Source organism: Engystomops pustulosus, chromosome 8 (genome assembly GCF_040894005.1).
Source record: "Engystomops pustulosus chromosome 8, aEngPut4.maternal, whole genome shotgun sequence".
Lineage (NCBI taxonomy): Eukaryota > Metazoa > Chordata > Amphibia > Anura > Leptodactylidae > Engystomops > Engystomops pustulosus.
In genome coordinates this window covers 6,501,049-6,573,137 of record NC_092418.1, presented here as the reverse complement: position 1 = coordinate 6,573,137, position 72,089 = coordinate 6,501,049, and the positions used below count along the sequence as shown (strand labels likewise).

At 50.0% G+C, this 72,089-nt stretch overlaps 1 protein-coding gene across 1 annotated transcript; it reads left to right on the top strand.

The window, feature by feature from the left end:
* Positions 1 to 31,235: 31,235 nt before the first annotated feature.
* LOC140076292 (up-regulator of cell proliferation-like) lies at positions 31,236 to 49,058 on the top strand. The gene is given in 2 exon segments (XM_072122860.1): positions 31,236 to 31,419; positions 43,916 to 49,058. A coding segment is annotated over 1 exon segment (4,674 nt). The 5' UTR covers positions 31,236 to 31,419; positions 43,916 to 43,956; the 3' UTR covers positions 48,631 to 49,058.
* The last annotated feature ends 23,031 nt before the right edge of the window (positions 49,059 to 72,089 follow it).

Genomic DNA, 72,089 nt, shown 5'->3' with positions numbered 1-72,089 from the left:
GGGGCATCCTCTACACCTAGAGGAGAGGAGGTTCTACCATCACCATAGACAGGGGGCATCCTCTACACCTAGAGTAGAGGAGGTTCTACCATCACCATAGACAGGGGGCATCCTCTACACCTAGAGGAGAGGAGGTTCTACCATCATCATAGACAGGAGGCATCCTCTACGCCTAGAGGAGAGGAGGTTCTACCATCACCATAGACAGGGGGCATCCTCCACACCTAGAGGAGAGGAGGATCTACCATCACCATAGACAGGAGGCATCCTCTACACCTAGAAGAGAGGAGGCTCTACCATCACCATAGACAGAGGGCATCCTCTACACCTAGAGGAGAGGAGGTTCTACCATCACCATAGACAGGGGACATCATCTACACCTAGAGGAGAGGAGGTTCTACCATCACCATAGACAGAGGGCATCCTCTACACCTAGAGGAGAGGAGGTTCTATCATCACCATAGACAGGGGGCATCCTCTACACCTAGAGGAGAGGAGGTTCTACCATCACCGTAGATAGGAGGCATCCTCTACACCTAGAGGAGAGGAGGTTCTACCATCACCATAGACAGGGGGCATCCTCTACACCTAGAGGAGAGAAGGTTCTACCATCACCATAGACAGGGGGCATCCTCTACGCCTAGAGGAGAGGAGGCTCTACCATCACCATAGACAGGGGGCATTCTCTACACCTAGAGGAGAGGAGGTTCTACCATCACCATAGACAGGGGGCATCATCTACACCTAGAGGAGAGGAGGCTCTACCATCACCATAGACAGAGGGCATCCTCTACACCTAGAGGAGAGGAGGTTCTACCATCACCATAGACAGGGGGCATCCACTACACCTAGAGGAGAGGCAATTCTATCATCAGCATACACAGGGGGCATCCTCTACACCTAGAGGAGAGGAGGTTCTATCATCACCATAGACAGGGGGCATCCTCTACACCTAGAGGAGAGGAGGTTCTACCATCACCATAGATAGGGGGCATCCTCTACGCCTAGAGGAGAGGAGGCTCTACCATCACCATAGACAGGGGGCATCCTCTACACCTAGAGGAGAGGAGGCTCTACCATCACCATAGACAGAGGGCATCCTCTACACCTAGAGGAGAGGAGGTTCTACCATCACCATAGACAGGGGGCATCCACTACACCTAGAGGAGAGGCAATTCTATCATCACCATAGACAGGGGGCATCCTCTACACCTAGAGGAGAGGAGGTTCTACCATCACCATAGACAGGGGGCATCCTCTACACCTAGAGGAGAGGCGATTCTACCATCACCATAGTCAGGGGGCATCCTCTACACCTAGAGGAGAGGAGGTTCTACCATCACCATAGACAGGAGGCATCCTCTACACCTAGAGGAGAGGAGGTTCTACCATCACCATAGACAGGGGGCATCCTATACACCTAGAGGAGTGGTGGTTCTACCAATACCATAGACAGGGGTCATCCTCTACGCCTAGAGGAGAGGAGGTTCTACCATCACCATAGACAGGGGACATCCTCTACAACTAGAGGAGAGAAGGTTCTACCATCACCATAGACAGGGGGCATCCTCTACACCTAGAGGAGAGGTGGTTCTATCATCACTATAGACAGGGGGCATCCTCTACACCTAGAGGAGAGGAGGTTCTACCATCACCATAGACAGGGAAAATCCTCTACACCTAGAGGAGAGGAGGTTCTACCATCACCATAGACAGGGGGCATCCTCTACACCTAGAGGAGAGGAGGTTCTACCATCACCATAGACAGGGGACATCCTCTACGCCTAGAGGAGAGGTGGTTCTACCATCACCATAGACAGGGGACATCCTCTACGCCTAGAGGAGAGGTGGTTCTACCATCACCATAGACAGTGGGGGATCCTCTACACCTAGAGGAGAGGAGGTTCTACCATCACCAAAGACAGGGGGCATCCTCTACACCTAGAGGAGAGGAGGTTCTACCATCACCATAGACAGGGAGCATCCTCTACACCCAGAGGAGAGGAGGTTCTACCATCACCATACACAGAGGGCATCCTCTACACCTAGAGGAGAGGAGGTTCTATCATCACAATAGACAGGGGGCATCCTCTACACCTAGAGGAGAGGAGGTTCTACCATCACCATAGACAGGGGGCATCCTCTACGCCTAGAGGAGAGGAGGCTCTACCATCACCATAGACAGGGGGCATCCTCTACACCTAGAGGAGAGGAGGTTCTACCATCACCATAGACAGGGGGCATCATCTACACCTAGAGGAGAGGAGGCTCTACCATCACCATAGACAGAGGGCATCCTCTACACCTAGAGGAGAGGAGGTTCTACCATCACCATAGACAGGGGCCATCCTCTACACCTAGAGGAGAGGAGGCTCTACCATCACCATAGACAGGGGGCATCCTCTACGCCTAGAGGAGAGGAGATTCTTCCATCACCATAGACAAGGGGCATCCTCTACACCTAGAGGAGAGGTGGTTCTACCATCACCATAGACAGGGGGCATCCTCTACACCTAGAGGAGAGGAGGTTCTACCATCACCATAGACAGGGGGCATCCTCTACACCTAGAGGAGAGGAGGTTCTACCATCACCATAGACAGGGGGCATCCTCTACGCCTAGAGGAGAGGAGGTTCTACCATCACCATAGACAGGGGGCATCCTCTACACCTAGAGGAGAGGTGGTTCTACCATCACCATAGACAGGGGGGATCCTCTACACCTAGAGGAGAGGAGGTTCTACCATCACCATAGACAGGGGGGAATCCTCTACACCTAGAGGAGAGGAGGTTCTACCATCACCAAAGACAGGGGGCATCCTCTACACCTAGAGGAGAGGAGGTTCTACCATCACCATAGACAGGGGCATCCTCTACACCTAGAGGAGAGGAGGTTCTACCATCACCATAGACAGGGGGGATCCTCTATACCTAGAGGAGAGGAGGTTCTACCATCACCATAGCCAGGGGGCATCCTCTACACCTAGAGGAGAGGAGGTTCTACCATCACCATAGACAGGGGGCATCCTCTACACCTAGAGGAGAGGAGGTTCTACCATCACCATAGACAGGGGCATCCTCTACACCTAGAGGAGAGGAGGTTCTACCATCACCATAGACAGGGGGCATCCTCTAAACCTAGAGGAGAGGAGGTTCTACCATCATCATAGACAGTGTGCATCCTCTATACCTAGAGGAGAGGAGGTTCTACCATCACCATAGACAGGAGGCATCCTCTACGCCTAGAGGAGAGGAGGTTCTACCATCACCATAGACAGGGGGTATCCTCTACACCTAGAGGAGAGGAGGTTCTACCATCACCATAGACAGGGGGCATCCTCCACACCTAGAGGAGAGGAGGTTCTACCATCACCATAGACAGGGGGCATCCTCTACACCTAGAGGAGAGGAGGTTCTACCATCATCATAGACAGTGTGCATCCTCTACACCTAGAGGAGAGGAGGTTCTACCATCACCATAGACAGGGGGCATCCTCTATACCTAGAGGAGAGGAGGTTCTACCATCACCATAGACAGGAGGCATCCTCTACGCCTAAAGGAGAGGAGGTTCTACGATCACCATAGACAGAGGGCATCCTCTACACCTAGAGGAGAGGAAGGTTTACCATCACCATAGACAGGGAGCATCCTCCACACCTAGAGGAGAGGAGGTTCTACCATCACCATAGACAGGGGGCATCCTCTACACCTAGAGGAGAGGAGGTTCTACCATCACCATAGACAGGGGGGATCCTCTATACCTAGAGGAGAGGAGGTTCTACCATCACCATAGACAGGGGGCATCCTCTACACCTAGAGGAGAGGAGGTTCTACCATCACCATAGACAGGGGGCATCCTCTACACCTAGAGGAGAGGAGGTTCTACCATCACCATAGACAGGGGCATCCTCTACACCTAGAGGAGAGGAGGTTCTACCATCACCATAGACAGGGGGCATCCTCTACACCTAGAGGAGAGGAGGTTCTACCATCATCATAGACAGTGTGCATCCTCTATACCTAGAGGAGAGGAGGTTCTACCATCACCATAGACAGGAGGCATCCTCTACGCCTAGAGGAGAGGAGGTTCTACCATCACCATAGACAGGGGGTATCCTCTACACCTAGAGGAGAGGAGGTTCTACCATCACCATAGACAGGGGGCATCCTCCACACCTAGAGGAGAGGAGGATCTACCATCACCATAGACAGGAGGCATCCTCTACACCTAGAGGAGAGGAGGTTCTACCATCACCATAGACAGGGGGCATCCTCTACACCTAGAGGAGAGGAGGTTCTACCATCATCATAGACAGTGTGCATCCTCTACACCTAGAGGAGAGGAGGTTCTACCATCACCATAGACAGGGGGCATCCTCTATACCTAGAGGAGAGGAGGTTCTACCATCACCATAGACAGGAGGCATCCTCTACGCCTAAAGGAGAGGAGGTTCTACCATCACCATAGACAGAGGGCATCCTCTACACCTAGAGGAGAGAAAGGTTTACCATCACCATAGACAGTGTGCATCCTCTACACCTAGAGGAGAGGAGGTTCTACCATCATCATAGACAGTGTGCATCCTCTACACCTAGAGGAGAGGAGGTCCTACCATCACCATAGACAGGGGGCATCCTCTACACCTAGAGGAGAGGCGATTTTACCATCACCATAGACATGGGGCATCCTCTACACCTAGAGGAGAGGCGATTCTACCATCACCATAGACAGGGGGACATCCTCTACACCTAGAGGAGAGGAGGTTCTATCATCACCATAGACAGGGGGCATCCTCTACACCTAGAGGAGAGGAGGTTCTATCATCACCATAGACAGGGGGCATCCTCTACATCTAGAGGAGAGGGGAGGTTCCACCATCACCATAGACAGGGGGCATTCTCTACACCTAGAGGAGAGGAGGTTCTACCATCACCATAGACAGGGGGGAATCCTCTACACCTAGAGGAGAGGAGGTTCTATCATCTCCATAGACAGGGGCCATCCTCTACACCTAGAGGAGAGGAGGTTCTACCATCACCATAGACAGGGGGCATCCTATACACCTAGAGGAGTGGTGGTTCTACCAATACCATAGACAGGGGTCATCCTCTACACCTAGAGGAGAGGAGGTTCTACCATCACCATAGACAGGGGACATCCTCTACAACTAGAGGAGAGAAGGTTCTACCATCACCATAGACAGGGGGCATCCTCTACACCTAGAGGAGAGGTGGTTCTATCATCACTATAGACAGGGGGCATCCTCTACACCTAGAGGAGAGGAGGTTCTACCATCACCATAGACAGGGGGCATCCTCTACACCTAGAGGAGAGGAGGTTCTACCATCACCATAGACAGGGGGCATCCTCTACACCTAGAGGAGAGGAGGTTCTACCATCACCATAGACAGGGGACATCCTCTACGCCTAGAGGAGAGGTGGTTCTACCATCACCATAGACAGGGGGGATCCTCTACACCTAGAGGAGAGGAGGTTCTACCATCACCAAAGACAGGGGGCATCCTCTACACCTAGAGGAGAGGAGGTTCTATCATCACCAAAGACAGGGGGCATCCTCTACACCTAGAGGAGAGGAGGTTCTATCATCACCATAGACAGGGGACATCATCTACACCTAGAGGAGAGGAGGTTCTACCATCACCATAGACAGAGGGCATCCTCTACAGCTAGAGGAGAGGAGGTTCTATCATCACCATAGACAGGGGGCATCCTCTACACCTAGAGGAGAGGAGGTTCTACCATCACCATAGATAGGAGGCATCCTCTACACCTAGAGGAGAGGAGGTTCTACCATCACCATAGACAGGGGGCATCCTCTACACCTAGAGGAGAGAAGGTTCTACCATCACCATAGACAGGGGGCATCCTCTACGCCTAGAGGAGAGGAGGCTCTACCATCACCATAGACAGGGGGCATCCTCTACACCTAGAGGAGAGGAGGTTCTACCATCACCATAGACAGGGGGCATCATCTACACCTAGAGGAGAGGAGGCTCTACCATCACCATAGACAGAGGGCATCCTCTACACCTAGAGGAGAGGAGGTTCTACCATCACCATAGACAGGGGGCATCCACTACACCTAGAGCAGAGGCAATTCTATCATCACCATACACAGGGGGCATCCTCTACACCTAGAGGAGAGGAGGTTCTATCATCACCATAGACAGGGGGCATCCTCTACACCTAGAGGAGAGGCGATTCTACCATCACCATAGACAGGAGGCATCCTCTACACCTAGAGGAGAGGAGGTTCTACCATCACCATAGACAGGAGGCATCCTCTACACCTAGAGGAGAGGAGGTTCTACCATCACCATAGACAGGGGGCATCCTATACACCTAGAGGAGTGGTGGTTCTACCAATACCATAGACAGGGGTCATCCTCTACGCCTAGAGGAGAGGAGGTTCTACCATCACCATAGACAGGGGACATCCTCTACAACTAGAGGAGAGAAGGTTCTACCATCACCATAGACAGGGGGCATCCTCTACACCTAGAGGAGAGGTGGTTCTATCATCACCATAGACAGGGAAAATCCTCTACACCTAGAGGAGAGGAGGTTCTACCATCACCATAGACAGGGGGCATCCTCTACACCTAGAGGAGAGGAGGTTCTACCATCACCATAGACAGGGGACATCCTCTACGCCTAGAGGAGAGGTGGTTCTACCATCACCATAGACAGGGAGCATCCTCTACACCCAGAGGAGAGGAGGTTCTACCATCACCATAGACAGAGGGCATCCTCTACACCTAGAGGAGAGGAGGTTCTATCATCACCATAGACAGGGGGCATCCTCTACACCTAGAGGAGAGGAGGTTCTACCATCACCATAGACAGGGAGCATCCTCTACGCCTAGAGGAGAGGAGGCTCTACCATCACCATAGACAGGGGGCATCCTCTACACCTAGAGGAGAGGAGGTTCTACCATCACCATAGACAGGGGGCATCATCTACACCTAGAGGAGAGGAGGCTCTACCATCACCATAGACAGAGGGCATCCTCTACACCTAGAGGAGAGGAGGTTCTACCATCACCATAGACAGGGGCCATCCTCTACACCTAGAGGAGAGGAGGCTCTACCATCACCATAGACAGGGGGCATCCTCTACGCCTAGAGGAGAGGAGATTCTACCATCACCATAGACAAGGGGCATCCTCTACACCTAGAGGAGAGGTGGTTCTACCATCACCATAGACAGGGGGCATCCTCTACACCTAGAGGAGAGGAGGTTCTACCATCACCATAGACAGGGGGCATCCTCTACACCTAGAGGAGAGGAGGTTCTACCATCACCATAGACAGGGGGCATCCTCTACGCCTAGAGGAGAGGAGGTTCTACCATCACCATAGACAGGGGGCATCCTCTACACCTAGAGGAGAGGTGGTTCTACCATCACCATAGACAGGGGGGATCCTCTACACCTAGAGGAGAGGAGGTTCTACCATCACCATAGACAGGGGGGAATCCTCTACACCTAGAGGAGAGGAGGTTCTACCATCACCAAAGACAGGGGGCATCCTCTACACCTAGAGGAGAGGAGGTTCTACCATCACCATAGACAGGGGCATCCTCTACACCTAGAGGAGAGGAGGTTCTACCATCACCATAGACAGGGGGCATCCTCTACGCCTAGAGGAGAGGAGGCTCTACCATCACCATAGACAGGGGGCATCCTCTACACCTAGAGGAGAGGAGGTTCTACCATCACCATAGACAGGGGGCATCATCTACACCTAGAGGAGAGGAGGCTCTACCATCACCATAGACAGAGGGCATCCTCTACACCTAGAGGAGAGGAGGTTCTACCATCACCATAGACAGGGGGCATCCACTACACCTAGAGGAGAGGCAATTCTATCATCACCATTCACAGGGGGCATCCTCTACACCTAGAGGAGAGGAGGTTCTATCATCACCATAGACAGGGGGCATCCTCTACACCTAGAGGAGAGGCGATTCTACCATCACCATAGACAGGAGGCATCCTCTACACCTAGAGGAGAGGAGGTTCTACCATCACCATAGACAGGAGGCATCCTCTACACCTAGAGGAGAGGAGGTTCTACCATCACCATAGACAGGGGGCATCCTATACACCTAGAGGAGTGGTGGTTCTACCAATACCATAGACAGGGGTCATCCTCTACGCCTAGAGGAGAGGAGGTTCTACCATCACCATAGACAGGGGACATCCTCTACAACTAGAGGAGAGAAGGTTCTACCATCACCATAGACAGGGGGCATCCTCTACACCTAGAGGAGAGGTGGTTCTATCATCACCATAGACAGGGAAAATCCTCTACACCTAGAGGAGAGGAGGTTCTACCATCACCATAGACAGGGGGCATCCTCTACACCTAGAGGAGAGGAGGTTCTACCATCACCATAGACAGGGGACATCCTCTACGCCTAGAGGAGAGGTGGTTCTACCATCACCATAGACAGGGAGCATCCTCTACACCCAGAGGAGAGGAGGTTCTACCATCACCATAGACAGAGGGCATCCTCTACACCTAGAGGAGAGGAGGTTCTATCATCACCATAGACAGGGGGCATCCTCTACACCTAGAGGAGAGGAGGTTCTACCATCACCATAGACAGGGGGCATCCTCTACGCCTAGAGGAGAGGAGGCTCTACCATCACCATAGACAGGGGGCATCCTCTACACCTAGAGGAGAGGAGGTTCTACCATCACCATAGACAGGGGGCATCATCTACACCTAGAGGAGAGGAGGCTCTACCTTCACCATAGACAGAGGGCATCCTCTACACCTAGAGGAGAGGAGGTTCTACCATCACCATAGACAGGGGCCATCCTCTACACCTAGAGGAGAGGAGGCTCTACCATCACCATAGACAGGGGGCATCCTCTACGCCTAGAGGAGAGGAGATTCTACCATCACCATAGACAAGGGGCATCCTCTACACCTAGAGGAGAGGTGGTTCTACCATCACCATAGACAGGGGGCATCCTCTACACCTAGAGGAGAGGTGGTTCTACCATCACCATAGACAGGGGGCATCCTCTACACCTAGAGGAGAGGAGGTTCTACCATCACCATAGACAGGGGGCATCCTCTACACCTAGAGGAGAGGAGGTTCTACCATCACCATAGACAGGGGGCATCCTCTACGCCTAGAGGAGAAGAGGTTCTACCATCACCATAGACAGGGGGCATCCTCTACACCTAGAGGAGAGGTGGTTCTACCATCACCATAGACAGGGGGGATCCTCTACACCTAGAGGAGAGGAGGTTCTGTTAAGGTAAACCTGCTGATAGATCAAATCCTGTCATTTCTACTTGTTCTATTTTCCTAAAATCATTGTAACAGAGACTTCATTATAAGATGGCGCCGGCATCGTGATCATAATGAAAACAATTAAGGCTAAAGAATGTCAACAAGATTTCAATCCTGACGTCAATAAGCAACAGCAGGGAAGTTCTCCAATCAAGAGACGACACGAGTTGGGAATTCTCCGCCCCTTCTGCTTCTTCCATAATTTCTATATAGTTTTGTGAAACCAAATAAAGTTCTAGCAGTGCAGATTTGCCATGGCCATGATCGCATGAGTGAGATTTAAATCAGCAATGTGTCTGAATTAATTTCTTATGATGTGCACGCATGCTTATTGATTAGAAACACACAGCCAACGCACATTAAAAGAGGATGTCTTGAATCCTACCCTAACATTGGAGGCACTGCTGAGATTTCGCGATCAGGATGACCAGGACGCCCCCTCGTTCCAGCACCGTTTGCAGCCTCGGGGTCACCACTTCCCGACTGGGTCTGATCAGCCCACGATCACGGTAAGTTTCAGATAACATATGTTAACCTGTGACTTGCCTGTGACTCGGAGAGTGGTGATACCTGTGGCTGTAGACAGCTGGGATTGGAGGGTAAATATGTATAGCCACCTGGTGTCCTGCATCGGGGTCTGAATTGTTATATAGCTCTGTATGAGAAGTGCCTTGGTTGCTGTGTGTATGCGCTTTGCTGAGCCACAACAGAAAGGGAGGGGGAGGACGTTCGAAGTTCATATAGAGAGGAGTATAGCGAAGCCGCAGTGAAGATCAGACATATGGGCCGTTAGAATTAGGAGAAAAAGGACGGATGTCTGCACACCAGACATAGGCCGCCAGAATAAGGAGAAAAAGGACGGATGTTTGCCCGCCAAACATAGGCCGCCAGAATAGGAGAACGGGTAAAGAACGGATGTCTGGGGATTTGACAGGAATTAGGAGAAAAAGGGAGATCGTTAAGCGGGGACCTTCTGATAAACCTCTAACCGACACGCAGTGAGCTAAGTCTCTATAACTGGTGATCGGGGAGCTTGAAGGTCAGACCTTCTGATAAACCTCTGTAACTGACACGCGGTGAGCTAAGTCTCTATAACTGGTGATCGGGGAGCTTGAAGGTCAGCCCTTAAGCCGTGAGCAGCTGCACGGTAAGGGTCTCGGACAAATTATGCTGCGGTTTCGGAATAGAAAGGACGTCCTCCCAGAGGGAACCACTGGTGCGCTAGCGATAGTTCAGTGCAAAGAAGGGAAAAATGAGGTTGACAGAAGATTGGCTTGATGTAAGTAGAGAGAAGGTTGTTGAGTCAAGTAGGATGAATTAAGTAGGACTGTTGGAAAAGTGCAATTTGATTTAATGGAACAGGTTTGCGGTGAAATAAAAAGTAATAATGAAGGTTTGAGAGTTTTGGGATGTGTTAGAGGATCTGATGATTGTACAACTTGTAAACATGCAAACAGACTCTGAGAACCTCTAACTTTGACTGACGGACCAGGACAGAGTGACAGGAATCCTTCAGAGTGCCGTTTAAGAAAGAGACAGGTGATAAGGGACATTTAAAAGTTTTTGATGTGGAAAGAATTTGAGAAAAAGAGATTTAATTATATTTTCCTTGGAGTGAAAAATGGCCCCTGTAATCCAGACTCCACCCCCGTATCTGGTGGTTAGAGAAGATGACACGCCCTACCATTCTTCAGTGGCGGCCATCTTAAGACAGTTTATTTTCTCAGTGGCGGCCATTTTAAGTTATATTCCCTTCAAGTTCCTGAAAGTTGATTGCTGTTGGCAGCCATAAAAGCTGTTGTGGGGCTTTGTAGGATAACAGCTGACCGTGCTTGGGGCGTCCTGCCAGACGTTTGAAAAAATGTCGGCTGGTGATTTCTCACCTTTTCGGACGTCTGCTAGGGGTCTTGGAGTGTGGGAGGTTGTTTCAGTATTATTAAAATTTATTGATCCCGACAATTAGAGAAAAATTACTATAAAAAGTGTTACAATGTCTCTGGTACCTGCTTTCTGGCGTTTAAGGGGTTAACAAAAGGGTGGGGGCTGTTGGAGCTGCGTTTTGTTTTGTGAAGACATGTACATGGCCTTGACGCTGAAGTTCTCCAAAAATCTAGGGCTCTGTCTGAGCTGTGTTATCACTTTGTGTTCTGTTCTGACCTTGACGCTACAGTAAGCTAAAGTTGTTTACAGAAGGGGGCAGATCGCTGCATTTCGAGTTCTCCCTGACAATCTAAAAAAGACTTGACGGAATTTATTTGATTGTGGAACAAGAATACAGTATGATGTGATGTCCTCCTGTGTACCCCCATGAACAATCTAAGCAAGAACAAGCCCCCCAACTGTATTACAGAGCCTATGACTGACTTTTATTCCTTTTTGATTAAAAACCAACATAAGTGTACCTGGATTTTGTTGAGATGTTGAAGTTTATAGATAGTTAAGAGAATCCTAAATGTCTGGATGAGATAAAGCGGAGACGCACACGGTAATGGAAGAGTCCCATGGGAACGGTTTGCAGCTTTGCGGCACTTGGGGAATGACCTGACAGTGTAGTGTACATCTGTTCTGTAATGGGTTGTTACAAAAGGTGTTAACAGACTAGAGACATCTCTACCAGACTCGCATATACAAGGACTCATAAGATTGTGACTGAAAGCCAAAGGGAAACAGAGACCAGTTTCACAGACCACGGCAAAGTGACACTGACAACATTTCCAATAGTCTCAACCGACCGACCCAAGTGGGCGTGTTTCGACTGTGGGGAGGAGACATTACTATAGTGAGTAACGGAGACGCCCCCAACAGGGCAGGACAAGGGGTGGTGGTAATGGACAGGGATGTCAGCGAGAACAGTCCCCCTTCTGAACGGCCCTCCCAAACAGAGTTAGTGTCTTTCATTGTAAAAACTGATGTGTGACTCTCCCCTGCTAGTCCGATGATGATTTTAGCCCATTTCCGGTCAAGAAAGAACAGCCGGATACATGTAGCATGGTCCATGACCTCCAAGCTGCCAATGAGTGTACTGAAGCCCAGTGGTCCCTAGCCCAAACTGGCAGCAGTCCCTGAGAGTGACATATTATTTACTGTTATTGATTTGGCAAATGTTTTCCTCTCTGTGCCCCTACATGAAGATTGCCAGGACCTATTTGCCTTTACCAGTTCAGTATTCCAGTATACCTGATGCAGATTCCCACAAGGGGGGTAAAACTCCCCCAGCCAGTACTCTATACTACATGGCCCTACAGGGAGTAGACTGGCAGACTAGCCCCTCACTGGATGTTCTCCTTTCCAGTATGCGGAGGACCTACTGTTTTTGTTTACCAGGATGCATTTATTGACCTTATGTGTTTTCTGTTCCAGAAGGGTTACAAAGTTTCCAGAGACAAACTCCAGTACTGCCAGGAGAAGGTGGTCTTCCTAGGCCACTGCTTCTCAGCCACAGGCAGATACCTGACAGAGGAAAGAAAGCTGGCAATCCAGAATATGCCCCTGCCCTGAGGCCCTAAGCCTCTTCACATGATTCTGGGACTGGCCAGCTCCTGCAGCCTGGGATAAGGTCTGCTGCCTCCAGCCCAATGCTGCCCCTTTCTGACTGCACTGCCTCTTCTCCATTTGCCCTTAGTCAGGAGGCAGTTGATGCATTCCATAGCCTTAAGCTGGCAAATCCTGTCTGCCCTGTACCTAGGCACATGCCACTGAGCCAGACCTTTTATTTTATTTTGCACGGAGTATCTAGGAGACAGGTGTCTTAGCCCAGGAACGTGGTGGCCTCCCCAGTGGCCCAACTATTAGGCCCGGTTAGACACAGTCGTGTGGGGAGCCCCTCATGTGTTAGTAGCTGCAGCCAGCAATCTGCTCAGCAAGGCCAGTGAGCTGATCCTAGACCCTAGATCACTCAGTTACAGTGCAAACCCCACATACCTTGCACAGTGTCCTCACCCAAGTACAGCCCAAGCATCTGAGCAAAGGCCAGACAGCTCAGACTCCAGTGTGCACTCCTGATGCCCCAGGATACACTGATAAGGTGCACAGCTCTGAATCCTTCATTCTATCACCAGTCTTCCAGGATTCAGAGGGGGGGAGAAGGGTGATTAACCCAGATGTTGAGTTTTTTTCTCATAGGTGGCTCCAGGTCTGCAGGAGAAGACAGACGGTTCTACACTGGATATACAGTGGTCAGTGGCGCACATGAGGTAGTACAAGCAGAACCATTCCCTCCACACAGGTCAGCGCAGGAGGTGGAGTGATGGCACTCAGGGAAGCGCTACAGCTGGTGAAAGGTAAAAGGCATAGTTCTGGGGTCTAAACATGACTATGAACCCATATGGAAGGCTAGAGATTTCCTCACCTCTGCAGGGAACCCCTTTAAGCATGGCACGCTGGTTAAAGAGCTCATGGATGCTCTCTTACTTCCACAAGAGGTGGGGATAATAAAAGTAAAAGCACACACAATTTGGTAACTCCACAAGCCAAGGGCAAGTATGTGGCTGACGGGATGGCGAAGGCAGCTGCACAGATGGAACCCGGAGACTATCCTGAAGTCTCAGCGGTGAGTTCTGAGCTAAAAGCTGCTGTCCACAGGTGCTCCAGTCCCTGGTGGCCCGAGAGTCATCAGAAGTGAAGGAAGTGTGGAGGAAAGCTGGAGCCCAGATGCCGATGGGACCTGGATGCTGGGAGAGAGGGTGTGCCTGCCCGGAGCCCTGCACCCGACAGTAAGTCAAGTAGCCTACAGACACATACACATCCAAAATGGTCATGCTAGTGCTCATAAACCGCAAGTGGTCTGCCCCGGCATTACTACCCCTGTCACTAGACTAGTGAAAGCCTTTATAGTCTGTGCCCGCCACAACCCGGGTAAGGTGGTAAAGACCCCACGGAAGGTGACACCCAAGCCGCTGTATCCCTTCCAAAGACTGCAGATGGATTTTATCCAGCTACCAAAAAGTGGTACGTAGGCGTACGTGCTTGTGTGCATTGATCTCTTTCCAGGGTGGCCAGAAGCTTCTCCCATGACCAAGGCTACTGCCAGAGCTGAGGCAAAGAAGTTGGTGAGTGAGATTTTTCTGCAGGTTTGGACTTCCAGAGACCATAGAGTCCGGTCGCAGAACCCACTTCACTGGACAGGTAAAGACCTGAAGCCTTGTCCCTCCTGGGTGTAGAACAGGCCCTGCACACCCCTTGCCCTTCCCAAGTTAGTGGTGGGATTGAAAACCTAAACAGCACTCTTAAGTTAGAGATCCGGGAGGCCATGGAAGAAACAGGGAATCCATGGCACGAGTGCTTTCCTGCTGCCCACTATTCAGTTAGGACCACACCCAACAGAAAGATGGGATTGTCCCCCTTTGAAGTACTTTTCGGCTGTGCACCCAGACTAGGCCTCTACTTCCCACCGACCCTAGAGATGATGGCAGGAAACCAGGTGGAACATGCCACAGTTGAGCCAGGCCTTGGAAAAGGTCTGCAAAAGTGTTTCTGATTCCTTTTTCAGATGCAGACAGAGACCTCAGGACGCATAACCTGAAGCCTGGAGACTACGTGGTGGTAAAGAGACACCAAAGAGAGAGTCTGGAGCCTCGCTATGACGGTCCTTTCCAAGTCCTGCTGACCAGTGCCACGTCTGTGAAGCTAGAGGGAAGTCAGCATGCTTCCACGCTTACTATTGCAAACTTACTTATTCTTCTTGCTAGCTGGTCTCTTCTGACTGACTGTATGCTCAGGGACACCCCAACCATGACTATCACTGTATCTATAGGGGTGACCACGATGCCCCCAGGGTAGGAGACTTTACCTACGGTTGGTGCAACAAGACAATGACCTTCTTTAACATTGACAGCACAGGTAACCCTGTATTAGCAGTGTCTGATGTGTACTGGATTTGTGGGGATAGGAGAGTTAGGTTAGGCCTAGAGGCTGGGAAGGTGAGTGTACGGTGATAACATTTGTGTATTCCTTCCTCGTGATCCCCAGGGATAAGGTTGATCAGACACATAAAGAAAAGGCAGAGAATCCCAAAGGATTCTGGAGGTCTGAGAGAAGCACCTAGATGACAATGTTTATACAGATACAGTGGGAGCACCAAGGGGGGTCCCAGATGAGTACAAGGCCCACAATCAGATATGGACAGGTATTCCCCATGACAGATCATTATTCCCCAGAGAGCTATGAGCAAAGATGTTTGTTGGGTTAACTGGTTGTATTGTAATCAACAGAGATTTGTGAATTATATCGGAGATGCTTCCCAGAACCGCATGGCTTTGGACATGATCCTTGCTGAGAAGGGAGGAGTCTGTAAGATGGTGGGAGTGACTTGTTGCCCCCTATGGATCGATTACCCATGCTCTTGAAAAGATTGAAGGACTGTCCAGGGAACCCAAGAGAAACTCGGAAGTGGACGCTATATCCTTCACTTTGTGGATGGGGGATTGGAAGGGTTTCCTGTAAGTGGGGGTGATATTGGGGATTGTGATTTTGCTCTTGTCACTTATTGTGTGTTATGTGGTCCCCCCATCAAGTCCGCCTAGTATCATGGGTATCAGTAGTTAGACAAGCCAAAGACCCCTTACTCAAGTTACCTAAATTTGCATAATGAAGATATCCCTCTAAGATCAACCACCCCTGAAACATATCAAACAGCCCCCTGGAGTAGGGAGAGGTAGAGTAGAGATTTGATTCCCATATGTGAAAGTCCACTAAATGGGGGCACACCCAACAGGGGTCTGCTGTCATCCAACTGGTGAAAAGGAGAACGATGCACATATGGGCAGATCTGTAGGTCCTTCTAGACTAAGAGTAGCTGAGAGAAATTCCAGGATTTAGGGGGGACTGTTAAGGTAAACCTGCTGATAGATCAAATCCTGTCATTTCTACTTGTTCTATTTTCCTAAAATCATTGTAACAGAGACTTCATTATAAGATGGCGCCGGCATCGTGATCATAATGAAAACAATTAAGGCTAAAGAATGTCAACAAGATTTCAATCCTGACGTCAATAAGCAACAGCAGGGAAGTTCTCCAATCAAGAGACGACACGAGTTGGGAATTCTCCGCCCCTTCTGCTTCTTCCATAATTTCTATATAGTTTTGTGAAACCAAATAAAGTTCTAGCAGTGCAGATTTGCCATGGCCATTATCGCATGAGTGAGATTTAAATCAGCAATGTGTCTGAATTAATTTCTTATGATGTGCACGCATGCTTATTGATTAGAAACACACAGCCAACGCACATTAAAAGAGGATGTCTTGAATCCTACCCTAACAGTTCTACCATCACCATAGACAGGGGGGAATCCTCTACACCTAGAGGAGAGGAGGTTCTACCATCACCAAAGACAGGGGGCATCCTCTACACCTAGAGGAGAGGAGGTTCTACCATCACCATAGACAGGGGCATCCTCTACACCTAGAGGAGAGGAGGTTCTACCATCACCATAGACAGGGGGGATCCTCTATACCTAGAGGAGAGGAGGTTCTACCATCACCATAGACAGGGGGCATCCTCTACACCTAGAGGAGAGGAGGTTCTACCATCACCATAGACAGGGGGCATCCTCTACACCTAGAGGAGAGGAGGTTCTACCATCACCATAGACAGGGGCATCCTCTACACCTAGAGGAGAGGAGGTTCTACCATCACCATAGACAGGGGGCATCCTCTACACCTAGAGGAGAGGAGGTTCTACCATCATCATAGACAGTGTGCATCCTCTATACCTAGAGGAGAGGAGGTTCTACCATCACCATAGACAGGAGGCATCCTCTACGCCTAGAGGAGAGGAGGTTCTACCATCACCATAGACAGGGGGTATCCTCTACACCTAGAGGAGAGGAGGTTCTACCATCACCATAGACAGGGGGCATCCTCCACACCTAGAGGAGAGGAGGATCTACCATCACCATAGACAGGAGGCATCCTCTACACCTAGAGGAGAGGAGGTTCTACCATCACCATAGACAGGGGGCATCCTCTACACCTAGAGGAGAGGAGGTTCTACCATCATCATAGACAGTGTGCATCCTCTACACCTAGAGGAGAGGAGGTTCTACCATCACCATAGACAGGGGGCATCCTCTATACCTAGAGGAGAGGAGGTTCTACCATCACCATAGACAGGAGGCATCCTCTACGCCTAAAGGAGAGGAGGTTCTACGATCACCATAGACAGAGGGCATCCTCTACACCTAGAGGAGAGGAAGGTTTACCATCACCATAGACAGGGAGCATCCTCCACACCTAGAGGAGAGGAGGTTCTACCATCACCATACACAGGGGCATCCTCTACACCTAGAGGAGAGGAGGTTCTACCATCACCATAGACAGGGGGCATCCTCTACACCTAGAGGAGAGGAGGTTCTACCATCACCATAGACAGGGGGGATCCTCTATACCTAGAGGAGAGGAGGTTCTACCATCACCATAGACAGGGGGCATCCTCTACACCTAGAGGAGAGGAGGTTCTACCATCACCATAGACAGGGGGCATCCTCTACACCTAGAGGAGAGGAGGTTCTACCATCACCATAGACAGGGGCATCCTCTACACCTAGAGGAGAGGAGGTTCTACCATCACCATAGACAGTGTGCATCCTCTACACCTAGAGGAGAGGAGGTTCTACCATCATCATAGACAGTGTGCATCCTCTATACCTAGAGGAGAGGAGGTTCTACCATCACCATAGACAGGAGGCATCCTCTACGCCTAGAGGAGAGGAGGTTCTACCATCACCATAGACAGGGGGTATCCTCTACACCTAGAGGAGAGGAGGTTCTACCATCACCATAGACAGGGGGCATCCTCCACACCTAGAGGAGAGGAGGTTCTACCATCACCATAGACAGGGGGCATCCTCTACACCTAGAGGAGAGGAGGTTCTACCATCATCATAGACAGTGTGCATCCTCTACACCTAGAGGAGAGGAGGTTCTACCATCACCATAGACAGGGGGCATCCTCTACACCTAGAGGAGAGGAGGTTCTACCATCATCATAGACAGTGTGCATCCTCTACACCTAGAGGAGAGGAGGTTCTACCATCACCATAGACAGGGGGCATCCTCTATACCTAGAGGAGAGGAGGTTCTACCATCACCATAGACAGGAGGCATCCTCTACGGCTAAAGGAGAGGAGGTTCTACCATCACCATAGACAGAGGGCATCCTCTACACCTAGAGGAGAGGAGGTTCTAAGATCACCATAGACAGGGGGCATCCTCTACACCTAGAGGAGAGGAGGTTCTACCATGACCATAGACAGGGGGCATCCTCTACACCTAGAGGAGAGGAGGGTCCACCATCACCATAGACAGGGGGCATCCTCTACACCTAGAGGCGAGGAGGTTCTACCATCACCATAGACAGGGGGCATCCTCTACACCTAGAGGAGAGGAGGTTCTACCATCACCATAGACAGGGGGCATCCTCTACACCTAGAGGAGAGGAGGTTCTACCATCACCATAGACAGGGGGCATCCTCTACACCTAGAGGAGAGGAGGTTCTACCATCACCATAGACAGGGGACATCCTCTACACCTAGAGGAGAGGAGGTTCTACCATCACCATAGACAGGGGGCATCCTCTACACCTAGAGGAGAGGAGGTTCTACCATCACCATAGACAGGGGACATCCTCTACACCTAGAGGAGAGGAGGTTCTACCATCACCATAGACAGGGGACATCCTCTACACCTAGAGGAGAGGAGGTTCTACCATCACCATAGACAGGGGGCATTCTCTACACCTAGAGGAGAGGAGGTTCTACCATCACCATAGACAGGGGACATCCTCTACACCTAGAGGAGAGGAGGTTCTACCATCACCATAGACAGGGGGCATCCTCTACACCTAGAGGAGAGGAGGTTCTACCATCATCATAGACAGTGTGCATCCTCTACACCTAGAGGAGAGGAGGTCCTACCATCACCATAGACAGGGGGCATCCTCTACACCTAGAGGAGAGGCGATTCTACCATCACCATAGACAGGGGGACATCCTCTACACCTAGAGGAGAGGAGGTTCTATCATCACCATAGACAGGGGGTATCCTCTACATCTAGAGGAGAGGGGAGGTTCCACCATCACCATAGACAGGGGGCATCCTCTACACCTAGAGGAGAGGAGGTTCTATCATCACCATAGACAGGGGGCATCCTCTACATCTAGAGGAGAGGGGAGGTTCCACCATCACCATAGACAGGGGGTATTCTCTACACCTAGAGGAGAGGAGGTTCTACCATCACCATAGACAGGGGGGAATCCTCTACACCTAGAGGAGAGGAGGTTCTATCATCACCATAGACAGGGGCCATCCTCTACACCTAGAGGAGAGGAGGTTCTACCATCACCATAGACAGGGGGCATCCTATACACCTAGAGGAGTGGTGGTTCTACCAATACCATAGACAGGGGTCATCCTCTACACCTAGAGGAGAGGAGGTTCTACCATCACCATAGACAGGGGACATCCTCTACAACTAGAGGAGAGAAGGTTCTACCATCACCATAGACAGGGGGCATCCTCTACACCTAGAGGAGAGGTGGTTCTATCATCACTATAGACAGGGGGCATCCTCTACACCTAGAGGAGAGGAGGTTCTACCATCACCATAGACAGGGGGCATCCTCTACACCTAGAGGAGAGGAGGTTCTACCATCACCATAGACAGGGGGCATCCTCTACACCTAGAGGAGAGGAGGTTCTACCATCACCATAGACAGGGGACATCCTCTACGCCTAGAGGAGAGGTGGTTCTACCATCACCATAGACAGGGGGGATCCTCTACACCTAGAGGAGAGGAGGTTCTACCATCACCAAAGACAGGGGGCATCCTCTACACCTAGAGGAGAGGAGGTTCTATCATCACCAAAGACAGGGGGCATCCTCTACACCTAGAGGAGAGGAGGTTCTATCATCACCATAGACAGGGGGCATCCTCTACACCTAGAGGAGAGGAGGTTCTACCATCACCATAGATAGGAGGCATCCTCTACACCTAGAGGAGAGGAGGTTCTACCATCACCATAGACAGGGGGCATCCTCTACACCTAGAGGAGAGAAGGTTCTACCATCACCATAGACAGGGGGCATCCTCTACGCCTAGAGGAGAGGAGGCTCTACCATCACCATAGACAGGGGGCATCCTCTACACCTAGAGGAGAGGCGATTCTACCATCACCATAGACAGGAGGCATCCTCTACACCTAGAGGAGAGGAGGTTATATCATCACCATAGACAGGGGGCATCCTCTACATCTAGAGGAGAGGGGAGGTTCCACCATCACCATAGACAGGGGGCATTCTCTACACCTAGAGGAGAGGAGGTTCTACCATCACCATAGACAGGGGGGAATCCTCTACACCTAGAGGAGAGGAGGTTCTATCATCACCATAGACAGGGGCCATCCTCTACACCTAGAGGAGAGGAGGTTCTACCATCACCATAGACAGGGGGCATCCACTACACCTAGAGGAGAGGCAATTCTATCATCACCATAGACAGGGGGCATCCTCTACACCTAGAGGAGAGGAGGTTCTACCATCACCATAGACAGGGGGCATCCTCTACACCTAGAGGAGAGGCGATTCTACCATCACCATAGACAGGAGGCATCCTCTACACCTAGAGGAGAGGAGGTTCTACCATCACCATAGACAGGAGGCATCCTCTACACCTAGAGGAGAGGAGGTTCTACCATCACCATAGACAGGGGGCATCCTATACACCTAGAGGAGTGGTGGTTCTACCAATACCATAGACAGGGGTCATCCTCTACGCCTAGAGGAGAGGAGGTTCTACCATCACCATAGACAGGGGACATCCTCTACAACTAGAGGAGAGAAGGTTCTACCATCACCATAGACAGGGGGCATCCTCTACACCTAGAGGAGAGGTGGTTCTATCATCACTATAGACAGGGGTCATCCTCTACACCTAGAGGAGAGGAGGTTCTACCATCACCATAGACAGGGAAAATCCTCTACACCTAGAGGAGAGGAGGTTCTACCATCACCATAGACAGGGGGCATCCTCTTCACCTAGAGGAGAGGAGGTTCTACCATCACCATAGACAGGGGACATCCTCTACGCCTAGAGGAGGGGTGGTTCTACCATCACCATAGACAGGGGACATCCTCTACACCTAGAGGAGAGGAGGTTCTACCATCACCATAGACAGGGGGGGATCCTCTACACCTAGAGGAGAGGAGGTTCTACCATCACCAAGGACAGGGGGCATCCTCTACACCTAGAGGAGAGGAGGTTCTCCCATCACCATAGACAGGGAGCATCCTCTACACCCAGAGGAGAGGAGGTTCTACCATCACCATAGACAGAGGGCATCCTCTACGCCTAGAGGAGAGGAGGCTCTACCATCACCATAGACAGGGGGCATCCTCTACACCTAGAGGAGAGGAGGTTCTACCATCACCATAGACAGGGGGCATCATCTACACCTAGAGGAGAGGAGGCTCTACCATCACCATAGACAGAGGGCATCCTCTACACCTAGAGGAGAGGAGGTTCTACCATTACCATAGACAGGGGGCATCCACTACACCTAGAGGAGAGGCAATTCTATCATCACCATACACAGGGGGCATCCTCTACACCTAGAGGAGAGGAGGTTCTATCATCACCATAGACAGGGGGCATCCTCTACACCTAGAGGAGAGGAGGTTCTACCATCACCATAGACAGGGGGCATCCTCTACGCCTAGAGGAAAGGAGGCTCTACCATCACCATAGACAGGGGGCATCCTCTACACCTAGAGGAGAGGAGGTTCTACCATCACCATAGACAGGGGGCATCATCTACACCTAGAGGAGAGGAGACTCTACCATTACCATAGACAGGAGGCATCCTCTACACCTAGAGGAGAGGAGGTTCTACCATCACCATAGACAGGGGGCATCCTCTACACCTAGAGGAGAGGCGATTCTACCATCACCATAGACAGGAGGCATCCTCTACACCTAGAGGAGAGGAGGTTCTACCACTTTCTACCATCACCATAGACAGGAGGCATCCTCTACACCTAGAGGAGAGGAGGTTCTACCATCACCATAGACAGGGGGCATCCTCTAAACCTAGAGGGGAGGAGGTTCTACCATCACCATAGACAGGGGGCATCCTCTACACCTAGAGGAGAGGAGGTTCTACCATCACCATAGACAGGGGGCATCCTCTACACCTAGAGGAGAGGAGGTTCTATCATCACCATAGACAGGGGACATCCTCTACACCTAGAGGAGTGGCGGTTCTACCATCACCATAGACAGGAGGCATCCTCTACACCTAGAGGAGAGGAGGTTCTACCATCACCATAGACAGGAGGCATCCTCTACACCTAGAGGAGAGGAGGTTCTACCATCACCATAGACAGGGGGCATCCTCTACACCTAGAGGAGAGGAGGTTCCACCATCACCATAGACAGGGCGCATCCTCTACACCTAGAGGAGAGGAGGTTCTACCATCACCATAGACAGGGGACATCCTCTGCCAGGAGCCAGGAGGCTGCTGCTAAAGCCAATAAAATAATGGGATGTATCAAGAGAGGAATAGATTCTCATGATAAAGACATAGTTTTGCCCTTATACAAATCCCTGGTCAGACCACACATGGAATATTGTGGACAGTTTTGGGCACCAGTGTATAAAAAGGATATAGTAGAGCTGGAACGGGTGCAGAGGAGAGCAACCATGATTATTAGGGGAATGGGGGAATTAGAATACAATGACAGATTACAAATTAAGGGATTATTCAGTTTAGAAAAATGACGACTGAGGGGAGATCTCATTACAATGTACAAATACCTGAACGGACAGTACAAGGATCTCTCCAAGGATCTTTTTATACCTAGACCTGTGGCCAGGACAAGGGGGCATCCTCTACACCTAGAGGAGAGGAGGTTCTACCATCACCATAGACAGGGGGTATCCTCTACACCTAGAGGAGAGGAGGTTCTACCATCACCATAGACAGGGGGCATCCTCTACGCCTAGAGGAGAGGAGATTCTACCATCACCATAGACAAGGGGCATCCTCTACACCTAGAGGAGAGGTGGTTCTACCATCACCATAGACAGGGGGCATCCTCTACACCTAGAGGAGAGGAGGTTCTACCATCACCATAGACAGGGGGCATCCTCTACACCTAGAGGAGAGGAGGTTCTACCATCATCATAGACAGTGTGCATCCTCTATACCTAGAGGAGAGGAGGTTCTACCATCACCATAGACAGGAGGCATCCTCTACGCCTAGAGGAGAGGAGGTTCTACCATCACCATAGACAGGGGGTATCCTCTACACCTAGAGGAGAGGAGGTTCTACCATCACCATAGACAGGGGGCATCCTCCACACCTAGAGGAGAGGAGGATCTACCATCACCATAGACAGGAGGCATCCTCTATACCTAGAGGAGAGGAGGTTCTACCATCACCATAGACAGGAGGCATCCTCTACGCCTAAAGGAGAGGAGGTTCTACGATCACCATAGACAGAGGGCATCCTCTACACCTAGAGGAGAGGAGGTTCTACCATCACCATAGACAGGGGGCATCCTCTACACCTAGAGGAGAGGAGGTTCTACCATCACCATAGACAGGGGGCATCCTCTACACCTAGAGGAGAGGAGGTTCTACCATCATCATAGACAGTGTGCATCCTCTATACCTAGAGGAGAGGAGGTTCTACCATCACCATAGACAGGAGGCATCCTCTACGCCTAGAGGAGAGGAGGTTCTACCATCACCATAGACAGGGGGTATCCTCTACACCTAGAGGAGAGGAGGTTCTACCATCACCATAGACAGGGGGCATCCTCCACACCTAGAGGAGAGGAGGATCTACCATCACCATAGACAGGAGGCATCCTCTACACCTAGAGGAGAGGAGGTTCTACCATCACCATAGACAGGGGGCATCCTCTACACCTAGAGGAGAGGAGGTTCTACCATCATCATAGACAGGAGGCATCCTCTATACCTAGGGGAGAGGAGGTTCTACCATCACCACAGACAGGGGGCATCCTCTATACCTAGAGGAGAGGAGGTTCTACCATCACCATAGACAGGAGGCATCCTCTACGCCTAAAGGAGAGGAGGTTCTACGATCACCATAGACAGAGGGCATCCTCTACACCTAGAGGAGAGGAAGGTTTACCATCACCATAGACAGGGAGCATCCTCCACACCTAGAGGAGAGGAGGTTCTACCATCACCATAGACAGGGGGCATCCTCTACACCTAGAGGAGAGGAGGTTCTACCATCACCATAGACAGGGGCATCCTCTACACCTAGAGGAGAGGAGGTTCTACCATCACCATAGACAGGGGGCATCCTCTACACCTAGAGGAGAGGAGGTTCTACCATCACCATAGACAGGGGGCATCCTCTACACCTAGAGGAGAGGAGGTTCTACCATCACCATAGACAGGGGGCATCCTCTACACCTAGAGGAGAGGAGGTTCTACCATCACCATAGACAGGGGGCATCCTCTACACCTATAGGAGAGGCGATTCTACCATCACCATAGACAGGAGGCATCCTCTACACCTAGAGGAGAGGAGGTTCTACCACTTTCTACCATCACCATAGACAGGAGGCATCCTCTACACCTAGAGGAGAGGAGGTTCTACCATCACCATAGACAGGGGGCATCCTCTAAACCTAGAGGGGAGGAGGTTCTACCATCACCATAGACAGGGGGCATCCTCTACACCTAGAGGAGAGGAGGTTCTACCATCACCATAGACAGGAGGCATCCTCTACACCTAGAGGAGAGGAGGTTCTACCATCACCATAGACAGGAGGCATCCTCTACACCTAGAGTAGAGGAGGTTCTACCATCACCATAGACAGGAGGCATCCTCTACACCTAGAGGAGAGGAGGTTCTACCATCACCATAGACAGGGGGCATCCTCTACACCTAGAGGAGAGGAGGTTCTACCATCACCATAGACAGGGGGCATCCTCTACACCTAGAGGAGAGGCGGTTCTACCATCACCATAGACAGGAGGCATCCTCTACACCTAGAGGAGAGGAGGTTCTACCATCACCATAGACAGGAGGCATCCTCTACACCTAGAGGAGAGGAGGTTCTACCATCACCATAGACAGGGGGCATCCTCTACACCTAGAGGAGAGGAGGTTCCACCATCACCATAGACAGGGGACATCCTCTGCCAGGAGCCAGGAGGCTGCTGCTAAAGCCAATAAAATAATGGGATGTATCAAGAGAGGAATAGATTCTCATGATAAAGACATAGTTTTGCCCTTATACAAATCCCTGGTCAGACCACACATGGAATATTGTGGACAGTTTTGGGCACCAGTGTATAAAAAGGATATAGTAGAGCTGGAACGGGTGCAGAGGAGAGCAACCATGATTATTAGGGGAATGGGGGAATTAGAATACAATGACAGATTACAAATTAAGGGATTATTCAGTTTAGAAAAATGACGACTGAGGGGAGATCTCATTACAATGTACAAATACCTGAACGGACAGTACAAGGATCTCTCCAAGGATCTTTTTATACCTAGACCTGTGGCCAGGACAAGGGGGCATCCTCTACACCTAGAGGAGAGGAGGTTCTACCATCACCATAGACAGGGGGTATCCTCTACACCTAGAGGAGAGGAGGTTCTACCATCACCATAGACAGGGGGCATCCTCTACGCCTAGAGGAGAGGAGATTCTACCATCACCATAGACAGGGGGCATCCTCCACACCTAGAGGAGAGGAGGCTCTACCATCACCATAGACAGGGGGCATCCTCTACGCCTAGAGGAGAGGAGATTCTACCATCACCATAGACAAGGGGCATCCTCTACACCTAGAGGAGAGGTGGTTCTACCATCACCATAGACAGGGGGCATCCTCTACACCTAGAGGAGAGGAGGTTCTACCATCACCATAGACAGGGGGCATCCTCTACACCTAGAGGAGAGGAGGTTCTACCATCACCATAGACAGGGGGCATCCTCTACACCTAGAGGAGAGGAGGTTCTACCATCACCATAGACAGGGGGCATCCTCTACACCTAGAGGAGAGGTGGTTCTACCATCACCATAGACAGGGGGGATCCTCTACACCTAGAGGAGAGGAGGTTCTACCATCACCATAGACAGGGGGGAATCCTCTACACCTAGAGGAGAGGAGGTTCTACCATCACCAAAGACAGGGGGCATCCTCTACACCTAGAGGAGAGGAGGTTCTACCATCACCATAGACAGGGGCATCCTCTACACCTAGAGGAGAGGAGGTTCTACCATCACCATAGACAGGGGGGATCCTCTATACCTAGAGGAGAGGAGGTTCTACCATCACCATAGACAGGGGGCATCCTCTACACCTAGAGGAGAGGAGGTTCTACCATCACCATAGACAGGGGGCATCCTCTACACCTAGAGGAGAGGAGGTTCTACCATCACCATAGACAGGGGGCATCCTCTACACCTAGAGGAGAGGAGGTTCTACCATCACCATAGACAGGGGCATCCTCTACACCTAGAGGAGAGGAGGTTCTACCATCACCATAGACAGGGGCATCCTCTACACCTAGAGGAGAGGAGGTTCTACCATCACCATAGACAGGGGGCATCCTCTACACCTAGAGGAGAGGAGGTTCTACCATCATCATAGACAGTGTGCATCCTCTATACCTAGAGGAGAGGAGGTTCTACCATCACCATAGACAGGAGGCATCCTCTACGCCTAGAGGAGAGGAGGTTCTACCATCACCATAGACAGGGGGTATCCTCTACACCTAGAGGAGAGGAGGTTCTACCATCACCATAGACAGGGGGCATCCTCCACACCTAGAGGAGAGGAGGATCTACCATCACCATAGACAGGAGGCATCCTCTATACCTAGAGGAGAGGAGGTTCTACCATCACCATAGACAGGGGGCATCCTCTACGCCTAAAGGAGAGGAGGTTCTACGATCACCATAGACAGAGGGCATCCTCTACACCTAGAGGAGAGGAGGTTCTACCATCACCATAGACAGGGGGCATCCTCTACACCTAGAGGAGAGGAGGTTCTACCATCACCATAGACAGGGGGCATCCTCTACACCTAGAGGAGAGGAGGTTCTACCATCATCATAGACAGTGTGCATCCTCTATACCTAGAGGAGAGGAGGTTCTACCATCACCATAGACAGGAGGCATCCTCTACGCCTAGAGGAGAGGAGGTTCTACCATCACCATAGACAGGGGGTATCCTCTACACCTAGAGGAGAGGAGCTTCTACCATCACCATAGACAGGGGGCATCCTCCACACCTAGAGGAGAGGAGGATCTACCATCACCATAGACAGGAGGCATCCTCTACACCTAGAGGAGAGGAGGTTCTACCATCACCATAGACAGGGGGCATCCTCTACACCTAGAGGAGAGGAGGTTCTACCATCATCATAGACAGTGTGCATCCTCTATACCTAGAGGAGAGGAGGTTCTACCATCACCATAGACAGGGGGCATCCTCTATACCTAGAGGAGAGGAGGTTCTACCATCACCATAGACAGGAGGCATCCTCTACGCCTAAAGGAGAGGAGGTTCTACGATCACCATAGACAGAGGGCATCCTCTACACCTAGAGGAGAGGAAGGTTTACCATCACCATAGACAGGGAGCATCCTCCACACCTAGAGGAGAGGAGGTTCTACCATCACCATAGACAGGGGGCATCCTCTACACCTAGAGGAGAGAAGGTTCTACCATCACCATAGACAGGGGCATCCTCTACACCTAGAGGAGAGGAGGTTCTACCATCACCATAGACAGGGGGCATCCTCTACACCTAGAGGAGAGGAGGTTCTACCATCACCATAGACAGGGGGCATCCTCTACACCTAGAGGAGAGGAGGTTCTACCATCACCATAGACAGGGGGCATCCTCTAAACCTAGAGGAGAGGAGGTTCTACCATCAGCATAGACAGGGGCATCCTCTACACCTAGAGGAGAGGAGGTTCTACCATCACCATAGACAGGGGGCATCCTCTACACCTAGAGGAGAGGAGGTTCTACCATCACCATAGACAGGGGGCATCCTCCACACCTAGAGGAGAGGAGGATCTACCATCACCATAGACAGGAGGCATCCTCTACACCTAGAGGAGAGGAGGTTCTACCATCACCATAGACAGGGGGCATCCTCTACACCTAGAGGAGAGGAGGTTCTACCATCATCATAGACAGTGTGCATCCTCTACACCTAGAGGAGAGGAGGTTCTACCATCACCATAGACAGGGGGCATCCTCTACGCCTAAAGGAGAGGAGGTTCTACCATCACCATAGACAGAGGGCATCCTCTACACCTAGAGGAGAGGAAGTTTTACCATCACCATAGACAGGGAGCATCCTCCACACCTAGAGGAGAGGAGGTTCTACCATCACCATAGACAGGGAGCATCCTCTACACCTAGAGGAGAGGAGGTTCTAACATCACCATAGACAGGGGGCATCCTCTACACCTAGAGGAGAGGAGGGTCTACCATCACCATAGACAGGGGGCATCCTCTATACCTAGAGGAGAGGAGGTTCTACCATCACCATAGACAGGGGGCATCCTTTACACCTAGAGGAGAGGAGGTTCTACCATCACCATAGACAGGGGGCATCCTCTACACCTAGAGGAGAGGAGGTTCTACCATCACCATAGACAGGGGACATCCTCTACACCTAGAGGAGAGGAGGTTCTACCATCACCATAGACAGGGGACATCCTCTACACCTAGAGGAGAGGAGGTTCTACCATCACCATAGACAGGGGGCATCCTCTACACCTAGAGGAGAGGAGGTTCTACCATCATCATAGACAGTGTGCATCCTCTACACCTAGAGGAGAGGAGGTTCTAGCATCACCATAGACAGGGGGCATCCTCTACACCTAGAGGAGAGGAGGTTCTACCATCATCATAGACAGTGTGCATCCTCTACACCTAGAGGAGAGGAGGTTCTAGCATCACCATAGACAGGGGGCATCCTTTACACCTAGAGGAGAGGAGGTTCTACCATCACCATAGACAGGGGGCATCCTCTACACCTAGAGGAGAGGAGGTTCTACCATCACCATAGACAGGGGACATCCTCTACACCTAGAGGAGAGGAGGTTCTACCATCACCATAGACAGGGGACATCCTCTACACCTAGAGGAGAGGAGGTTCTACCATCACCATAGACAGGGGGCATCCTCTACACCTAGAGGAGAGGAGGTTCTACCATCATCATAGACAGTGTGCATCCTCTACACCTAGAGGAGAGGAGGTCCTACCATCACCATAGACAAAGGTTCTTTACTGTAAGAGCAGTGAGACTATGGAACTCTCTGCCGCAGGAGGTTGTTATGGCGGACTCTATGTACATGGTCAAGAGAGGCCTGGATGACTTTCTGGAGAGAAAAAATATCACGGGTTATGGGGATAAAACATTTATTTAATTCTTGAAGGTTGGACTCGATGGACTTGCGTCTCCTTCCAGCCTTATATACTATGATGATGTGAGCGGGGAAGTGACACATGCAGGATATCAGGCGCAGGATCTTAGTGACTCCCCGCACAGCACATTATACACGAACAATGCACTTACATCCACCAGGAAGAAGAAGGTGAACTCCGGGGACCTGAGCGGGGAAGCGACACATGCAGGATATCGGGGGCAGGATCTTAGTGACTCCCCGCACAGCACATTGTACATGGACAATGCACTTACATGCACCAGGAAGAAGAAGGTGAACTCCGGGGACCTGAGCGGGGGAGCGACACATGCAGGATATCGGGTGCAGGATCTTAGTGACTCCCCGCACAGCACATTATACACGGACAATGCACTTACATGCACCAGGAAGAAGAAGGTGAACTCCAGGGACCTGAGCGGGGAAGCGACACATGCAGGATATCGGGCGCAGGATCTTAGTGACTCCCCGCACAGCACATTGTACATGGACAATGCACTTACATGCACCAGGAAGAAGAAGGTGAACTCCGGGGACCTGAGTGGGGAAGTGACACATGCAGGATATCGGGGGCAGGATCTTAGTGACTCCTTGCACAGCGCATTATACACGGACAATGCACTTACATGCACCAGGAAGAAGAAGGTGAACTCCGGGGACCTGAGCGGGGAAGCGACACATGCAGGATATCGGGGGCAGGATCTTAGTGACTCCTTGCACAGCGCATTATACACGGACAATGCACTTACATGCACCAGGAAGAAGAAGGTGAACTCCGGGGACCTGAGCGGGGAAGCGACACATGCAGGATATCGGGGGCAGTATCTTAGTGACTCCCCGCACAGCACATTATACACGGACAATGCACTTACATGCACCAGGAAGAAGAAGGTGAACTCCGGGGACCTGAGCGGGGAAGCGACACATGCAGGATATCGGGGGCAGGATCTTAGTGAGTCCCCGCACAGCGCATTATACACGGACAATGCGCTTTCTGTGAACTCCAGCGGACGGGTAAGTAAATGAGCCCCACTGTGTACATACATGACATTACTTATCCTGTACTGAACATATAAATTAGTGGTTGTTGTATATAGATATGTATATAGTATATGAGTATTCTCAAGTATAGTTTGAGGGATGAGGACATCGGTGGGGGATTCGGTATATGGGGCCCCAACTCATAGTTTGCAACGGGGCCCATTACCGTCTTGTTACACCTCCGGTGTGTAGAATAGTAGGACTACTATATCCCTGCTGCATATTCCTGGGCTGAGTATGATGTGTCTGCATGTATAGAAGAGACTGCAGGGGCCGAGCACCAATCACAAACCTCATCACTATATAATAATATGGAAAGTGAAAATGAAAGCAGATTCTGTCTTTTCTGGGAAATCAGCCGTATTCCAGCAGCTGTTGTCCTGCTCCTATATACACGCTGCGCTCACAGTCACACGTCCTGTGTGGTGGAATGCTCTGCAGAGCCCTGCTCCTATATACACGCTGCGCTCACAGTCACACGTCCTGTGTGGTGGAATGCTCTGCAGAGCCCTGCTCATATATACACGCTGCGCTCACAGTCACACGTCCTGTGACCTGCTCCGCACCGTTCGGGTGAGTCCTAAAACTTGTTGCTTTGGTTTGTCGGCAGTTAGAATCGCCTCCCGTTATGTTTGATGTATTTACCTCGGTGCTTTTGTTGTAAGGCCCCTTCTACACTTGGGTTTTTTAACGCGCGTGTTCTGCGGGTGCTTTTGAAGTGCTGAACTTGCATTGCCCCATGACCCATTGTAATCGATGGGTTTTTCAGACTGGGAGGTAGTAAACATTACCCATGTAACTCCACATTAAGGCACTTTAGTAAAGATACATAATCCTACCCGTAACATTAACCCCATAAACCATTTATAACTAAACATAACTAAGAAATGATGACACGAGGCTCCTGTTGGGCAGAAAAGGTCACAGCTTTTTATTGCTAATAAACACAATTATTATTATTTTAATATTCTCAAAATCAGCCGCAATCTCTGTTCGTTTCTTTGGAAACCATAGCTGCCGAAGTGGTTTGTTCATCCGGACTCCCGAACCACCACTTCGACTTCCGAAAAAATCCACATCAATTCTCTTTTCCGCCACCAGGAGCTCAGAGTACTCCTACTCGGAGCTCCGACCCCCACCCAACAGGAATAGGGCTCGCTCAAAACCAAAAACAAGCAACCTACAAGAAGGGACATGAGCCTCAGTAACAGTAACAAAGGGGAAACCAGCTCCGAGCCTGCACCTAAGCAGACCCAGGCTCTCCTCCCATGAAACTTACAATGGGAGATTTCAGTCTGCCACCCTACAGGACTAATACCATCTCCAGCCGTGAGAAACCCCAGAGGAAGCAGCCCCTGTAACAGGCACCTAAAGGACCCAACAAAGCAAAGAACACCCTGCGACGTTACTCAGCAGTCCAGCTCTCCTGCACGGCCCTCCCTAAACATCACACAGTACGCTGTAAGAAATCTCTGATATGTCTCTTGAAAAGACCAGCGGGCCTTACTGGAGACGACTACCTAAATCCTTGCCCATGATGTACAGCGCTACAGCGCATGTTGTAAATACAGTATAGATATTGCAACACCCTCGCTGATGCAATCGCGAGGTAGTGCTTGCGAATGAGCCCTACAACATGTCATCACATAACACAGGGGACATTGCAGTGGTTAATCCTGCCTGGCAAGGCAGAAGTAAATGTAATGTGTGATGTAAAAGCATAATAACCAATCACATGTATTGCATCCTGTTGCTGTAAGCTGAGAGGTAACTGGAGGAGTAGCCACCACCTGACCAGGGGAGTAACAAGATCCCTGGAAACTTCCAGAAGAAGTTAGTCCTCTCTCAGAAGAGAGTGCAGTGTGAGGAGAGAGTTGACTCTCTCAGATTAGAGACTCAGAGGAGTCTGTGCAGTCAGCACACCAGACCAAGAGCAGGTGAGCCTAGCCCCTGCCTGAAGAGTGAAGCTAAGAGTTAGTGTAGTGAGGAAAGGGGTATCATCTTACCTTTAAAGGTGATACCTGAAGCCCTACCAGGACCCAGCTGCCTCCCAGCCTGCCCTCTGCATCCAGGCTGGTGAACTATCTCCTGAGGCTCCCTCCAACTCACATCTCAGCACTCCATCTACCTGTTAAAGGCACGTTTGCTGCGGTTCCTGCCGGTTCAAATAAAGAACTGTAAGTTGTTTTCTTCAACTTCTGTCTCCGTCTGGTCCCTGCTAATACGGCTGCCTTCATCACCGGCACCCTGTCCATCACCCAGAGACTCACCCTCGGGACATTAAGGGGTTGCCCCAGGGAGATCCGCTATAGCAGCGTCTCCCTCATCATTTCTTGCCAACACCACCCTGCTGGAGACCTGCCAGGCTGTAGGACAGCCCTCCGGTTCCCCCGTACCAAGCACCGTGACGATAGCGTGCTTAGGCCGCAACCGCCAGCCACTCAGGTACTGCGGGCCCAGGCTGACTCCAGGCCGCACCTCAAGGGCTAGGCCCCGGTGGGGGATGTTGCAAGTGGCGTCACGAACAGGATATTTACTTCTGTGCCTTATTACGGCTCAAAGACTATCCTTTATTACCAAAAACTGTATTGCCTAACCCTGCTGCCATTCGGGTATAGGCCCAAAGGACTTTGTGTGTTCCTGCATTGGACTGTGTTACTGCTGCCACGTGCTGTCGAGCGCCGCTCCAGCACTCAAGAGGTTAATCCTTGCACGAACTGTACCAGCTCTGCTACATCAAGATTTTACCTCAGAGAATCTGTGGCGCAGCAAGTAATTCCAGCCCGCCAAAATCTTCACTGGCGGGAAACCCAGACGACACACCAAGCTCCACCCACGCGCGAAGGGCGCGAACCCCGCCTCCTGTGGCGCAGGAAAAATTAGAGCCCGCCACAGCTCTTGGCGGGAAGAACTTGGACTCCTCCCTCTGGCGCGACGCGGACTTCCTGCCCCGCCTAAGAGAAACGCCAGAGCTCATGCGGACTTTGGACTGTGAGGTCGTCAACATGTGGGGTCCTCCACCATTGCCTTCTATAGAGCGTCCGGAGTTCTATGAGATGTTCGAGTCCATGGTCGTGGTTTCTGCACAGCCGGTCCGGAGGCCCTTTGCTGGGCACCGGCTGCACCGAGGACTGACCCGGGCCTTCGTCACCAGGAGGTACGTCCAAACGGTGACGGAGTACCAGCTGTATCCCGGGCGGATCCTCATGCCTCTCCCGGTGGCCAGGCCGATGCCCCGGGTCCACGTGGAGGCGCCACGTGGTCGAGCCAGCGCCTGGGCCTACTGCTGTGGTACCACCTGCTGTGAAGCCTGCTGTCCCTGCTCCTCGGCCTGCCAGCCCTGCCGAGATGGTTCCCGCTCCTCCGGTTGTTCCTGCTCCTCCGGTTGTTCCTGCTCCTGCTCCGGCACCTGCCCGACCCACGCGGAGACCCGAGCCTGCACCGGAGCCACGCGCCCCAGCACCGACACCTCCGCAGCCTCGAGGCCGAGGTGAAGCCACCTGCCAGCGACTCCGGGATGCTGTTGCAGAGCAACGTCGTCGGGAGAAGGAGGCCCAGCGGTATATGGCCGGTCGGTCTGCAGCCGGAGCCTGGGTGGAGAAGAACCGCACCACCGGCATGGTGCGGTACTTTGATAAGAAGCGCGGCTACGGCTTTGCCACCCAGGACTATACCGGACGGGAGGTATTTATTCCCCGCCGGTCAGTCAAGAGGCCTGACTTGCCGGAGAGCCAACACAACCTCAAGCCAGGGGAGTGTATAGAGTTCTCCCTACAAGAGGGACCCCGAGGACCCTGGGCGGCTGGTGTAATCCGGATCCCTGATTCGGATGAGGATCGTTATTTCCCGTTCGAGGATGACGAGTGGACGGAGTCTCCTGACACTTCCTCCTCTTCAGTTGCGAGTCCCCGGGCGGTGACCCATGTGCATGCCCCATCTACAGTTATCGTAAGTACGGGCCCCATTGCTATCCATGGGCCGGGCATGATACAGGGCGCCACCCCCGCTGTCTCCCCTGCTGGGAGCCTTGCTAGATCTCGCAGCTCTTCTGTAGGAGAGGACGACCCGGCGGGCGAACCTTGTCCGGAGGTTTCGTCCAGGCCTGCATCTCCCCTCACCGGTTACCAGTGGGGTGATGACCCGGCCCCGGAAGAACCGGAGCTGGAAGGAGCCACGGCGCTGCCGCAGGCCCCTATCTACGTACTGCTGGACCCCTCTGTGGTCCCTGGCTCAGTTGAGCCCCCGGCTGGAACAGCCGACATCCCGGGCGACAGCGCTCCTCCCCCTGAGAGTCAGGAGGATATTGCTGCACCTGCAGTACCCGTTACTGCCACCGGGTGTCCCCAGCCGGAATCTCCTACTGTGTGGGAGATACAGGATTCTCCTCTGGATTCTGTCTTCGACGAACTCACCGATGCTGAGTGATCCCTGATGGGCTGAAAGCCTTCTTCAGGTACTTTGTCCCTTTGTATATACCATGCCCCAAAGAGCCAGAGACTTTCCTGAGACTCTTACCCTTATTTATCTCAGTCAAGAGATTTCCTCAAAGGACTCTGTCCCTCTACACATAGAGGAGACCCTTTGCTTTTCAGTGCACTTTTCCCCACATTAAGGGCTGCGCCCGGAAGATGGACTTTCCTATTGGAGACCTTCTGAGAGACTGTTGCCACTCTTGAGGAAAAGCTGCCACTTTATTTATTACTACTTTGCACTTAATGCCTTTCCTTTCTAGGTATGGACATTATGCCTGCACTTTTATGCCTTTTTCTTTGCAGGAAAAGAGACATTTGATCCCGCTACCCTGTGTAGTCTAACTGTCTATGTAACGTTGGTAACGTTCAAGATATGTACCCATTGGGCTCCTAAGCCAATGTGAGCTTACAGTATGCTTGTACTCTGTCTATACGCCAGTAGTATGTGTTAACCCTTTCATAGGCTTTTCAGGTTGTAGTGTGGCTGTGTCGGACCGTCTTTTGTGTAATACACTGATTGTTACCTTAACCCCAAACCGAGGTTTGCATATGGGGGTAGTCCGTAAACTGCGGGTCCTACGGGGACCGGGGGTGTTACACCGATAGCACCTGGATGCCACTCATCCTATGGGTAAGGACATCAGGAGGTACTCGTGTCAATGCAATGCAGATAGACACATTATATATTTTGTCGCCAGGGAAGAAGTGTTTACAAAACAAATATACAGGCCTTGGTGCAAGGAGTGGATTACAGGACATGACACCACACCTTTCCTACTGTACAGTTTGGTTTAACGGCGTCAGCGACCAACTGTCATACAGCTACATGTTTTGTCTTAGTCCGACACCAACCCAGGTGCCTGTCTCCAGGACCATGGGCGGTTTGTCCCTACACCTCCACATAGCCTGCACTTCTCAGAAGTGTCTTTAGCCCCCTCTGTGCCCCAAAACATCGGTAGTCGAGCCGAGGGCGGCTCTTTCAATTGCCCCCGGGGTATGCAACACCCTCGCCGATGCAATCGCGAGGTAGTGCTTGCGAATGAGCCCTACAACATGTCATCACATAACACAGGGGACATTGCAGTGGTTAATCCTGCCTGGCAAGGCAGAAGTTAATGTAATATATGATGTAAAAGCATAACAACCAATCACATGTATTGCATCCTGTTGCTGTAAGCTGAGAGGTAACTGGAGGAGCAGCCACCACCTGACCAAGGGGAGTTAATAAAACCCCTTGCTCAGAATGTTCTAGAGATCTTAGGAATGTGAGAAGCTAGTAGTTAGCTGAGCTGTAGCTCAGGGGGAGACTGGAGTCTCTCCAGTACAGGCTCTTAGGAGTCTGTACTCTTAGCATACCAGACCAAGAGCAGGAAGAGCTTAGCCCCTGCTTCTGTAGGAGTTAGTGTAGTGAGGAAAGGGGTATTATCCTACCTTCAAGGGTGATACCTGAAGCCCCAATCCAGGAACGAGCTGAAGCTTCCTACTAGGACACAGCTATCGCCCAGCCTGCCATCTGCATACAGGCTGGTGCCCTACTCCTGCGGCTCCCTCCAGACTACCTCTCCAGCACTCCATCTACTTTGTTAAAGGCACGTTTGCTGAAGTTCCTGCGGTTCCAATAAAGAACTGTAAGTTGTTTTCTTCAACCTCTGCCTCCGTCTGGTCCCTGCTACTACAACCCCTATCATCCCGGGCACCCTGTCCACCACACAGAGACTCATCTCTAGACACCAAAGGGTTGCCCCAGGGAGATCCGCTATAGCAGCCTCTCCCTCATCATTTCTTGCCAACACCACCCTGCTGGAGACCTGCCAGGCTGTAGGACAGCCCTCCGGTCCCCCGTACCAAGCACCGTGACACAAGCGTGCTTAGGCCGCAACCGCCAGCCACTCAGGTATTGCGGGCCCAGGCTGACTCCAGGCCCCAAGGAAAGGCTAGGCCCCGGTGGGGGATGTTGCAATATAAATGCTATACAATGAGCCTGCTGGTCTGAATACAGACAGACAACGCCCTCCTGTTATATATACAAGCACAGCAATACAGGCCATAGTCATATCCATTATTTACCTGTTATCTGCATGTGGTAATAACTACAATTCTCGTATACAATATAGTGGGGGCAGGTAAGACACTATATAAAATGCCCAAAGGACCTGGCTATATCCATACGGTCCGTTTATCTGCAGAAATATGTGCGGCTGCAACCCCAATGGCCCCTGACCATGTGTCTGGCTAATTCCCCCGCTATTTTGTGGGTATAACTGTAGTATAATATTACACCGTTTCTTCCTCATTATAGGCTGATATGGAGGTTACTTTCAGATCACTAAAAACTCCCCATAACCAGCCCCCCAATTTACTCTGTACAGGTCAATGCTGGACCACATAGACCAGGAATGTGGGGGACCTGCACCTATCATGGTCAATCGATAGCCATAAAGTGTAGGACACCATGATTACGGAGAACTGGATGAGATAATAATAGACTCGCATAGCATCACAGATGGAGGCCGCACTATTACATGTGCTCTCTCCCGGCAGCCCCTCTACATAGTATGGGGCGCCGTTTGTTCACAATGTATTCTGTGCAACAAAATGTGTTCAGTGGCACAAAATTAATTTTGTGATCACAGAATTCATACTATGGACACAGAATTCAATGTTGTCATCACAAAATCTGTTTTGTGCTTACAAAAGTAATATTTATCGACCCAAATTGCCTTTTGTCATTACAAAAATCATTTTTGTGTGCACAAAATCAATTAGACTTTTACAGAATGCACAAAAATAATTTTGTGATGCAGTTTATTTTGTGTGAACAGAATGTATTTTGTGTCACAAAATATAATTGTTTGACTACAAAATGCCATTTTGTCGCACAAAATACGATTTTGTGTCACACACAATATTATTTTGTCATACAGAATTCATTTTGTCTCACAAAATGTATTCTGTAACAAAGACTTAATTTTGTCTCACAAAATGCATTCTGTCACACAGCATTTATTCTGTCTCACAAAATGCATCTTGTCATACAAAATTCACAAAATGTATTCTGTAACACAGAATTAATTCTGTCACACAAAATGCATTTTGTCATACAAAATTCACAAAATGCATTCTGTCACACAGAATTCATTTTGTCAGACAAAATTCACAAAATTTATTCTGTCACACAGAATTAATTTTGTCTCACAAAATGCATTCTGTCACACAAAATGCATTTTGTCATACAAAATTCACAAAATGCATTCTGTCACACAGAATTAATTTTGTCACACAAAATGCTTTTTGTCATACAAAATTCACAAAATGTATTCTGTCACACAGAATTAATTCTGTCTCACAAAATGCATTCTTTCACTGTGAAATTTTTTGTTGCATCAAAAAGTTAGTAAATACAAAATTACCAAATAAATGAAGTAATTAACCCCTTGCTAATACGGCGCAGGCTCCCGGCGATTAGCGCTCATCACTGTTCTAGTATGGCGCAAGTGCACCAGGGCTATCCCGTGCCACCAAGTCACGTGATGTGGTGACATCACAATGGGATGCAGGTGACTGAGGCAGGAGAACCTCCAGCCAACGTCACCCAACCAATCGGATCAGTCCCGCCGCTGATCGCTGCGATTGCAGCGTTTTTGGGCTAAAAAACGTGTTTTTAGCTCCTTCCTCTAGCGGCACCATTCTGGTTTGGTACCGCTGGAGAGATGAGCAGAGCGTTACTGTGTGCACCAAAACACATTTTTCCTATCTTATCCCTATTGATCCCTATCTGTTCCCTCCTGCGTCCTGTGTGTTTCCTGTGTGATCACCTTGCGTGATCACACTTGTCCTCCGTTTTTCCCATCTCCTGTCTGTCCCTTCTGAACCCAAACGCACTTTTCAGTGCGCTGTGTTAGCGTTGTTCTGCACTGGACGCACTTTTCAGTGCGCTGTGGTAGCGTTGTTCTGCACTGGACGCACTTTTCAGTGCGCTGTGTTAGCGTTGTTCTGCACTGGACGCACTTTTCAGTGCGCTGTGGTAGCGTTGTTCTGCACTGGACGCACTTTTCAGTGCGCTGTGTTAGCGTTGTTCTGCACTGGACGCACTTTTCAGTGCGCCGTGTGAATAGCGGTATCTTTAGCGGTAGTTAGTTTGTCTTAGGGCAAGCTCGATGCATCTGTAGCGCAATTTTGCACGGTGCACATAGGTTTTTTTTTGTGCCTGGTATTATTTTTTTTCTGGAGCACCGCAGGTGTACCTGTAGTTGGGTGCACTTATCTATTTTTTGTGTGTGCCATCTGTGCGGCTTGTCCATGTACGTTCTCTAGTTTTTTTCTGGTGCACACTTATTTATTTGTGTGCAGTGTCTCAGAAGACGTACACCGTGCTGGAGACATACAACATGCGGCCTCTGACCATCATCCTCCTGCTCATTTTCCAGTGACCTGGAAGGACCCCGAGAAGGCGCCGTAGGGTTCCTGTGCCTGGGACTTCTGCGATTAACGTGTCTGCGGCTTCCACTGACCCCCACATAATTATACCCCTCAGGTCCCCGACTTTTTGGGCCAACCTGGAATTAAATTTGACCCGGCCGGGCTCAGAGCTGTGGACTTTTTAAAGTTTTCTTTTTGATGAGGAGCTGTTGAATTTAATTGTAGTCCAGACCAATCTCTACGCTGCACAGCATATGCCCAAACCCCCACTTCATTTTATGCACAACCCTAGAGGTGGACCCCTGTCACTGCAGCAGAGATGGAGAAGTATTGGGGCATAATAGTTCTTATGGGGATTATAAAGAAGCCATCGATCAGGGACTCCTGGAGTGCAGACATTCTGTACCACACCCAGATGTCCAGCATGGCAATGAGCAGGATGCGCTCTGAAGTCATCCATAGGTTTATGCACTACACCTACAACACACAGTGCCCACCCAGAGATGACCCCAGTTATGATCGGTTATTTAAGGTCAGGCCCATATTAGATCATTTTAGTGCCAAGTTTGCCCGGGCATATACCCCCGCCAAACATGTGAGCATAGACGAGTCCCTGGTACAATGCAAATTCAATTCTGACCAATCACAATCCTTGTAATATAAACAATGTAATCTCTAGGGGGGAAAGGGAAATGCACATTTGTTATAGCCTTTCTAGGAACGGTTTAAGGCTACATTCAATCGAAGGTAAGGAGGACGTATATACAGCCGATGTATATACAGCACATATATACGTTCCCCATACATTTCAAACTCCTCACGGCGCCATACAGGAGCAGTCTGTGCGGCATTGTAACGTTCCATAGTCCATAGAAAGCAAGGACAGGTCCTATCTTTCTCCGGAATACGGTGCTGTGTATTCCTATGGAGAGGGGCTATGGGGCAGCGCTCATCTCACGCTCCTCTCCCCGGCACCGATGTATGCCCCCGTAATACAGTACTAGGGTACAGCGGGCATACATTGTGTGCATGTAGCCTCACCCTTTTACTGCCAATGGTCAACTAGGAGGAAGCGGATCCACACTGATAACTAGGAGTGAGAGGATCCACACTGACAACTAGGAGTGAGAGGATCCACGCTGACAACTAGGAGTTAAAGGAGGATCCACGCTGACAACTAGGAATATTCTGACTTTTAGACAGCTTGATAAATCAGCCCCATTGTGTGTAATATGCATCTCATGGATCTCATCATCTCTGATCTGCCTCATCTCTTTCTATGTGTCAGATACTAGTGAATGCTCAGAAGGTAAATGAAAGTGTAGATAAACCCTGTACCCTTATAATCTAAGCACATTGTGATCTCACAGGAACTCACAGCACAGAGGACTCATGAAGTGCCTGCTCAGAGAGTCCCCGCTCACAGCACAGAGGGATCATGAAGTGTCTGCTCAGAGAGTCCACGCTCACAGCACAGAGGAATCATGAAGTGTCTGCTCAGAGAGTCCCCGCTCACAGCACAGAGGGATCATGTAGTGTCTGCTCAGAGAGTCCTCGCTCACAGCACAGAGGGATCATGAAGTGTCTGCTCAGAGAGTCCACGCTCACAGCACAGAGGAATCATGAAGTGTCTGCTCAGAGAGTCCCCGCTCACAGCACAGAGGGATCATGTAGTGTCTGCTCAGAGAGTCCCCACTCACAGCACAGAGGGATCATGGAGTGTCTGCTCAGAGAGTCCCCGCTCACAGCACAGAGGGATCATGGAGTGTCTGCTCAGAGAGTCCCCGCTCACACTCTGGAAACTTACACCGACCATCACTGAGTGATAGGAGCTAAAACACCAATAACACTGAGTAACATTGTACAGTAAGGGGTTAAACATGATCTTTATTGTGTAAACATTGAGATGTGAGAACTTTATTTCATGAGGTTTTGCAAACTATTATTGGCAGTTTATCCCGCATTTCTCCACTCTGGTGTCTCCCATCGTGGCGCTCACAAAGAAAGGCACCAATCCCCGTCTCTGGCCCTCAGTGGCTGAAGAGGTCTTCTCCAGGTTAAAGTCTGCCTTTACCTCGGCTTCTGTTCTCACTAGGCCTACAAATAAGCCCTTTCATATTGAGGTGGATGCATCCTCCGTAGGTGGGCCTAAGGGCCGAACTCTCATGTGCGGTTTCTTTTCCAAGTCTTTTTCTCCAGCAGAGAGGAATTATTCTATTGGAGATAGAGAACTGTTGGCCATCAAACTTGCTCTTGAGGAATGGCGATATCTTCTGGAAGGAGCCCTTCACCCAGTCTGTGTATATACAGACCATAAGAACCTCCTGTATCTTCAGCCAGCTTAGCGTCTTAATCCCATGCAAGCCCGTCGGTCGCTGTTCTTTTCACGCTTCAACCTGTTGATCCATTTTCGTCCTGCGGAGAAGAATATCAAGGCTGATGTCCTCACCCGTGCCTCTGATGTTGTCGGAGAAGAGCCGGTCCCTCGGCATATCATCTCACCTTAACAACTGGTTGTTGCCGTTCCAGTGGATCTTCAGCAGCTACCTCCCGGCGAGACTTATGTTCAAAAATGTTTGCAATTTCGTGGGATCCTGCACTTCCTGTGCCCGTAATAAGCCTTCTCACCTCATACCGGCTGGCCTGTTGCTTCCGCTGCTGATACCCAGTCGCCCGTTGTTTCACGTGGCTATGAACTTTGTCACAGATCTTCCACCTTCCTCTTGCAATACCGTCATATGGCTGGTGACTGACCGATTTTCCAAGATGTCCCATTTTTTTTACTATGTCCCACTTTGTCTGCTACAATGGGCTGAGTTTTCCTATAATTCCCTGGATTCTGGGTCTTCTGGGGCAGTTCCTTTCTTTGTGGTCTATGGTCGAATCCCTCATCCTCCTCTTCCTCTGTTCACTCCCTTGGAGGTCCCTGCGGTAGAGGAACTGGTACAGGACCTCAAATCGATTTGGGAACAGACCCATCAGTCTCTTCTCCGAGCCACAGACCGCACCAAGTCCCAGGCTGATAAAAAGCGTAGGACTCCTCCTGTCTTCTCTCCGGGTGACAAGGTGTGGTTGTCTTCCAGATACGTTTGGCTGAAGACACCTAGTTACAAGCTTGGTCCCCGCTTCCTCTATCCTTTTGTTGTGATTAAATGCATCAATCCTGTGGCCTATAAACTCCGCCTTCCTCCCACTATGCGCATCTCGAACTACTTACATGTCTCCCTCCTGAAGCCCGTCATCTTGAACCGCTTCTCTCAGCAACCTCCTCCTCCTGCTCCAGAGGCTGACTCCACTATCAATGAGGTTAAGGAGGTATTGGACATGAAGACCGGGAGAGGTACCGAAGTCTCCTCCAAAGATTTCTTTAGACCAAGAAGAGGGGGAGGCCGAAGGGGCGGGGTACTGTCACGGGTGTCCCTGCGATCCACGTCTCGGATGACAGGCACACCCATGCCCCTGTCCATGGCGGCACCCTCCCCGGGCCTCACTTACCTCTCCGCGTTCCTGCTTCTGTCCCAGATGGTCGGCGCGCACGCGCCGTCAATTGAAGATTTAAAGGGCCAGCGCACAGCTCATTGGTGCTGGCCACTTCCGGGTTTTACAATTAAGCCGGCTACTTTCATCAACCCCTGCCGGATCTTAGTGCTCCAAGCATTTCATACCTGCTCTGATCTCCCGTTGTGACCCCGGACCTGACCCTGACCTTGCTCCTTCGCTGCCAGCTCTGACCTCCTGCTCTGTTCCTGCATAGTTGCCACCTGTCCTGACTACTTGCCTGTCCTGGACTTCGAGTTCACCTGCTGTTCTTGTACCTCGACCTTGGCCGCCACCACGGACAAGTCGCGCCTGTGGAACGACCTGGTGGCACGATGCCGCAGCAAGACCATCCTGCTTTGCGGCGGGTTCTGGTGAAGACCAGGTGCCACTTAGATTCCGGTCCCAGGTGTCGGCTTATACACGAGTATATACGGTATATATATCGGTCTCTTTTTATGGAGGTAGCTTTTAATTTCAGAACAAACATCTAGGCAAAGAACAGTAGTATTAGCATAGTCCCTAGTTAGAAATATCAGAATTGTTATTGTTTATTGTTGATAAAAATCTAATTTAATGCTGCATTGATCAAAATGTGTTCAATTTCTATTAATCTTCTATGTATTCTTTCTTTTTCATAGGTAAAACAAAGACTTTAGAGGACGTGTTACTGGATCTGGGAATGGAGAAGTACAGAAACTCAAAGATGACTCTGAGGGACGTGCTGAGCATCGGTCTGGAAACCTCAGATACTTTTAGGCCAAAAGCTAAAGCAGATCTCCCTGGACACTTCTTAATGAATATTATTGCCTTGGACAGAAGTGCAAGAAAAATGGAAGTTGATGAGGATCTGTCACACCAAGGATCAAGTGTAGATGATGATGATGATCCATTGGAATTATTTGGCAATAAGAGAATAGAAAACCAAAGCTCAAAATCCCTTCACCCCTCAGATGTCATGTGTGCTGTGCTGAACTGTTCAGACAAATGTCTACAGCAAGAGGTTATATCCAAAATGTCCATGTGCCAGTTTGCGGTTCCTCTCCTGCTTCCCGCCGGTGATGGTTCGGGCTCCACCTTCATGCTTTGGGCCATGAGAGAAATTGTGAAGAAATGGAGACCTCAGTCTCTCGCAGACAGTAAAGGGTTTATGGAAGACAATGTGGTAAATATCGAAATGCCGATCTTCTCTTTTGTCAGGTTGGGACCAAATAAATTATCTAAATCTAAAGTACTAAACCAGGTTCTGAACCCCCCTCAACAACACCATGACTTCTTCATACATGACAACATGGAAGAAGGAAACATTGAGCGGAAGATATCTGATGGGCTGGTGGAAATGTCCTGGTACTTTCCTTCAGGGAAATCTGATGTTTTTCCAGAGCCGATTGCTGTGGCCAATCTACGTGGAGACCTGGAGGACAACCGGGAGCAGTTCACATTCCTCACCAGAATCTCATCGGCCACCTTTATATTCATTGAGAGTCTATGTGAGAGACAGTTCAGATTGTTATCATCCTGCAGCCCATCTGACAACAAGTTTTACTTCATTGTCACTTCAAGTAAAGACAAGACTATGGACCCAGAGACAAGGAAGAACATGAAAAGTTTAATTCCAATCCTAAAAATTGAGAAATCCAATGTTATATCAAAATCGGGTTTAATGAATGATGCAGGGTTCATAACCAAGATTCAAAAAATTATAGACCATGAACTAAAAAATGATCCCAAAGTGGTAAAACTAAAGGATATAAATAAAGAAGTTTCTAATCTTAACATAAATACAGATGAAGCTTCTCCTGAATTCTGGACCACAAAACACCTTGCCCTCAGCATCACCTCAATGATACGCGATGTAGAAAGTTTTAAGAATCGGAGTCTGACATTACAAGGAGATCTGTGGAAACAGTTGTCTAAATTAGAAAAGGAAATGTGCAGAATGAGAAAACAAGGTGGAGAAAATCAACAAGAGTATCTGTCAAAGCTAAAACTGAAACAAAGGTCACTCCTCAGACAGCAGCACGAGCACAATGTCCCAGGAGCTATGACATTATTTATTAATGCAATTACTGATTTACATAAAAATGAGAAACAATATTTTTTGAAGTGGATGAAATTTGAACTCGATTCCATTGCAAGAAAAAATTTATCCAAATTACAGAGTGAATATAAAGAGAATTGTAAGAAACCTGATGGATCAGCCAATCCCCAGGAACTGAAGCAGCTCGACAAGAGAATCTCGGAGAGTTCATTGGGAATTGAGCATTTTCTCCGTGAATTGGGACAGTTCTATGAAGCTGAACATTCAACAGTAAAAAATGAATCTGATAAACAGTTAAGAAACTTCCCAGGAGTTGCAGCTGATCTCCTGCTGGATGGATTCCCACTGGAACTTATCGATGGAGATGCCTCCAACATTCCCTTACAGTGGATCACGGATGTCCTGACTGAGCTGGATAAGAAGACTGGAGGACGGTGTAGGATGAGAGTGATCACTGTGCTGGGAGTGCAGAGTACGGGGAAGTCCACCCTTCTGAACACCATGTTTGGTCTACAGTTCCCTGTGGCCAGTGGACGATGCACACGAGGAGCCTTCATGACTCTTATTAAGGTGAAGGAGAACTTCCAGGAGGAGCTGGGCTGTGAATTTATCCTGGTGATTGACACCGAAGGGTTGAAAGCTCCTGAATTATCATCACTTGATGACAGCTATGAACATGACAATGAGTTGGCCACGCTTGTGGTTGGGTTGAGTGACATCACCATAGTCAACATGACCATGGAGAACACCACAAAAATGAAGGATATTTTACAGATTGTGGTCCATGCTTTTCTGAGGATGAAAGAAGTTGGAAAGAGACCAAACTGTCAGTTTGTCCATCAGAATGTGAGCGATGTGTCCGCCCATGACAAGAAAGACAGAAAGAAACTTCTAGAACAATTAGATGAAATGACAAAAGTGGCTGCAAAAATGGAAAACAAATGTGGGTTTGAGAAATTCTGTGACGTTATGGAATATGACCTGGAAAAACACAACTGGTACATTCCTGGGCTGTGGCAGGGCGTCCCACCAATGGCGCCTGTAAATTCAGGATACAGTGAACATGTTTCTGAGATGAAAGAATATCTATTAAAATTCCTAAAAAATAAGAGACAAGACCGGGCTGTAACAATTCCTGCATTCTGTGAATGGGTGGAAAGTTTGTGGACGGCCGTCAAACATGAGAAGTTCATCTTCAGTTTCAGAAACAGTCTAGTGGCTGAAGCTTATAATAAGTTGTCGATGCAGTTCTCACTGTGGGAATGGAATTTTACTAACGAGATTTACAAATGGGTCGTAAAACAAGAAAACATCATTAAGTATCAAACATCTCACAATTTAGATGTTAACACAAACAAGATAATAAAGGATCTTGATCAACTTCTGATTGAGGAGGAGAAGAAAATGATGGACTTGATTGAGAAATACTTTGAAAGTGAATCGGAAAACGTTAACTTGATAAAAAAATATCATGAGGAGTTTAGACGAAGTGTTACAACTCTACGAAGAGAGCAGAGAAGAAACGCTATATACAAGTGTGAGAAAACACTTTCTATAGAAAAAGGGAAGCTGAAGATCGAGGACATTAAGAAACAATATCAGGCAAAGATCGAAGGGAAAATTGATGAACTTTTGAGAACCTGCAGAGAGAAGAACAAAGAGCTCAGTGATCTAGAAGTAGAAGCTGCATTTGACGCCATGTGGGGGAAGACGCTGGATCATTTACAAATCGAGAAACTGGAGAGTCGTAATGTGAGCGACGCCATGCTCCAGCAACTCAGGCAAGACATGAGCAGCAGAGGACCTGATATCAATAAAAAATTACTGGCTGTGAAAAGGTTAAGAGAAGACAAGGGGGGATTCAAAATAGATAAAAATAGTCATATAGATAAAGCTTGGTATGATTATCTTCTGAAAGTACTGCGTATAAAAAATAATGAACCCTATGAAAAGCTTGGAGACTTTGCCACCTCCCTGATAGAGATGTGTGACGCATATGTCACGGAGAAGGAGAAGACCACTGAGGACTACGATGACACTTACTGCCAGGAAATTCTGCAGAAGATCAACAGAAGCCTTGAAGATGATCAGTATACATCTCTTCACTTCACAGTGCACTTCGTGTTGGACATCAAGCTCTTTATTTTTGGAAAAGCATCTAGAAGGTTTCAGAAGATGCATGACAAGTTTATTGAAACAAAGGACCCAAGGACCTGCATGGAGAACATGAAGACGGATTATCTGAATGTGTTTCTTGAGTGTTTTAACATAAAAGGTTAATCTCAAAGCCGAGGCCGTCAGTTCTGTGAGAAGTGTCTGATCCCGGCAATAACTAATTACATATATGATCATCTGGGGAGAACGGTGGTGGATGACATCTTAAATGGCTCTGACAACCAGATATTCAAGAGTAGAAGCTTCTTCCAATACAATCTCCTGAAGAACTTACTGGAGGAAATGTCGTTCCAGAAATATGTTCAATACATTAATAACTATGAAAAGTTTTCTAAAGACTTCATCATGAATAAAATCTCCGCCATCTATCAGAAGCCGGGTGCTCTAGAAGCGTTACAGGCAGATCTCATCGGCTCTATCCTCAGGGATGTGAGAGGCGCACTTACCGATGAGACAATTCTACAGAGTGAAGACATTCCTCACTTCTTACAGAACGTTCGCAAGAAGTTAAAAGAAAAACTTGTTATTTCTGAGTCGTCAATGCAAATCATCGCTTTTAATAATCAAGTAAAGGTCGGTCAGTTTTCCTCTGATATTCAGACTTTCCTTGATTCTACTGAAAATGGGGTCCGGTCAGAGCTGAAGTCTATGAGTTTTGAGTCTCTTCTTTCCAAAATCAAATTGAAGCCTCAGGATGAGCTGTTCAGGAAGGTGATTGGATGCGGGAAGCAATGTCCATTCTGTATGGTCCCCTGTGAGGCCGGAGGTGGTGACCATACGGAGCACTTTGCTTCTGTCCACAGATCTCAAGGTTTGGGGCGATATAGATGCTCAGAAACTGAGATTTTAGTTACAAACATTTGTAACACAGATGTTGTGTCTGGAGGTACATTTTATAATTCCATCACTGATTATAAACCTCACCCATTCAAAGAATATCGCACTTACTATCCAGACTGGTCCATCCAACCCGACCTCAGCATCAAGTCCTCCGATTACTGGAAATACATTTTTGCCAAATTCAATGGAAACTTTGCTGAAGAATATAAAGCCAAACCTGCTGAGCTGCCCGATGACTGGAAAGAAATTACAGAGGAAGAAGCCCTCAGCAGCTTAAAGAAATTATTCAATGTAGTCTAACAGCAGCGACAGAAGAGCAGGAATATCCAGAGCGACAAAACACACAAGAAGCTTTATATGTGTAATTCAACGAGTGTGAGCATGTGAGTCATCCTGACCCTGATCGTATGTACAATCGTTTAAGGTGGGCAACCAATCAGCAGTCAGTGGGAGGAGTCAGTGGGACTCACAGGCTCCTGGTATCTCTATGTGTAGTATGTAGCCCCCTCTCTGCATGTTATCATCATATCACAAGCTCCTTATATGTATTTTATTATATGTGTGGAAAGTTTTTGGATATGTTGCGTTTCTGATCTGTATCACCTGCAGTAGTATAGGATAAGATATAGTCCAGTCGGCTTGACAAAGGTCATGAAAGACAAGAGACGTCACCGCAACGTGTTGATCTGCTCCTCGCTGTGATGATGTTATTATAAAAATATACATTGAAGGCCTAATGTGTTCAATAAAAACACTTGTATTATTATGTCGGTGTGCGCCGTGTTATAAGTTATCGTCCGGTCTTGATGTTTTGCTATGATATGCACAAAACACGAACAGCCACATGGGACAAAATGGTAATTATACTATCATGGTACAAAGTCCCTTGTATACACATCACGTATAGAAAAAGTCTGTAACAAAACATAAGCACAAAATCATCAAAATAATTGGAGTCTCTTATGACATTACAGTAAGCAAGAAAATAATCTTTAATAATTTATATGGATTACAGATTCAAGATAAATACCGGACAAGCGGACACAGCGATGGTCATTCCAGACAACCATACAAGGGGGTTACTCTCCTAGACGATGTGTATTAGCCACAAGGGGGCACAAGAAAGAAAACATTGGGGCACATTTACTTACTGTCGCAATCCCCAATCCGGACTGTCCGACGAGGATGAAGTCTGGCGTGATTTACCAAGATCGTGCGCCCGATATCCTGTGTCACTTCACCGCTCAGGTCCGCCGGAGCTCACCTTCTTCTTTCCGGTGCATTGTCTTGCGAAACAATTTGAATTTTAAATTCTGCGATCAGTCCGAATCAGTCGGGTTGTCCAACTGATGGCCCTACTGCCACGCCCCCCGGTTTGTGTCGCATGAAAGTCGATCGTGTGCGCCAAAAAACCGTTAAATGCGGAGCAAATCGGAAATGGTACTCAAGTATAAGCCAACCCGAATATACAACAAGACACTGGGAAAACCTATTGGGGCACATTTACTTACCCGTCTGCTGTTCACAGAAAGTACATTTTCCGTGTATAATGTGCTGTGCGGGGAGTCACTAAGATCCTGCGCCCGATATCCTGCATGTGTCGCTTCCCCGCTCAGGTCCCCGGAGTTCACCTTCTTCTTCCTGGTGCATGTAGGTGCATTGTCTGTGTATAATGCGCTGTGCAGGGAGTCACTAAGATCCTGCACCCGATATCCTGCATGTGTCGCTTCCCCGCTCAGGTCCCCGGAGTTCACCTTCTTCTTCCTGGTGCATGTAAGTGCATTGTCCATGTATAATGCGCTGTGCGGGGAGTCACTAAGATCGTGCGCCCGATATCCTGCATGTGTCACTTCCCCGCTCAGGTCCCTGGAGTTCACCTTCTTCTTCCTGGTGCATGTAAGTGCATTGTCCATGTATAATGCGCTGTGCGGGGAGTCACTAAGATCGTGCGCCCGATATCCTGCATGTGTCACTTCCCCGCTCAGGTCCCTGGAGTTCACCTTCTTCTTCCTGGTGCATGTAAGTGCATTGTCCATGTATAATGCGCTGTGCGGGGAGTCACTAAGATCGTGCGCCCGATATCCTGCATGTGTCACTTCCCCGCTCAGGTCCCTGGAGTTCACCTTCTTCCTGGTGCATGTAAGTGCATTGTCCGTGTATAATGCGCTGTGCGGGGAGTCACTAAGATCGTGCGCCCGATATCCTGCATGTGTCACTTCCCCGCTCAGGTCCCTGGAGTTCACCTTCTTCTTCCTGGTGCATGTAAGTGCATTGTCCATGTATAATGCGCTGTGCGGGGAGTCACTAAGATCGTGCGCCCGATATCCTGCATGTGTCACTTCCCCGCTCAGGTCCCTGGAGTTCACCTTCTTCTTCCTGGTGCATGTAAGTGCATTGTCCATGTATAATGCGCTGTGCGGGGAGTCACTAAGATCCTGCACTCGATATCCTGCATGTGTCGCGTCCCCGCTCAGGTCCCCGGAGTTCACCTTCTTCATCCTGGTGCATGTAAGTGCATTGTCCGTGTATAATGCGCTGTGCGGGGAGTCACTAAGATCCTGCGCCCGATATCCTGCATGTGTCGCGTCCCCGCTCAGGTCCCTGGAGTTCTCCTTCTTCCTGGTGCATGTAAGTGCATTGTCCGTGTATAATGTGCTGTGCAGGAAGTCACTAAGATCGTGCACCCGATATCCTGCATGTGTCACTTCCCCACTCAGGTCCCTGGAGTTCACCTTCTTCTTCCTGGTGCATGTAAGTGCATTGTCCGTGTATAATGCGCTGTGCGGGGAGTCACTAAGATCCTGCACCCGATATCCTGCATGTGTCGCTTCCCCGCTCAGGTCCCTGGAGTTCACCTTCTTCTTCCTGGTGCATGTAAGTGCATTGTCCGTGTATAATGCGCTGTGCAGGGAGTCACTAAGATTGTGCCCCGATATCCTGCATGTGTCGCTTCCCCGCTCAGGTCCCCGGAGTTCACCTTCTTCTTCCTGGTGCATGTAAGTGCATTGTCTGTGTATAATGCGCTGTGCGGGGAGTCACTAAGATCATGCGCCCGATATCCTGCATGTGTCGCTTCCCCGCTCAGGTCCCTGGAGTTCACCTTCTTCTTCCTGGTGCATGTAAGTGCATTGTCCATGTATAATGTGCTGTGCGGGGAGTCACTAAGATCCTGCGCCCGATATCCTGCATGTGTCGCTTCCCCGCTCAGGTCCCTGGAGTTCACCTTCTTCTTCCCGGTGCATGTAAGTGCATTGTCCGTGTATAATGTGCTGTGTGGGGAGTCACTAAGATCGTGCACCCGATATCCTGCATGTGTCGCTTCCCCGGTCAGGTCCCTGGAGTTCACCTTCTTCTTCCTGGTGCATGTAAGTGCATTGTCCGTGTATAATGCGCTGTGCGGGGAGTCACTAAGATCATGCGCCCGATATCCTGCATGTGTCGCTTCCCCGCTCAGGTCCCCGGAGTTCACCTTCTTCTTCCTGGTGCATATAGGTGCATTGTCCATGTATAATGTTCTGTGCGGGGAGTCACTAAGATCCTGCGCCCGATATCCTGCATGTGTCCCTTCCCCGCTCAGGTCCCTGGAGTTCACCTTCTTCTTCCTGCTGCATGTAAGTGCATTGTCCGTGTATAATGCGCTGTGCGGGGAGTCACTAAGATCGTGCACCTGATATCCTGCCTGTGTCACTTCCCCGTTTAGGTCCCCGGAGTTCACCTTCTTCTTCCTGGTGCATGTAAGTGCATTGTCCGTGTATAATGCGCTGTGCGGGGAGTCATTAAGATCCTGCGCCCGATATCCTGCATGTGTCACTTCCCCACTCAGGTCCCCGGAGTTCACCTTCTTCTTCCTTGTGCATGTAGGTGCATTGGATGCGACACAATTTGAAAGTTAAATCCCGCACTCAGTCCCAATCAGTCAGATCGTCCCCCCCCCCCCCCCCCGATGCATGTGAGCAGCGCGACCCTTAGTAAATGAGCCCCGATGGAGTGGTTGCTGGCACTGAACCTGAAGCCCACAAGGTGGTGTGCCACAATGGCCGCTAACTTGTAGCAGCTTTGGTACGAGGTTGAAGCCCGCCCCTTGCATTGCACATGTGCTGAACCCGAAGGTGCAAAGGTCCCAACTACCGAGACCCACCAGAGCTGTGGCTTCAAGTGTCTGCCTAGTGCTCACATTATTATCATTCACCCCCTGCTGCTCACATATCTGCCCACCTGCCACCCCAGAGAAGGCTGCCCACCTGCCACCCCAGAGAAGGCTCTGCCCACCTGCCACCCCAGAGAAGGCTGCCCACCTGCCACCCACCACCCCAGAGGAGGCTGCCCACCTACCACCCCAGAGGAGGCTGCCCACCTACCACCCCAGAGGAGGCTGCCCACCTACCACCCACCACCCCATAAGAGGCTGCCCACCTGCCACCCCTGCCCACCTGCCACCCCAGAGAAGGCTGCCCACCTGCCACCCACCACCCCATAGGAGGCTGCCCACCTGCCACCCCAGAGGAGGCTGCCCACCTACCACCCACCACCCCAGAGGAGGCTGCCCACCTACCACCCACCACCCCAGAGGAGGCTGCCCACCTACCACCCACCACCCCAGAGGAGGCTGCCCACCTGCCACCCCATAGGAGGCTGCCCACCTGCCACCCCAGAGGAGGCTGCCCACCTACCACCCACCACCCCATAGGAGGCTGCCCACCTACCACCCCAGAGGAGGCTGCCCACCTACCACCCACCACCCCATAGGAGGCTGCCCACCTGCCACCCCAGAGGAGGCTGCCCACCTACCACCCAACACCCCATAGGAGGCTGCCCACCTGCCACCCACCACCCCATAGGAGGCTGCCCACCTGCCACCCCAGAGGAGGCTGCCCACCTACCACCCACCACCCCATAGGAGGCTGCCCACCTGCCACCCCAGAGGAGGCTGCCCACCTACCACCCACCACCCCATAGGAGGCTGCCCACCTGCCACCCACCACCCCATAGGAGGCTGCCCACCTGCCACCCCATAGGAGGCTGCCCACCTGCCACCCCAGAGGAGGCTGCCCACCTACCACCCCATAGGAGGCTGCCCACCTACCACCCCAGAGGAGGCTGCTCACCTACCACCCACCACCCCATAGGAGGCTGCCCACCTGCCACCCCATAGGAGGCTGCCCACCTGCCACCCCATAGGAGGCTGCCCACCTGCCACCCCATAGGAGGCTGCCCACCTGCCACCCCATAGGCCCTCCAGTCGAGATCAGGAATAACATGATACCAGGAGTTACTACAAATCGGGGGTCATTTACTAAGGGCCCAAATCGCGTTTTTCCGATGGGTTATCAGAATATTTCCGATTTGAGGCGATTTTCCCTGTATTGCCCCGGGTTTTTGCCGCACACGATCGGATTGCGGCGCCGGCATGCACATGGCCGTAAAAAAAAAACCCCTACGGTTACAAAAAAACACGCCACTTACCTGCACCCAGCGTAGGGTAGTGAACTTCACCGCAGCAGCGACACCTGGTGGACATCAAGGGAACTACCTTAATGAATCGCCGAAAGACCTGAATCCACCGCAGAGAACGCGCTGCTGGATTGCGACAGGACCGGGTAAGTAACTCTGCCCCATTGGGTCTACAGCAGGCAGAGAGTTGAATGCAATCAGATCTCTTATGCAATTCCAGATTCCCGGGAATGATTGCAGAAGAACTCGGAGATTCAGACCAAACAGAAGAGGAAGGGAGTAAAGTGAGTGGAGCGAGCGTCTGTCAGTGGAGGAAGGTTAACTATAGATGGACCGGAGCAGAGTTGCAGGAGAGTGACAGGTGTGGTCACATGATCGCCAGCAATAATAAACCCATGTTCACACTAGCAATGTCAGACACATAGGGGCAGATTTACTTACCCTGTCCCGTTCTCTGCGGTGGATTCGGGTCTTCCGGCGATTCACTAAGGTAGTTCCACCGATGTCCACCAGGTGTCACTGCTGCACTGAATTCCGTCGGAGTGCACTGAAGTTCACCGTCCTACGCTGGGTGTAGGTAAGCGCGTGTCAAGCGACACTTTTTTTAAAAAAAATACGGCGTTTTTTTCTGAATCCGTCAGCGTCGCGTGCATGCCGGCGCCGATGCCCCACAATCCGATCGCTTGTGCCAAAATCCCGGGGCAATTCAGGGGAAATCAGCGCAAATTGTAAATATTTGGGTAACGCAACGGAAAAAACGCGATTCGGCCCTTAGTAAATGACCCCCATAATGACACAGTGGGGGTCATTTACTAAGGGCCCGATTCGCGTTTTCCCGACGTGTTACCCGAATATTTCTGATTTGCGCCGATTGTACCTGAATTGCCCCGGGATTTTGGCGCACGCGATCGGATTGTGGCGCTGGCATGCACGCGACGGAAATCGGGGGCGTGGCCGAACGAAAACCCGACGGAGGCAGGCAAAATGTAACTAAAGGGAAGACAAAACACGGGAATGGACTCATGAAGGGTTAATCCAAGGCGGGGAGAAGTCAGGACATAATTAGAACAAATATCAAAGTTTCCTGAAATAGCACAAATCTTCTCCTTCCTCCACTAATACTCGTCAGATGATATCATTTCTCCGTGAAGCGCGGGAGATTTCTGATATTATTACCTCGGCTGTTCCCATAACAAGGGGCGTCCGCTACACCTGGAGGAAAGATGGCGGCTGCTTACTGTAAGAGCAGGAAGACCACGTAACTGCGCCATTTCAGGAGAGAAGAGCAGCACGCACACATATATAGACATGTCCCTATAGCATACAGACACATACACACATACATACATACACACACCCATATGCTGGATAAAGAACCACTCACAGACACATGTGTACAAGGCACACAGGCACAAGGCACACAGGCACAAGGCACACAGGCACAAGGCACACAGGCACAAGGCACACAGGCACAAGGCACACAGGCACAAGGCACAAGGCACACAGGCACACAGGCACAAGGCACACAGGCACAAGGCACACAGGCACAAGGCACACAGGCACACAGGCACACAGGCACAAGGCACACAGGCACACAGGCACACAGGCACAAGGCACACAGGCACAAGGCACACGTACAAGGCACACAGGCACACGGCACACAGGCACAAGGCACGCGTACAAGGCACACAGGCACAAGGCACGCGTACAAGGCACACAGGCACAAGGCACGCGTACAAGGCACACAGGCACAATGCACACGTACAAGGCACACAGGCACAATGCACACGTACAAGGCACACAGGCACAATGCACACGTACAAGGCACACAGACACAATGCGCACAGGCACAATGCACACGTACAAGGCACACAGGCACAATGCACACGTACAAGGCACACAGGCACAATGCACACGTACAAGGCACACAGGCACAATGCACACGTACAAGGCACACAGGCACAAGGCACACGTACAAGGCACACGTACAAGGCACACAGGCACAAGGCACACAGCACACAGGCACAAGGCACACAGGCACAAGGCACAAGGCACAAGGCACACAGGCACAAGGCACACAGGCACAAGGCACACAGGCACACGTACAAGGCACACAGGCACAATGCACACGTACAAGGCACACAGGCACAATGCACACGTACAAGGCACACAGGCACAAGGCACACAGGCACAATGCACACAGGCACAATGCACACGTACAAGGCACACAGGCACAATGCACACGTACAAGGCACACAGGCACAATGCACACGTACAAGGCACACAGGCACAATGCACACGTACAAGGCACACAGGCACAAGGCACACAGGCACAAGGCACACAGGCACAAGGCACACAGGCACAAGGCACACAGGCACAAGGCACACAGGCACAAGGCACACAGGCACAAGGCACACAGGCACAAGGCACACAGGCACAAGGCACACAGGCACAAGGCACACAGGCACAAGGCACACAGGCACAAGGCACACAGGCACAAGGCACACGTACAAGGCACACGTACAAGGCACACGTACAAGGCACACGTACAAGGCACACAGGCACAATGCACACGTACAAGGCACACAGGCACAATGCACACGTACAAGGCACACAGGCACAAGGCACACGGCACACAGGCACAATGCACACGTACAAGGCACACAGGCACAATGCACACGTACAAGGCACACAGGCACAAGGCACACGTACAAGGCACACAGGCACAAGGCACACGTACAAGGCACACAGGCACAATGCACACGTACAAGGCACACAGGCACAATGCACACGGCACACGTACAAGGCACACAGGCACAATGCACACGTACAAGGCACACAGGCACAATGCACACGTACAAGGCACACAGGCACAATGCACACGTACAAGGCGCACAGGCACAATGCACAGGCACAATGCACAGGCACAAGGCGCACAGGCACAAGGCGCACAGGCACAATGCACACAGGCACAATGCACACAGGCACAATGCACACAGGCACAATGCACACAGGCACAATGCACAGGCACAAGGCACACAGGCACACGTACAAGGCACACAGGCACACGTACAAGGCACACGTACAAGGCACACAGGCACAAGGCACACGTACAAGGCACAAGGCACACAGGCACAAGGCACACAGGCACAAGGCACACAGGCACAAGGCACACAGGCACACGTACAAGGCACACAGGCACAAGGCACACGTACAAGGCACACAGGCACACGTACAAGGCACACAGGCACAAGGCACACGTACAAGGCACACAGGCACAAGGCACACGTACAAGGCACACAGGCACAAGTACAAGGCACACAGGCACAATGCACACGTACAAGGCACACAGGCACAAGGCACACGTACAAGGCACACAGGCACAATGCACACGTACAAAGCACACAGGCACAATGCACACGTACAAGGCACACAGGCACAATGCACACGTACAAGGCACACAGGCACAATGCACACGTACAAGGCACACAGGCACAATGCACACGTACAAGGCACACAGGCACAATGCACACGTACAAGGCACACAGGCACAATGCACACGTACAAGGCACACGTACAAGGCACACGTACAAGGCACACAGGCACAAGGCACAGGCACAAGGCACACAGGCACAAGGCACACAGGCACAAGGCACACAGGCACAAGGCACACAGGCACAAGGCACACAGGCACAAGGCACACAGGCACAAGGCACACAGGCACAAGGCACACAGGCACAAGGCACACGTACAAGGCACACAGGCACAATGCACACAGGCACAATGCACACGTACAAGGCACACAGGCACAATGCACACGTACAAGGCACACAGGCACAAGGCACACAGGCACAATGCACACAGGCACAATGCACACGTACAAGGCACACAGGCACAATGCACACGTACAAGGCACACAGGCACAATGCACACGTACAAGGCACACAGGCACAATGCACACGTACAAGGCACACGTACAAGGCACACAGGCACAATGCACACGTACAAGGCACACGTACAAGGCACACAGGCACAAGGCACAGGCACAAGGCACACAGGCACAAGGCACAGGCACAAGGCACACAGGCACAAGGCACACAGGCACAAGGCACACAGGCACACAGGCACAAGGCACACGTACAAGGCACACGTACAAGGCACACAGGCACAAGGCACACAGGCACAAGGCACACAGGCACAATGCACACGTACAAGGCACACAGGCACAATGCACACGTACAAGGCACACAGGCACAAGGCACACGTACAAGGCACACAGGCACAAGGCACACGTACAAGGCACACAGGCACAATGCACACGTACAAGGCACACAGGCACAATGCACACGGCACACGTACAAGGCACACAGGCACAATGCACACGTACAAGGCACACGTACAAGGCACACAGGCACAATGCACACGTACAAGGCACACAGGCACAATGCACAGGCACAATGCACAGGCACAAGGCGCACAGGCACAATGCGCACAGGCACAATGCACACAGGCACAATGCACACAGGCACAATGCACACAGGCACAATGCACACAGGCACAATGCACAGGCACAAGGCACACAGGCACACGTACAAGGCACACAGGCACAAGGCACACGTACAAGGCACACAGGCACAAGGCACACGTACAAGGCACAAGGCACACAGGCACAAGGCACACAGGCACAAGGCACACAGGCACAAGGCACACAGGCACACGTACAAGGCACACAGGCACAAGGCACACAGGTACAAGGCACACAGGCACAAGGCACACGTACAAGGCACACAGGCACAAGGCACACGTACAAGGCACACAGGCACAAGGCACACGTACAAGGCACACAGGCACAAGGCACACGTACAAGGCACACAGGCACAATGCACACGTACAAAGCACACAGGCACAATGCACACGTACAAGGCACACAGGCACAATGCACACGTACAAGGCACACAGGCACAATGCACACGTACAAGGCACACAGGCACAATGCACACGTACAAGGCACACAGGCACAAGGCACACGTACAAGGCACACAGGCACAATGCACACGTACAAGGCACACAGGCACAAGGCACACGTACAAGGCACAATGCACACGTACAATGCACACAGGCACGTATGTACAATGCACACAGGCACGTATGTACAATGCACACAGGCACACAGGTACAATGCACACAGGCACGTATGTACAATGCACACAGGCACACAGGTACAATGCATACAGACACACAGGCACACAGGTACAATGCACACAGGTACAATGCACACAGGCACGTATGTACAATGCACACAGACACGTATGTACAATGCACACAGACACGTATGTACAATGCACACAGGCACACAGGTACAATGCACACAGGCACACAGGCACAATGCACACAGGCACAATGCACACAGGCGCAATGCACACAGGCGCACAGGCACAATGCACACAGGCGCACAGGTACAATGCACACAGGCACACAGGTACAATGCACACAGGCACACAGGTACAATGCACACAGGCACAATGCACACAGGCGCAATGCACACAGGCGCACAGGCACAATGCACACAGGCGCACAGGTACAATGCACACAGGCGCACAGGTACAATGCACACAGGCACATATATACAATGCACACAGGCACACAGGTACAATGCACACAGGCACACAGGTACAATGCACACAGGCACATATATACAATGCACACAGGCACACAGGTACAATGCACACAGGCACATATATACAATGCACACAGGCACATATATACAATGCACACAGACACAGGTACAATGCACACAGGCACATATATACAATGCACACAGGCACACAGGTACAATGCACACAGGCACACAGGCACAATGCACACAGACACACAGGTACAATGCACACAGACACACAGGTACAATGCACACAGACACACAGGTACAATGCACACAGGCACATATATACAATGCACACAGGCACATATATACAATGCACACAGGCACACAGGTACAATGCACACAGACACACAGGTACAATGCACACAGACACACAGGTACAATGCACACAGGCACACAGGTACTATGCACACAGGCACACAGGTACTATGCACACAGGCACATATATACAATGCACACAGGCACACAGGTACAATGCACACAGACACACAGGTACAATGCACACAGACACACAGGTACAATGCACACAGACACACAGGTACAATGCACACAGGCACATATATACAATGCACACAGGCACATATATACAATGCACACAGACACACAGGTACAATGCACACAGGCACATATATACAATGCACACAGGCACACAGGTACAATGCACACAGGCACACAGGTACAATGCACACAGGCACATATATACAATGCACACAGACACACAGGTACAATGCACACAGGCACACAGGTACAATGCACACAGGCACACAGGTACAATGCACACAGGCACACAGGTACAATGCACACAGGCACACAGGTACAATGCACACAGACACACAGGTACAATGCACACAGACACACAGGTACAATGCACACAGGCGCACAGGTACAATGCACACAGGCACACAGGTACAATGCACACAGGCACATATATACAATGCACACAGGCACACAGGTACAATGCACACAGGCGCACAGGTACAATGCACACAGGCACATATATACAATGCACACAGGCACACAGGTACAATGCACACAGACACACAGGTACAATGCACACAGGCACATATATACAATGCACACAGGCACACAGGTACAATGCACACAGGCGCACAGGTACAATGCACAAAGGCACATATATAATGCACACAGGCACATATATACAATGCACACAGACACATACGTACAATGCACACAGACACACAGGTACAATGCACACAGACACACACACAGGTACAATGCACACAGGCACACAGGTACAATGCACACAGACACACAGGCACACAGGTACAATGCACACAGACACACAGGTACAATGCACACAGACACGTATGTACAATGCACACAGACACACAGGTACAATGCACACAGGCACATATATACAATGCACACAGACACATACGTACAATGCACACAGACACACAGGTACAATGCACACAGACACACACACAGGTACAATGCACACAGGCACACAGGTACAATGCACACAGACACACAGGCACACAGGTACAATGCACACAGACACACAGGTACAATGCACACAGACACACAGGTACAATGCACACAGACACACAGGTACAATGCACACAGGCACACAGGTACAATGCACACAGGCACACAGGTACAATGCACACAGGCACACAGGTACAATGCACACAGACGCACAGGTACAATGCACACAGGCACACAGGTACAATGCACACAGGCACACAGGTACAATGCACACAGGCACACAGGTACAATGCACACAGGCACACAGGTACAATGCACACAGGCACACAGGTACAATGCACACAGGCACACAGGTACAATGCACACAGGCACACAGGTACAATGCACACAGGCACACAGGTACAATGCACACAGACACACAGGTACAATGCACACAGACACACAGGTACAATGCACACAGGCACACAGGTACAATGCACACAGGCACACAGGCGCAATGCACACAGACACACAGGCGCAATGCACACAGACACACAGGTACAATGCACACAGGCGCAATGCACACAGACACACAGGTACAATGCACACAGACACACAGGTACAATGCACACAGACACAATGCACACAGACACACAGGTACAATGCACACAGACACACAGGTACAATGCACACAGACACACAGGTACAATGCACACAGGCGCAATGCACACAGACACACAGGTACAATGCACACAGGCACACAGGTACACAGGTACAATGCACACAGGCACACAGGTACAATGCACACAGACACATACGTACAATGCACACAGACGCACAGGTACAATGCACACAGGCACACAGGTACAATGCACACAGACACACAGGTACAATGCACACAGGCACACAGGTACAATGCACACAGACACACAGGTACAATGCACACAGACACACAGGTACAATGCACACAGGCACACAGGTACAATGCACACAGGCACACAGGTACAATGCACACAGACACATACGTACAATGCACACAGACGCACAGGTACAATGCACACAGGCGCACAGGTACAATGCACACAGACACACAGGTACAATGCACACAGACACACAGGTACAATGCACACAGGCACACAGGTACAATGCACACAGACACACAGGTACAATGCACACAGGCGCAATGCACACAGACACACAGGTACAATGCACACAGACACACAGGTACAATGCACACAGACACACAGGTACAATGCACACAGACACATAGGTACAATGCACACAGACACACAGGTACAATGCACACAGGCACACAGGTACAATGCACACAGACACATATATACAATGCACACAGGCACATATATACAATGCACACAGGCACATATATACAATGCACACAGGCACACAGGTACAATGCACAAAGACACACAGGTACAATGCACACAGGCACACAGGTACAATGCACACAGGCACATATATACAATGCACACAGGCACATATATACAATGCACACAGGCACATATATACAATGCACACAGACACATACGTACAATGCACACAGACACACAGGTACAATGCACACAGGCACATATATACAATGCACACAGACACACAGGTACAATGCACACAGACACACAGGTACAATGCACACAGACACACAGGTACAATGCACACAGGCACATATATACAATGCACACAGACACACAGGTACAATGCACACAGACACACAGGTACAATGCACACAGACACGTATGTACAATGCACACAGACACACAGGTACAATGCACACAGGCACACAGGTACAATGCACACAGACACATACGTACAATGCACACAGGCACACAGGTACAATGCACACAGACACACAGGTACAATGCACACAGACACACAGGTACAATGCACACAGACACACAGGTACAATGCACACAGGCACAATGCACACAGGCACACAGGTACAATGCACACAGACGCACAGGTACAATGCACACAGGCACACAGGTACAATGCACACAGGCACACAGGTACAATGCACACAGGCACACAGGTACAATGCACACAGGCACACAGGTACAATGCACACAGACACGTATATACAATGCACACAGACACATATATACAATGCACACAGACACACAGGTACAATGCACACAGACACATATATACAATGCACACAGGCACACAGGTACAATGCACACAGACACACAGGTACAATGCACACAGGCACATATATACAATGCACACAGGCGCACAGGTACAATGCACACAGACACACAGGTACAATGCACACAGACACATATATACAATGCACACAGACACACAGGTACAATGCACACAGGCACATATATACAATGCACACAGGCACATATATACAATGCACACAGGCACATATATACAATGCACACAGGCACACAGGTACAATGCACACAGGCACACAGGTACAATGCACACAGACACACAGGTACAATGCACACAGACACATATATACAATGCACACAGACACACAGGTACAATGCACACAGGCACATATATACAATGCACACAGGCACATATATACAATGCACACAGACACACAGGTACAATGCACACAGGCACATATATACAATGCACACAGACACACAGGTACAATGCACACAGACACATATATACAATGCACACAGACACACAGGTACAATGCACACAGACACACAGGTACAATGCACACAGACACACAGGTACAATGCACACAGACACACAGGTACAATGCACACAGACACACAGGTACAATGCACACAGACACATATATACAATGCACACAGACACACAGGTACAATGCACACAGGCACATATATACAATGCACACAGACACATATATACAATGCACACAGGCACACAGGTACAATGCACACAGGCACATATATACAATGCACACAGACACACAGGTACAATGCACACAGGCACACAGGTACAATGCACACAGACACACAGGTACAATGCACACAGACACATATATACAATGCACACAGACACACAGGTACAATGCACACAGACACACAGGTACAATGCACACAGGCACATATATACAATGCACACAGACACATATATACAATGCACACAGGCACATATATACAATGCACACAGGCACACAGGTACAATGCACACAGGCACACAGGTACAATGCACACAGGCACACAGGTACAATGCACACAGACACACAGGTACAATGCACACAGACACACAGGTACAATGCACACAGACACACAGGTACAATGCACACAGACACACAGGTACAATGCACACAGACACACAGGTACAATGCACACAGACACACAGGTACAATGCACACAGACACACAGGTACAATGCACACAGACACACAGGTACAATGCACACAGACACACAGGTACAATGCACACAGACACACAGGTACAATGCGCACAGACACACAGGTACAATGCACACAGACACACAGGTACAATGCACACAGGCACACAGGTACAATGCACACAGGCACACAGGTACAATGCACACAGGCACACAGGTACAATGCACACAGGCACACAGGTACAATGCACACAGACACACAGGTACAATGCACACAGGCACATACGTACAATGCACACAGGCACACAGGTACAATGCACACAGGCACACAGGTACAATGCACACAGGCACGTATGTACAATGCACACAGACACACAGGTACAATGCACACAGACACACAGGTACAATGCACACAGACACACAGGTACAATGCACACAGACACACAGGTACAATGCACACAGGCACACAGGTACAATGCACACAGACACACAGGTACAATGCACACAGACACACAGGTACAATGCACACAGACACACAGGTACAATGCACACAGGCACATATATACAATGCACACAGACACACAGGTACAATGCACACAGACACACAGGTACAATGCACACAGGCACATATATACAATGCACACAGACACACAGGTACAATGCACACAGACACACAGGTACAATGCACACAGACACACAGGTACAATGCACACAGACACACAGGTACAATGCACACAGGCACACAGGTACACAGGTACAATGCACACAGGCACACAGGTACAATGCACACAGACACATACGTACAATGCACACAGACGCACAGGTACAATGCACACAGGCACACAGGTACAATGCACACAGACACACAGGTACAATGCACACAGACACACAGGTACAATGCACACAGGCACAATGCACACAGGCACACAGGTACAATGCACACAGACACATACGTACAATGCACACAGACGCACAGGTACAATGCACACAGGCACACAGGTACAATGCACACAGGCACACAGGTACAATGCACACAGGCACACAGGTACAATGCACACAGACACATACGTACAATGCACACAGGTACAATGCACACAGACACATATATACAATGCACACAGACACATATATACAATGCACACAGACACACAGGTACAATGCACACAGACACATATATACAATGCACACAGGCACACAGGTACAATGCACACAGACACACAGGTACAATGCACACAGGCACATATATACAATGCACACAGGCGCACAGGTACAATGCACACAGACACACAGGTACAATGCACACAGACACATATATACAATGCACACAGACACACAGGTACAATGCACACAGGCACATATATACAATGCACACAGGCACATATATACAATGCACACAGACACACAGGTACAATGCACACAGGCACATATATACAATGCACACAGGCGCACAGGTACAATACACACAGGCACATATATACAATGCACACAGGCACACAGGTACAATGCACACAGACACACAGGTACAATGCACACAGGCGCACAGGTACAATGCACACAGACACACAGGTACAATGCACACAGGCACACAGGTACAATGCACACAGGCACACAGGTACAATGCACACAGACACACAGGTACAATGCACACAGACACACAGGTACAATGCACACAGGCACATATATACAATGCACACAGGCACATATATACAATGCACACAGACACACAGGTACAATGCACACAGACACACAGGTACAATGCACACAGGCACATATATACAATGCACACAGACACACAGGTACAATGCACACAGACACATATATACAATGCACACAGACACACAGGTACAATGCACACAGGCACATATATACAATGCACACAGGCACACAGGTACAATGCACACAGGCACACAGGTACAATGCACACAGGCACACAGGTACAATGCACACAGACACACAGGTACAATGCACACAGACACACAGGTACAATGCACACAGACACACAGGTACAATGCACACAGACACACAGGTACAATGCACACAGACACACAGGTACAATGCACACAGACACACAGGTACAATGCACACAGACACACAGGTACAATGCACACAGACACACAGGTACAATGCACACAGACACATATATACAATGCACACAGACACACAGGTACAATGCACACAGGCACATATATACAATGCACACAGACACATATATACAATGCACACAGGCACACAGGTACAATGCACACAGGCACATATATACAATGCACACAGACACACAGGTACAATGCACACAGGCACACAGGTACAATGCACACAGACACACAGGTACAATGCACACAGACACATATATACAATGCACACAGACACACAGGTACAATGCACACAGGCACATATATACAATGCACACAGACACATATATACAATGCACACAGGCACATATATACAATGCACACAGGCACATATATACAATGCACACAGGCACATATATACAATGCACACAGGCACACAGGTACAATGCACACAGGCACACAGGTACAATGCACACAGACACACAGGTACAATGCACACAGGCACACAGGTACAATGCACACAGACACACAGGTACAATGCACACAGACACACAGGTACAATGCACACAGGTACATATATACAATGCACACAGACACACAGGTACAATGCACACAGACACACAGGTACAATGCACACAGACACACAGGTACAATGCACACAGACACACAGGTACAATGCACACAGACACACAGGTACAATGCACATAGGCACACAGGTACAATGCACACAGACACACAGGTACAATGCACACAGGCACATATATACAATGCACACAGGCACACAGGTACAATGCACACAGGCACACAGGTACAATGCACACAGGCACACAGGTACAATGCACACAGACACACAGGTACAATGCACACAGACACACAGGTACAATGCACACAGACACACAGGTACAATGCACACAGACACACAGGTACAATGCACACAGACACACAGGTACAATGCACACAGACACACAGGTACAATGCACACAGACACACAGGTACAATGCACACAGACACACAGGTACAATGCACACAGACACACAGGTACAATGCACACAGACACACAGGTACAATGCACACAGGACTGCTCAAATAATAAACACGTACTAACCCGGAGCCGGATTGGCCCCTTTAATACCGCATACCCCAAATATAAATAACCACACAGAAACCATTGCTTCACCATTCTCCATTGTGGGGTGACTCGGGGTCGGCCACAGCTTTATTGAAACCATTGATAATTTAACCATTTCTTTGTTTGAATATATAGACACTTTTAACCCTTCCACTTTACATAACACCAGATAACACCCTGTATGCCTGCCATATGTAAGGGCATGTAGGGCAGTGTTACCCCCTGTATGCCTGCCATATGTAAGGGCATGTAGTGCAGTGTTACCTCCTGTATGCTGCCATATGTAAGGGCATGTAGGGCAGTGTTACCCCCTGTATACTGCCATATGTAAGGGCATGTAGGGCAGTGTTACCTCCTGTATGCTGCCATATGTAAGGGCATGTAGGGCAGTGTTACCCCCTGTATGCTGCCATATGTAAGGACATGTAGTGCAGTGTTACCCCCTGTATGCTGCCATATGTAAGGACATGTAGTGCAGTGTTACCTCCTGTATGCCTGCCATATGTAAGGGCATGTAGGGCAGTGTTACCTCCTGTATGCTGCCATATGTAAGGGCATGTAGGGCAGTGTTACCTCCTGTATGCTGCCATATGTAAGGACATGTAGGGCAGTGTTACCCCCTGTATGCTGCCATATGTAAGGACATGTAGTGCAGTGTTACCTCCTGTATGCTGCCATATGTAAGGACATGTAGTGCAGTGTTACCTCCTGTATGCTGCCATATGTAAGGGCATGTAGTGCAGTGTTACCCCCTGTATGCTGCCATATGTAAGGACATGTAGGGCAGTGTTACCTCCTGTATACTGCCATATGTAAGGGCATGTAGGGCAGTGTTACCTCCTGTATGCTGCCATATGTAAGGACATGTAGGGCAGTGTTACCCCCTGTATGCTGCCATATGTAAGGACATGTAGTGCAGTGTTACCTCCTGTATGCTGCCATATGTAAGGACATGTAGTGCAGTGTTACCTCCTGTATGCCGCCATATGTAAGGGCATGTAGTGCAGTGTTACCTCCTGTATGCTGCCATATGTAAGGGCATGTAGGGCAGTGTTACCTCCTGTATGCTGCCATATGTAAGGGCATGTAGGGCAGTGTTACCCCCTGTATGCCTGCCATATGTAAGGGCATGTAGGGCAGTGTTACCTCCTGTATGCTGCCATATGTAAGGGCATGTAGGGCAGTGTTACCTCCTGTATGCTGCCATATGTAAGGACATGTAGGGCAGTGTTACCTCCTGTATGCTGCCATATGTAAGGACATGTAGGGCAGTGTTACCTCCTGTATACTGCCATATGTAAGGACATGTAGTGCAGTGTTACCTCCTGTATGCTGCCATATGTAAGGACATGTAGTGCAGTGTTACCCCCTGTATGCCTGCCATATGTAAGGACATGTAGGGCAGTGTTACCTCCTGTATGCTGCCATATGTAAGGGCATGTAGGGCAGTGTTACCTCCTGTATGCTGCCATATGTAAGGGCATGTAGTGCAGTGTTACCCCCTGTATGCTGCCATATGTAAGGACATGTAGTGCAGTGTTACCTCCTGTATGCTGCCATATGTAAGGGCATGTAGGGCAGTGTTACCTCCTGTATGCTGCCATATGTAAGGACATGTAGTGCAGTGTTACCCCCTGTATGCTGCCATATGTAAGGGCATGTAGGGCAGTGTTACCCCCTGTATGCTGCCATATGTAAGGACATGTAGTGCAGTGTTACCCCCTGTATGCTGCCATATGTAAGGACATGTAGGGCAGTGTTACCTCCTGTATGCTGCCATATGTAAGGGCATGTAGGGCAGTGTTACCTCCTGTATGCTGCCATATGTAAGGACATGTAGGGCAGTGTTACCTCCTGTATGCCTGCCATATGTAAGGACATGTAGTGCAGTGTTACCTCCTGTATGCCTGCCATATGTAAGGGCATGTAGGGCAGTGTTACCCCCTGTATGCTGCCATATGTAAGGACATGTAGGGCAGTGTTACCTCCTGTATACTGCCATATGTAAGGGCATGTAGGGCAGTGTTACCTCCTGTATGCTGCCATATGTAAGGACATGTAGGGCAGTGTTACCCCCTGTATGCTGCCATATGTAAGGACATGTAGTGCAGTGTTACCTCCTGTATGCTGCCATATGTAAGGACATGTAGTGCAGTGTTACCTCCTGTATGCCGCCATATGTAAGGGCATGTAGTGCAGTGTTACCCCCTGTATGCTGCCATATGTAAGGACATGTAGGGCAGTGTTACCTCCTGTATACTGCCATATGTAAGGGCATGTAGGGCAGTGTTACCTCCTGTATGCTGCCATATGTAAGGACATGTAGGGCAGTGTTACCCCCTGTATGCTGCCATATGTAAGGACATGTAGTGCAGTGTTACCTCCTGTATGCTGCCATATGTAAGGACATGTAGTGCAGTGTTACCTCCTGTATGCCGCCATATGTAAGGGCATGTAGTGCAGTGTTACCTCCTGTATGCTGCCATATGTAAGGGCATGTAGGGCAGTGTTACCCCCTGTATGCTGCCATATGTAAGGACATGTAGTGCAGTGTTACCCCCTGTATGCTGCCATATGTAAGGGCATGTAGTGCAGTGTTACCTCCTGTATGCTGCCATATGTAAGGGCATGTAGGGCAGTGTTACCCCCTGTATGCTGCCATATGTAAGGGCATGTAGGGCAGTGTTACCCCCTGTATGCTGCCATATGTAAGGGCATGTAGTGCAGTGTTACCTCCTGTATGCTGCCATATGTAAGGGCATGTAGTGCAGTGTTATCTCCTGTATGCCCGCCATATGTAAGGACATGTAGTGCAGTGTTACACCCTGTATGCCTGCCATATGTAAGGACATGTAGTGCAGTGTTACCTCCTGTATGCCGCCATATGTAAGGACATGTAGTGCAGTGTTACCTCCTGTATGCTGCCATATGTAAGGGCATGTAGTGCAGTGTTACCTCCTGTATGCCGCCATATGTAAGGACATGTAGTGCAGTGTTACCTCCTGTATGCCGCCATATGTAAGGACATGTAGTGCAGTGTTACCCCCTGTATGCTGCCATATGTAAGGACATGTAGTGCAGTGTTACCTCCTGTATGCTGCCATATGTAAGGACATGTAGGGCAGTGTTACCTCCTGTATGCCGCCATATGTAAGGGCATGTAGGGCAGTGTTACCTCCTGTATGCTGCCATATGTAAGGACATGTAGTGCAGTGTTACCCCCTGTATGCTGCCATATGTAAGGGCATGTAGTGCAGTGTTACCTCCTGTATGCCGCCATATGTAAGGACATGTAGTGCAGTGTTACCTCCTGTATGCTGCCATATGTAAGGGCATGTAGGGCAGTGTTACCTCCTGTATGCTGCCATATGTAAGGACATGTAGGGCAGTGTTACCTCCTGTATGCCACCATATGTAAGGACATGTAGTGCAGTGTTACCCCCTGTATGCTGCCATATGTAAGGACATGTAGGGCAGTGTTACCTCCTGTATGCTGCCATATGTAAGGGCATGTAGGGCAGTGTTACTCCCTGTATGCTGCCATATGTAAGGGCATGTAGGGCAGTGTTACCCCCTGTATGCCTGCCATATGTAAGGACATGTAGTGCAGTGTTACCCCCTGTATGCTGCCATATGTAAGGACATGTAGTGCAGTGTTACCTCCTGTATGCTGCCATATGTAAGGACATGTAGGGCAGTGTTACCCCCTGTATGCTGCCATATGTAAGGACATGTAGGGCAGTGTTACCCCCCTGTATGCTGCCATATGTAAGGGCATGTAGGGCAGTGTTACCTCCTGTATGCTGCCATATGTAAGGACATGTAGGGCAGTGTTACCCCCTGTATGCTGCCATATGTAAGGACATGTAGTGCAGTGTTACCTCCTGTATGCCGCCATATGTAAGGGCATGTAGTGCAGTGTTACCTCCTGTATGCTGCCATATGTAAGGGCATGTAGGGCAGTGTTACCCCCCTGTATGCCGCCATATGTAAGGGCATGTAGTGCAGTGTTACCCCCCTGTATGCCTGCCATATGTAAGGACATGTAGGGCAGTGTTACCCCCTGTATGCTGCCATATGTAAGGACATGTAGGGCAGTGTTACCTCCTGTATGCTGCCATATGTAAGGACATGTAGTGCAGTGTTACCTCCTGTATGCTGCCATATGTAAGGACATGTAGTGCAGTGTTACCCCCTGTATGCTGCCATATGTAAGGGCATGTAGGGCAGTGTTACCTCCTGTATGCCTGCCATATGTAAGGGCATGTAGGGCAGTGTTACTCCCTGTATGCTGCCATATGTAAGGACATGTAGTGCAGTGTTACCCCCTGTATGCTGCCATATGTAAGGGCATGTAGGGCAGTGTTACCTCCTGTATGCTGCCATATGTAAGGACATGTAGTGCAGTGTTACCCCCTGTATGCTGCCATATGTAAGGGCATGTAGGGCAGTGTTACCTCCTGTATGCCTGCCATATGTAAGGGCATGTAGGGCAGTGTTACCTCCTGTATGCCTGCCATATGTAAGGGCATGTAGGGCAGTGTTACCCCCCTGTATGCCGCCATATGTAAGGGCATGTAGTGCAGTGTTACCTCCTGTATGCTGCCATATGTAAGGGCATGTAGGGCAGTGTTATCTCCTGTATGCTGCCATATGTAAGGACATGTAGTGCAGTGTTACCTCCTGTATGCTGCCATATGTAAGGACATGTAGTGCAGTGTTA